The following is a 72,089-nucleotide window of genomic DNA, read 5'->3' on the forward strand; positions in this document are numbered from 1 at the left end:
CCGTGGCCGGCAAGGGCCTTTCTGTGTGGAGTTTGCATGTTCTCCCCGTGTCCGCGTGGGTTTCCTCCGGGTGCTCCGGTTTCCCCCACAGTCCAAAGACATGCAGGTTAGGTTAACTGGTGACTCTAAATTGACCGTAGGTGTGAATGAGAGTGTGAATGGTTGTCTGTGTCTATGTGTCAGCCCTGTGATGACCTGGCGACTTGTCCAGGGTGTACCCCGCCTTTCGCCCGTAGTCAGCTGGGATAGGCTCCAGCTTGCCTGCGACCCTGTAGAAGGATAAAGCGGCTAGAGATAATGAGATGAGATGAGATCTCTTAACGCTAGTTTTGCTCTCAGATTAGATTAGCAAAGCAAGCTAATTGTACTAGCTACATACGCTCACCAGAGGCACCAGGGACATCTGATACTAATTTTCCAAGTTTTATTTTTCTTTGTAAAGCCTCTATAGACATATAATGATAAGGAGAGGTAGAATGGGATAAGATGAAACCGTGTTTATATGTTTTTTATTCGGGTTATATCAGAGACCATTGTACGCTGAGGACACATACAAAGGCCTTTGGTCAGCATGGTTTAATTAAAAACCACCTCTAATCCGGACACTGTGTGTGTGTTATGTTGTATTACACTGCATGAGTATTCTATGGATTTATTTTTATCATCCTGGTCTTTATGTGTCAAACAAATTCTCAGTAAAGTGAATTTTTATGACGTCAGGCGACACACTGTCGCGATCGAGTTTGACGTCATCAGCTTGTCCTGCCCGCCCCCGCCTCGCGCTCCGTCCGGTGCGGTAGTGATGTCCCGGTGCTCGCGCGCCGCAGCAGAGACCCGCGCGACCTTCAGCCGGTACAGTCGCTGTTCTTTTACCACCGCCGTTATTCTCATCTTTCCGGTGCGTTCTTGATTTTTCCATTGTGTCCTTCTCTCTCTCTCTCTCTCTCTCTCTCTCTCTGTGTGCGTGTGAATGTGCGCGCGCATGTGTGTTTAGAGGAGGGGTTTCTTTTCAGTGCACGCGCTGTACGGCAATGCAGGCTTCATCACGGCGCGCGCTCGCGCTTCCGTTCCTAATGTCACAGCAGCGCGCGCTGGGACCGATTTTATTCTTATTTTGTTGCCTTTTTTTAATATAATTCTGTTTTTTTTTATTTTTCTGGCTCTTAGAAGATCCACTTTCAGAAAGAAAATTATTGTCGTCTTGTTAACTTGTGCATCAGTGTTTATCACCAACGTGTGATCTTTAATGGTGTTTTATGATAAAGTTCTGAGATAAACATATTTCCTACATTACCCATAATGCAGTTCAACTACCTGCTGAAGTAGCGCAGGTGGATTTAGTCCTTGTTTCATCTCTGCTTAAAGAGGGTGATGCAGCGGCGCTTTAGTGCTTTAAGCCAGTATCTCACTGGGCTGCGACTAGTTGGAGACACAACATTTGCGATAAAATATGCAAATTAGCGACAATTTTCATTAGGGCTGTGCTCGTTTGCCATCAGTTGCTCACGATATCGTACCATATATATCGCGATATATCGAGTTAAACGATGTCTTTAATGTATTGTAAGCAGAGGGCGCGAATACGTCTGATCTCATCTCATTATCTGTAGCCGCTTTATCCTGTTCTACAGGGTCGCAGGCAAGCTGGAGCCTATCCCAGCTGACTACGGGAGAAAGGCGGGGTACACCCTGGACAAGTCGCCAGGTCATCACAGGGCTGACACATAGACACAGGCAACCATTCACACTCACATTCACACCTACGGTCAATTTAGAGTCACCAGTTAACCTAACCTGCATGTCTTTGGACTGTGGGGGAAACCAGAGCACCCGGAGGAAACCCACGCGGACACGGGGAGAACATGCAAACTCCACACAGAAGGGCCCTCGCCGGCCACGGGGCTCGAACCCAGACCTTCTTGTTGTGAGACGACAGCGCTAACCACTACACCACCGTGCCGCCCCGCACGAATACGTTTGGCGCCAAAATTATTCAATCAATGAGTCTCGAGACGAGGCCATGGAGACATGCGTGACGTAATTAGCGGCTTGCAGCGTCTGTAGCAGAGCACATTGAAGCAGAGCGCCTAATTTCTAGTGCGCATGCCCTGAGTAACTGGAAGCGCCATTTGTAAATAAAAACGTTTTTGTTTGGAACAGGTTGCAAGCATGAATTTCCGTCGATTTCTGGCATGAAACATGCTTTAAATCAAGTGAAAATTGATGAAAAACCTGCTACAGAACCGGGAGATATACATGAAATATGTCATGGAATTTTCGATTTTCAAGTGAGTAAATGATATTGTATCGTACCCCCGAAAATCGTGCATGATCGAGTATCGCGAGCTGTGAGCATAGCCCTAATTTTCACTTGGAATCACACTGAATTGATATTCGCATATTTTATCACAATTGTTGTGCCTCCAACTAGTCGCAGGCTGTCGCAGCCCGGCTTTCCCTCGGCAGGCAAGGAAGTAGAGGAAGCCTCACGGAAACTGACTCGAGAAGGGTTCGCGACAGCTTTGCGACACCAGCGATGCATTTGTGGCTATTTTGAGAGAAATGTTGTCACGCAAATTTTTTGAACATGTTCAAAATTTCAGCGACGAAGGAGCGACACTTTGCGACTCATGCGAGGAAATTGAGAAGCCCCGCAAATGCTTCAAGACACTTTTGAAACTCTCTCGCGAATGACGTTCGCAATTTGTCGCAAGCTGTCGCAGCCCAGTGAGATACTAGCCTTAGTCTGTCACCTCTTCATCTGTACACTGATGAAACAGATCGGCTTCCAGAGCTTCGTCTTTCACCGCCAACACCATCATGCTCATCAGCTCTTAGATCACTAACTAGCCAAGCCGAGTCTGTGTCGGAGCTGCGTTGCATTCTGGGACTTCTAAGTTCATCATTCGCACCAACGTCTTCACTACTTCTACACTGGATTTCTCATTAATATGACACTGGAAAATGGTGAGCGAGGAAGGAAGTTATCACTCATGTTTGAGACCAGTGAAATTTTTCTCCCGTTAACTAACTGAGTCCTCCTGTGAGCAGGACATGACTGCTAACTTCCCTCAGAAAGAACGCAGGAAACACTGCACCAACCAACAAATCAGGAGCAGAATCACTAATCACATACATTTCAATATAAAGGGGTCTACACAGAACCTTTGAGGACAAACGATAGAATGGTTAAGATGCAAGATTTAAGACTGTAGCTTGACTTAGCTAAGAATCCTTAGCATATATTAACCACATTTCCAGAAAAGTTGGAATATTTTGCAAAATGCAATAAAAACTGATTTGTTAATTCACGTGAACCCTTATTTCACTGATAAAAATACAAAGAAAAGCTTTTCAATAGTTTTACTGATCAACTTAATTGTATTTTGTAAATGTAAAGGAAGTTAGAATTTGATGCCTGCAACACACTCAAAACATGCTATGACAGAGGCATAATTACCATTGTATTACATCACCTTCAGTTTCACAGTTTCAGATTGTATTTATCAATGCAACGGTGGACTGTGTTAAGTGACAGCGGTTTTCTGAAGAACTACTGAGCCCACGTGGTTTTATTCATCCCATTAGCATGACGGTTTGTTAGGTAGTGCCGCCTGAGGGCTCAAAGTTCACACCCATTCAACAGTAGTTTCCAACCTCACCCTTTACACACTGAGATGTCTCTGAATTCCCTGAACCTTTTCACAATATTATGTACTATAGATTTTGAAAGACCTAAAATCTTGCACTGAGATGTTCTTTTTGAATTGACTAACAATTCTCTCACGAATTCTGGCACAAAGCAGTGAGCCACACCCCATCCTTGCTTGCTAAGATTGAGCCTTTGGTGCTGCTCTTTTTATACCCAGTCATGTTAACAATTAAGCTGCTTATTGTGGAATCTTCCAAAATGGTGTTACTTGAATATCCGATAAACTTTTCAGTCTTATTTTGCCTCTGTCCCAACTTTTATTGAGTGTGTTCAAAGTCAAAGTCCTTCCTGCACCATTGATGGCGGCGCCGATCTCCGTTTCGTAGCCCTTGGCCTCTCGTCTATATTACATAGCTAGGGTTACAGTGGGGGGCTAGTCCTTTGATAACCGCGAGATAACCCCATTCGCATCTCTATTGGAGCGTGCCTTGCCAGATGGCAGTAGGTACCATTTTTATGATGACCTTTGGTATGACCCGACTGCGAGTAGAACTTGCAATCTCCTGATCGAGAGGCAGACACGCTAACCACTATGCCACTGAGTGTCACAGGCATCAAATTCTAACTTCATTTATATTTACAAAATACAGTTAAGTTGGTCAGTAAAACTATTGAAAATCTTTTGTTTACTTTTGTCAGTTAAATAAAGAGTCACGTGAATTAACAAACCACAGATTTTTGTTTTTATTGCATTTTGGAAAATGTCGCAACTTTTTTGTAAATGTGGTTAGTAAGACGTAGGATTAAAAAACCCACCACATTTGTGTAAAATACCTTCCACTACTCAGTCAAGTGAGAGCACCAACATTAGCCTGATTTTGGTGTGACAGTGTTATAGAATATCAGATTGGTCATAAATTAGCTCAGAATTTCAAAATTGGGTGGGGCTAAACTGTTCAAATGCTAAATTTGTGTGACTTTAGCCAAGAATTCTTTTGTCTTTGCTCTACACTGAAGATATTTGGGTTTGAGCTCAAAAGATGAAGATGAGACAATAGAAATCAGAAATAATGGCTTTCATTTACTTATATTCAAATATTCAGCATTTCTACTTCTGTGCGTGTTTTCCCCCAAGTCATTTATGAAAACAGAATTCCCGAGTTACACGTCTGAACCAGAGAATAGTCTAACTGACTACACACCAGCTCGAGTGTTCATGATGAAGTGTACTGCAGAGGTGGGTTTTTTAGGAACACTAGATTTCTAGATTTTTTTTTTGCTGTAAAATAAGTAAAGACTATTAAAATGATTCAATCTTTTATTTTTTAAATAATTTAAAGAAAAAATGAATTAATTTCCTATTTAAGTGTGTGGCAAGAAAAGCAAATATAGGTGCAAGCGGCGATCATCAGGGTTCAAGCACCTTCAGCAAATCCTTCTCCCCCAATGACCAGTTCTTGCCAAGTTACCTAAAACAATACAAAGTCTGTAGATTAATATACTTCTCAGGTTTTGTGAAGATTGCTCACAAATCAGTACAGAGTAGCAGAACAATGCAGCACACTACATTTTAGCTCAGTTGGCTCCTAAGAAACAGCTACAGTGGAGGAAATAATTATTTGATCCCTTGCTGATTTTGTAAGTTTGCCCACTGGCAAAGATATGAACAGTCTATAATTTTAAGGGTAGGTTTATTTTAACAGTGAGAGATAGAATATCGAACAGAAAATCCAGAAAATCACATTTTATAAAATATTGATTTGCATTTCCTTGAGTGAAGTAAGTATTTGATCCCCTACCAACCATTAAGAGTTCTGGCTCCCACAGACCACTTAGACACTCCTAATCAACTCGTTACCTGCATTAAAGACAGTTGTCTTAAATTGACACCTGTATAAAAGACACCTGTCCACAGAATCAATCGATCAGTCTCCAACCTTTCCAACATGGGCAAGACCAAAGAGCTATCTAAGGATGTCAGGGACAAGATTGTAGAGCTGGACTGGGCTACAAAACCATAAGCAAGAAGCTGGGTGAGAAGGAGACAACTGTTGGTGCAATAGTTCGAAAATGGAAGAAATACAAAATGACCATCAATCGACCTCGGTCTGGGGCCCGCAAGATCTCACCTCGTGGGGTATCAATGATCACGAGAAAGGTGAGAGATCAGCCTAGAACTACACGGGAGGAGCTTCTTAATGATCTTAAGGCAGCTGGGACCACAGTCAACAAGAAAACCATTGGTAACACATTATGCCATAATGGATTAAAATCCTGCAGTGCCTGCAAGGTTCCCCTGCTCAAGAAGGCACATGCGCAGGCCCGTCTGAAGTTTGCCAATGAACACCTGAATTATTGAGAGTGATTGGGAGAAGGTGCTGTGGTCAGATGAGACCAAAACCGAGCTCTTTGGCATTAACTCAATTCGCCGTGTTTGGAGGAAGAAAAATGCTGACTATGACCCGAAGAACACCATCCCCACTGTCAAGCATGGAGGTGGAAACATGCTTTGGGGGTGTTTCTCTGCTAAGGGCACAAGACTACTTCACCGCATCAACGGAAGAATGGACGCGGCCATGTACCTTAAAATCCTGAGTGACAACCTCCTTCCCTCTGCCAGGACACTGAAAATGGGTCGTGGATGGGTCTTCCAGCACGACAATGACCCAAAACCTACAGCCAAGGCAACAAAGGAGTGGCTCAAGAAGAAGCACATTAAGGTCACGGAGTGGCCTAGCCAGTCTCCGGACCTTAATCCTATAGAAAACCTATGGAGGGAGCTGAAGCTCCGAGTTGCGAAGTGACAGCCTCAAAACCTTAATGATCTAGAGATGATCTGCAAAGAGGAGTGGACCAAAATTCCTCCTGACATGTGCGCAAACCTGGTCATCGACTACAAGAAAGGTCTGACTGCTGTGCTTGCCAACAAGGGTTTTGCCACCAAATACTAAGTCTTGTTTGCTAGAGGGTTCAAATACTTATTTCACTCAAAGAAATGCAAATCAGTTTATATCTTTTATATGAAGTTATTTTCTGGATTTTCTTTTTGATGTTTTGTCTCTCACAGTTAAAATAAACCTAGTATTAAAATTATAGAATGTTCATTTCTTTGTCAGTGGACAAACTTACAAAATCAGCAAAGGATCAAATAATTATTTCCTCCACTGTATTTGAACTTAACTCCGCCTCCCATTGACATCCAATAACCCCAAGCCTGAAGATGCCTTTCGGAATTATACAACCAGTTCTACATTACAGCTGTTTCAGGACTTGTAGTTCCTGAGAAACAACTATTTGAACTTAGCCCCACCTCCTATGTATGATCACATCCCAAACTTTCCATATGGCCTCAGAATGGTTTCCTGTATATACCTTAATGAGTTAAAACTGTTAAGCCCCACCTCAGAAGATTTGACTGGCGTATAACAGCCATGTTGGTTACAAATGTCCACAACTTTTTGATAATTATTAACTTTCAGACTCTGCTGAGGATTTTAACATTGTATTTGTGAATATTGGCCAAAAATCTTGGGACGGGTTTGGCAAGATAAATTTTGCCTGTAATGCAAATTATCACAAATTTGAATAAGCTAAATGATCCCAGTTGCAATTTTTTAATATATTGAGAAAAAAAATGCTAAAAAAGCAATTTGATGGTGCACTTTATTTTCCAACAAATATTGTTTATATTTCTGTACGCACAAACATGAATAGCGGTGGCCAATTTGAGTGAGAATGCATCAGATAGTAGCAGGTCCCATCCTGAATCTACAACTCCAAATCAGAAAAAGTTGGGACGGTGTGGAAAATGCAAATGAAAAAGAAATCAGTGATTTCTAAATATACTTTGACTTGTATTTCATTGCAGACAGAATGAACCCAAGATATTTTACGTTTTGTGGGTCAACTTTATTTCATTTGTTAAAGGGGAACAGAGGGCAATATATAGAGTAAATATAACAATAAAACACACATTAACGAACCTTATTCAAGACTTACAAAAGTTTTTTGTTCTAAGGTTGGAAACAGGGGTTAAATTGGGATTGGTTATGTGGGGGGGCTCTGCCTCGTACCCGCCCCTGCCCCCGCCGCCCTGCCCCAATATACTTTTTGGAAAATAACCCTCTAATTTGATAACCATATCATATTGCACAGAGATATACACCTTATCTGTGTGTTGTAGGCCTATGTGTGTCTTGTAGTGCCCCCCTACACATTATGGCAGTTTGAATGTAGATTGGTTGGCCAATGTAACAGATTGTACAGGTTGTTGTACATTGGTTTGAAGGAAATGATTAGTGGGGGGTCTGGGGGTCCTCCCCCAGAAGTTTTTTATTATCATACATGTTATTTGCTGAATTCTGGTGCATTTTAATAAGTTGTTAGCTGACTTTACAGAGGTAGGTTGAGCAATATCATGTTAAATCTTGTCACATGCCTACAGGTGAAAAATGTGAAGGAGAAATGTTCAGTGAGAAAATTTGAAGGCTTGCACAATCTTAAACCAAAACAGTTGATTTATTTTGGAGGATAAATGTTAAATATGCCAAAACACTGTCAGTCAAATTGTCAATCAAATATATTCATGCAGTGAATGCAACCAAATACAAACAACACTATAACATTGGAAGCATTTATTATTATTGTTATTATTATGTATTCAATTATTTATTTGGCATGTGGTGCTTTTTGTATTGTCTAGAACATACATAAGATGAGCATATTATAGCAGCAAAATAGAAGCACAATCATTTGAATGCAGCAAAAGTTTTGCTGCATTCAAATGATTGTGCTTCTATTTTGCTGCTATAATATGCTCATCTTATGTATGTTCTAGACAATACAAAAAGCACCACATGCCAAATAAATAATTGAATACATAATAATAATAATAATTACACTAATAATATTAACAATAAATAATAATAAATTAACATTAAATTAAATATTAACAATAAATAATAAAACACTAATAATATTAACAATACAGTGGACATAATCATTTTGTTTATGTTTGCCAAAGGTAGCTAACTTGAGACAACGTTAGGCTCAACTTTTGGTCAATCTCAGTAGCTAACTTTAACTGACATCTCCCCCTTCCCCCTGGCTAATTTCTGTCGATAACTGGGGACTATGGAAATTGAACTCGCCAAATGCACAGACAGTTCGTTCAAGCACCTCTGATGGATTAGGATCGTATGCAGGTAAAAGGGGAGACGGTGTACGGAGAAAATTATAAACAAGTCACAACGCTGAAACACAAGCCCAAAAACCCGCAAACCACGACTTCTGATTTTTTTTTAAAGCGAGCTCACAAAAAAAGAAACCCCAAAGTCGCTTATAAAAAGCAGAATTGGCAACCCACGCAGTGTTCCAGAAACCAGAATCTCTGATCGCAAGTTCTGTTCTAAATAGCTTTGACAGGTCGTCTTGTTATCAGGAAAACTATGATCTATCTCATAAAAGTCATGGGTTTATTGATTAATAAAATGATATTTAATTATTCAGAACTGAAAATCGTGAAAAGGGTTTGTTGCTTTTGATGTGTGCGTGATCATATGCCATCCGCTCCGAGCTTATGTGCCGGGGCTCAGCCCCGGACAGCCCCGGCCCAATTTAACCCCTGGTTGGAAAGATATAGTGTTTTGAAAGTAGCTCGAGCAAACTATTTCCGCAGTTTGAACAGCCCGCCATGATATTAATTTTATCCAATCAGAATGCACGTTCATTTTCTCTGCGTAACACTCATGACGTATGTATGTGCCCAGTTGTGTTGGCTCATTGAGGTTGGGAATAGCACGTGTGAATCGGAAAGTAGGATGAATTGTAAGTGATCGGCTACACAATGCCACAGTGTGTTGCTTTCGGGTGTAATAACAGGACCGATGGAAAGCATAACGATCCTCCAGACGTGTCTTTTGCGGGATCTCTTCGTATGATTCGACAGAGCTGTCGCTTTCACTTGATGGGTCCGACGCCATGATTACACGCTTCTCTCCTAGTGCAGTGGGTAGGGCTGACGTCACGGTCTTTTAAAAATGGTGACTCTTGTGCCGTTTAGCGTACCGACTATTATATTTACAATTACCAAGATATTTCGTTGTTTTCTAGTGTATATACATTTGATAGAATACTTAAGAATACGTTACTTTGTCACATCAGCAACTGTATATATTATATTTGGTACCCCTTTAATATACATCCATACCTGTGTTTCAGACTTGCAACACATTCCAAAACAAGTTGGGATGGGTCAATTTAAGGCTAGTAATGAGGTAAAACAATTAAATAATGATGTGATTTGAAACAGGTGATGTCACCAGATGACTGTAATCATGATTTGGTACAAAATCAGTATCCAGGAAAGCCCTAGTCTTTGAGGAGTAAAGATGGGCTGATGATCTCCAGTTTGTCAACAAATGCATGAGAAAATTATTGAAATGTTTAAAAACAATGTTTCTCAAAGAAAGATAGGAAGGGATTTGGATATTTCACCCTCTACGGCGCATAATATCATTAAACTACCCAAGGAATCTGGAGGAATTTCAGTGTGTAAAGGGCAAAGGGCTCAAGCCTAATCTGAAAACCCGTGATCTCCGATCCCTCAGATAGCACTGCATCAAGAACCGTCATTCAGCTTTAGCTGATAGAACCACATGGGCTTGGGATTACTTTGGCAAACCTTTGTCAAGCCACAATACAGAGTTACATCCACAAACACCAGTTAAAATTTTACTGTGCAAAAAGGAAGCCTTATGTTAACTGTGTCCAGAAATGCTGTCGACTTCTCTGGGCTCGGAGGCATCTGGGATGGACCATCACACAGTGGAAACATGTATTGTGGTCAGACAAATCAGTATTCCAGGTTTTTTTTGGAAGAAATGGATGTTGTGCGCCAGAGCAAAGATGTAAAGAACCATCTGGACTGTTACCAGGAACAAGCCCAAAAGCCAGGGTGCATCATGGTATGGGGTTGTCAGTGCTCTTGGCAAAGGTAACTTACACCAGTGGTTCTTAACTGGAACAGTCTTGGGACCCACAATTTTCCATGGTCATTAGGTCGCGACCCAATTTTTTTAGCGTTCAAGTCAATTTAATGTAATTCTCAAAATATAACCATAATATGTAATAATAACATTATTATTATTATTATTATTATTATTATACCTGTGTTTGCATCTGCATGGCCATTATATGCTGTATAATTATAGTATCATTCGATAGCGGTATTGTCTTCAACTTATTTGCCGCTGCTTCATTGACCATCTCCGTGACCATATCCATAGCAGCAGGTAAGATGAGGTCTTCTGCTATGGTGTGAGGTTTCTTGGCCTTCGCTATCCGATGAGCTACGTGGTAAGACGCACGGAGTGCCTGCACTTATGTGGAGCATGTTGCTGTTAGCCGCATTTGCAAAGCCCTCAGTTCTTGGCGCCGTCTTTCAAAATACTCAACTGGTTTATCTTTGACCATCGGGTGTTTTGTGTCCAGGTGACGTTTCAGTTTCAACGGCTTCATGCTCTCATGTGCAAGTGTCTCACCACATACCACACAGATGGGTTTCTGTACCATTTTGTCCTCAACACAACTAAATCCATATTTCAAATATTCGGGGTCGTACCATCATTTCGACATGTCGTTCACCGCTCAAATGACTAGCACGCACGTTATGTCGCATAAACATTCTGCGTCTATGCCAACAGATGACACGGAGCTGGAATCGTCTATCAAAATAAGAGTTGTAAATTGTCGCAGAAAAAAGTTGCACTTTTTTTTTAATGAATCAATGAATTAGCATTTTTTTTACACCACAGCTCCGCAACCCACCCGGGACCCCTCCGCGACCCACTTTTGGGTCGCGACCCACCAGTTAAGAAACACTGACTTACACTTCTCTGATGGAGCATTAATGCAGAAAAGTACACCGAGATTTCGGAGCAACATATGCTGCCTTCAGGACGATGTCTTTTCCAGGCAGATTTCAACAAGACAATGCAAAACCACATTCTGCACACATTACAAAGGCGTGGCTGTGGAAGAAGAGGGTGTGTCCCCAATAGAGAATGTGTGGGGAATTTAGAAATGGAAACTATGACAACAACAACCCCATACTGTTCCACACCGTAAGACCTGTTTACAGGAAGAATGGGACAAAATAACACCTGAAACACTTCATCACTTGGTGTCTTCAGTCCCTAAACATCTTTTAAGTATTGTGAGGAATGGCAACATTATAAAGTGGTAAGTGCTTTACCGTACCAACTTTTTTTGAAATGTGTTGCAAGAATCAAAATTGATATATGTTATTGTTTTGAGTGCAATACAGGTCAAACATTATTTATAAATCATTGTTTTCTGTTTTAATTTAAATTTCAACATACCATACCAACTTTTTCTGATTTAGGGTTGTACCCTACAGGTTTTGAGACGATAGTCCATGTTAACCCTGTTAAACACCTGCTTAAAACTGATTAGCTGATGGCAGCCATGTTTTTTTTTATTAATTAGGGCATAGTCAAAAATCCACTTACACATTAGCACATAGATGCAGCATACCAAATATCAGCTTGATGCAACTTATAGTTCCTGAGAAACTGTTATCTCACCTTAGCTCCTCTCCTACATATGATCACACCCCAAACTTTGTACATGACACCCAAATCTTGTCTTCTTTGCCTTTCAGGTTTTATGTGAATCCATACAAGCACTCATGAATTACATCTGTTTATATAAATGTAATCTATAGGTGCTAAAGAAGGCAACTGGACTTGCTTGAAATTCTTGATGTTTCACCTCTCATCCGAAAGCCTTCTTTAGTTCTGTCTGACTAGTGGGGAGTTTCAGGTATTTATCATCTTGTGGACCAAAAGCAACCCTAAGGAGAGTTGTTGAGGTCACATGGGTCGTTGACACTCTCAGGCCCTGTCCACACGGCAACGGATTCAGGTGAATCCGATACAGTTGTTTATCGTTTAGGCCTGGCGTCCACACGGCACCGGCGTTTTGGGTGCCCCAAAATGCAATCTTTTGAGAACGGGTTCCAGAGTGGAAAGATCTGGCAATGTTGCCGTTGCGAAGTCATCTAGATGAGTAGAATGGATTTGTTTATGATGACGTCACAACCACATGACTGTCAGTGCTTCACGCCGGGTAGAAGTGTAACGAACTCGATGCGAGTTGTCAACAAATCCTATAACTTGGTTCATGAAACGCGCTTAAAAATATTTTCACTGTGAATATTTATTGTGTAATGGTGCAAAGTGAGAGAGAGAGAGAGAAAATAGCCCTTAGGGCAGAGTCAATCCCGCCAGCAAAAATAGGGAAAAAAAGGAGCGATCTCACCTCTTCAGATGTTGGTTTAAGTCCTACAATACATTCCTCAAAAAGGGCGTAGAACAACAAATTAATCCATCAACGTGTAGCATTCAATTTATTCCGGACCATTAAAGACGCCGCCTTCCGCGTAGAATCATACGTCATCCTCGCCGCCATATTGGATAGGTCAAAGCGGAGAATAAAGATGCCTCATTCATGTGCTGCGTTTAACTGTACCAACAGGTTTACCGTCCAAACGAGATCACATGGGATTACCTTTCACAGCTGAGACTGGAAAAATACTTTTCATTGTATTTGGTCATTATAACGTAATTTTACGAACAGATTTTCCTGACTTTGTGGCTAATATGAAGTCTCGCACATAATAGTTTATGCGCATGCGTCCTTACTTCTTCTATTGTTCTGGTGTCTCCGAAGGGACTGTCTTACAGTGCCCCTAGAGGTGTGGCATGTGTATTGCATCGTTTTCAGCAAGCGTTGCGTTGCCATATGGACCTGATATTTTACTGATCGTTGCCCATTTGGATGCGATATTTTTTTAAATAACATCTCGTTGCCGTTGTCGTGTGGATGTAGCCTCAGGCTACATCCACACGACAACGGCAACGAGATGTTATTTAAAAATATATCGCGTCCAAATGGGCAACGATCAGTAAAATATCAGGTCCATATGGCAACGCAATGCTTGCTGAAAACGATGCAATACACATGCCACACCTCTAGGGGCGCTGTAAGACGGTCCCTTCGGAGACACCAGAACAATAGAAGAAGTAAGGATGCATATTAGCCACAAAGTCAGGAAAATCTGTTTGTAAAATTACATTATAATGACCAAATACAATGAAAAGTATTTTTCCAGTCTCACCTGTGAAAGGTAATCCCATGTGATCTCGTTTGGATGGCAAACCTGTTGGTACAGTTAAACGCAGCTAATCTTTATTCTCCGCTTTGACCTCTCCAAAATGGCGGCGAGGATGACGTATGATTCTACGCGGAAGGCGGTGTCTTTAATGGTCTGGAATAAATTGAATGCTAATTAAATAATGATTAATTTGCTCCTCTACGCCCTTTTTGAGGAATGTATTGTAGGACTTAAACCCACATCTGAAGAGGTGAGATTGCTCTTTTTTTCTCTATTTTTGCTGGCGGGATTGACTCTCTCTCTCTCACTTTGCACCATTACACAATAAATATTCACAGTGAAAATATTTTGTAAGCGCGTTTCATGAACCAAGTTATAGGATTTGTTGACAACTCGCATCGCAATGAGAAGATCATTGGCACTACTGGTGTTAAGAATCAGACCATTTCATAAATGAATATTTTTCTGTAGAGCTGCAGTGTTTGTACAATTGCATGTTTTTGCTTCACTATTACTGTCACTATTCTGCTTCTTGCATTACTACTGTGAACTAACACTGAACATAATAATAATAATAATAATAATAATAATAATATCTAAGCTCGTGTTTCACTCTCACTAGTGCTCTGTAAGGCTTTTTCCTGGTGATATTCGTTACACTTCTACCCGGCGTGAAGCACTCACAGTCATGTGGTTGTGACGTCATCGTAAACAAATCCGTTTTACTCATCCAGACGACTTCACAACGGCAACGTTGCCAGATCTTTCCACTCTGGAACCCGTTCTCAAAAAGATTGCGTTTTGGGCACCCAAAACGCCGGTGCCGTGTGGACGCCAGGCCTAAACGATAAGCAATTGTATCGGAGTCACCTGAATCCGTTGCCGTGTGGACAGGGCCTCAGTCATCCTGTAGGACCACTGGAGGCCGGGCGTGAACGATGTTAGCAGCCGAAAGGGTCGTTAGGGTGATCTGTGGGTTGTTGGCTCTCTCTGCCATCATGTGAGTTGTGGAAGTCAGCTGAGTCTTGGTGTGACTGTGTATTCAGTTTTCTGGGAAGTGTGCCAAGGACTGCATTGTAAGTGGCTGATAAGTGGTGTCTCAGACCACCTCCTCTGTTCAGTGATGGTCGTTCCAGGTTGACGAAGATGATTTCTTTTACTCCTCTTTCAAACCACTGGTCTTTTCTGGCTAAAATGCGTACATTGCAGTCCTGAAATGAGTGTCCTTTGTTATTGAGATGAAGCTAGACTGCAGAGTCCTGGCCTGAGGAACTGGCTCTCCTGTGTTGAGCCATGCACTTGTGAAGCAGTTGTTTCGTTTCCCCAATGTACAGGGCTGTGCATTCCTCACTGCATTGAATCGTTTACACTACCTTGTACGCTCTCAATCTCCGGAATACCGATTAGTGCTACACCTGTTCCCCATCTCACACAATCACCACTGTGTTTATAAGGATTGTAGTTTGCACTTACCAACTGTGACTTTACCAAGCCTTTTGTTATTGTGCTAATACTCTGGTTTTTGACTTTATTTGTACTTTATCTTTGCCTCTGATATTCTGTTTGCTTCTTGCCTGACCATTGCCTGGTCTTTGACCTTGATATTGTGTCACAATTTGGATTTGTTTGCCAGTTTGTCTTAAGAAACTCTGCCACTTTTTCTTCTGTCTGTCACTTGCGTTTCTGACACTCCCTTAGTCCATTGTCATGCTCCTGATCAGGGAGTGTTAGAGCAGAAATAAAAGCTAAAATTTGCAGTTTGCAATCTCAAATGCATTGGTCTTCACTGTGTCTTTTGCTACCGTAACCGTATTTTTGGCCTAAATGACACGAAACACTACGGTGCATGTTATAAAGTGTGTTGACAGTAACTGGTTAAGAACATTTCCTTTTTTTTTTTTTTTAATCCTGACTGAATGTGCAGTGGGTGATACCAAACTTACCCACACACTAACTGGTGTGCTGTTATTGAGAATTAGGCAAGACCTGATGACTAATCATAGTTCAGAGTTCAGCAGTAGCCTGGGATGAACTCAGTAAACTGAATAAATTGTTGGCAAATTATACGCCTCAGATAAGCTTCACCCATTGGCTCACTGCCACACCCTGCACGGGGGGGGACTGCATTCATTGGAGTTTAACGCATCCATTAATTGGAATACTCTCACTTTGCTCATCCCACATCATTCCTGTCAATTTTGCAATAATTGTATGTCTAAGTTCGTTCTGTATCTTTGTGTGTGTGTGTGTGTGTGTACCGGAAGTTTCAGCAGCTTACCTGTGGAATTTTGATTTTTGATACAGGTACAGTAAGAACAAGAATTGTTTTGGCTTCTTTGGCTGTCCCTTTGTGTGTATGTGCTTTATTTATTTATTTATGAAGGTACTTTTCAGTAATCCTAATGCACTGTTTGTGTTTACAGCATTTCATCTCTTCTATTCTTTTTTTTAATGTAAACTCTGTCTTTTTAATTATTTTTTTTGTGGTTCTTGGATTGTGCCATCATTTTGCTAAGCATTTCAGAGTGCATGTTTATTCCGCATCATTCTCCTGTCATTTGTCTTTTCAACTCCTTCATAGAGAAAGGTTGGTGCAGGAATTTCTTTGCGCATCGTTATTCTCTTGTCTGTTGTTTTTGTCTAATTTTTGGCGGAAATATGAACATATCCAGCTTTACAGTGTATGACTTTTAGTTTGAATTTGCTGGCACAGAAAAAAATCAGTCGTGAAAGAATTATTTGATCATGAATTGTTTGAGGTCTAATGCTTTTTTTTTGTAGAAACTGTGAAACATTTCCGCAAACTCTGACATTTTAACTGTTGATCTGCCGCTTAAACTGGTTGAACGTGTCTGTTCTTTGTGGTACAGGAAAGCAAGCAGTGTTTTTAATCACTGAGTAATTATCATTACCATAAAAATGTTTTTTCATTTGGTATCTTTGACACGTCATTGTAAACATGTTGCGGGTTTTTTTTAATGTCAATATTATCAGCTGCCTTTCTCCTTCGGCCAAATAAAGTGCTGTTTTTACCATTATGCGGCTTCTATAATAAATCTATGTACCTGATGTGAGTTACGTAATTTTGTATTGTTAGTTTAATCAAACGTCAAGTTCTAGACAAGAACACCAACCAAAACATTATTAATGTTAGATAGAGGGAAGGGGGCGGAGCTTCCAGGAAGTGTAAATTCATTTCAGACAGTTCAAATCACCAACACAACTGTCAGTCGTTCCAGATTTATATGTCAGTTGGCTCAGCTGCTGTTTTTACTCGAGTGAAAAGGTGCTTAGGTGATTATCAGATTCCTGAGTGATAAGCTGTAGCCGTGTACGCCACTATCAGAAATCTAAGTTACATGAAACAAATAAAAGTCGGCATAAAGGTCAGGGTACAATGGCGTGAAATATGACCTCAGGCTCACTTTGAAGTGTTTGAGTTTATGTGAGCATGAGCTGATTTCCAGATCATGGAGATTAATGATAATGTGAGGAGAATGTAGTGATTTCATTTCTTCACTGTAGAATGTGACATGGAGTAGAACGACTAATAATCTTAAAAGATTGAAAAACCACAAAACTGGCTTTAGTATATTTTCAAGGTTAATGGTCATTCCATAATATTTTTTGTCCTTTTATTTGTGCAGAGAAGAAAACCAGCAGCATGGCCGCCTGCTTCCTATTTGTCTTCGATTTTGACGAGACGCTGATCGCCGAGAACAGTGACGACTCAGTGATCCGTGCTGCGCCGTTACAGAAGCTCCCCACATCCCTGATCGAGCATCGCTGCCCCGGATCCTTCTTGGAGTACTCGCAGCGCATCATGACATTCCTGAACAAGAGCGGCGCCACTGAGGATGCCATCCGGGCCGCAATTGAGCAAATCCCATCGTCTCCGGGCATAGCAGCAATTCTTGACTTCTTGTTGGCTCGGGACGACTTTGAGTGTGTCATCATCTCTGATGCTAACTCGTACTTTATCGAGACTTGGTTAGGACACATTGGTGCTCACAAACTTTTCACTAAGGTTTTTACCAACCCATCAGAATTTGACACAAACGGATGCCTCATCTTGCGCCCTTTCCACTCCCACTCGTGCCCTAAGTGCCCAAAAAACATGTGCAAGCAGGTTATCCTGAGAGACTACATGAGTAAAAGGGTGAAAGAGCAAGGGGAACCTTTCCAAAATGTTTTTTATATGGGGGATGGAGAAAATGACATTTGTCCCACATTAGCGTTGGGACAAAATGATACAGTTTTCCCAAGGAGAGATTTCCAGATGCACAAGATCATTCAGGATCTGCACAAAACGCAGCCAGGTGTGTATAAACCCGCGATAGTGCCCTGGGAACGAGGCGAAGATGTAGTGGACTTCCTGAAGAAGGCCTTATAGTAGAAGTAAACTTCTAGAGCAGAAGAGGACAAAGAATGAAAGAGTTTTAAAAAAGGAGTAAGAAGAGAGATTAAATTACAGACAGATACGTAATACACGAACCAGCACCTGAGACTTGATTAGCCTTGCATGAGCCTCACTAATAATACACCGCCCTAGAATAAACAATATCCCCATGCAGAAAGATGGCAAGTGTGTCTCGGCTGAATGCCAGTCTCATGACTGAACAAGGCAAAAAGGAAGCATTCTGGGAAGAGTAACGTTAAACCTCTGTCAAAGGTTAAATGAGGTTTCACAGTGCTGTACAGTATTACTCGGAGACATGGCTAACAGCCAAAGACACATACACACATCTCTTGTGTATGCTAATTATCACCATGTGCTGTTATAGACATGTTATAGATGTGATACAGACGTGTTATAGACATTATAATGTTACAGACGTGACACAGACATATTATAGATGTGTTACAGACACATAGAGGTGACAGACATGTTAGACATGTTACAGACGTTATAGATGTGATACAGATGTTAGACATGTTAGAGACGCTACAGACATAGATGTGTTACAGACATGTTATAGATGTGACAGATGTTAGACATGTAATAGACATGTTACAGACATTATAGACGTAACACATTAGACATGCTATAGACATGTTAGACATTCATAGTCATGTTATAAACTTGATACAGACATGTTATAGACATGATACATGTTACAGACGTGATACAGACACATTACAGACATGATACAGGGATGTTATAGATGTGATACATGTTACAGACATGTTATAGATGTGATACAGACATGTTAGACATGTTTTAGACATGATACAGACGTTACAGACATGTTATAGACATAGACGTGATAGACATGTTAGACATGTTATGACGTTACAGACATGTTACAGACATGATATGGACATGTTACATATGTGTTACAGATATGTTATAGACATGATACAGACATGTTATAGATGTGATACAGACATGTTATAGACATGATAGACATGTTACAGACATGTTATAGACATGATACAGACATGATATGGACATGTTACAGACATGTTATAGATGTGATACAGACATGCTAGACATGTAATTGACATGTTACAGATGTTACAGATATGTTTTAAATGTGATAGACATGTTCGCGTGAAGCCAAGCATGTAAGACAAATCAAGCAATTTTCAATTTTCTCACTGATTAGTGCATTATTTAATGTTTTTAATTAGAGGCAATATATAATTATTACTATATGATAGCTCAGAACAAAAACACACTGAGCAGGCCATGCCCAGAAGCACAAACTACAAATAACTTATCACTTGCTAGTGTAAACGCTGGTTTAAATCCTTATATATACTGTTTCATCATGGATTTTAATGTATTTCTGGTGGTCTGTAATTGTAGTTTAATGGAATATCCTGTTCCTAATCTTCTCTTGTGGTTTAACTTATTTTATTCTGATGGCAATTATCTACTCATGAGAGCAGGCCCTACTGGGGTTTAGTGGTGTTTAATAGTAACCAATATAATTCCTTATGGAAACCTGTAGGAGTCTGATGTAAACCTTTAAGCTCCATTATGTGAAACCATTAGAGATTTTTCGGATGGATTGCAGTGGGGTTTTTTTCACTCAGAGTCATGCTGTTATATTCATGTCTTATTTGGAGTTTTGCAGGAGTTTTATCATTTTATCTCATCTTGTGATTCCTGTCATTTATTCATTTATTTATTTATTTGATTTTAAAATCTTAATTTCGTACTCTCATTTTTTTTCTGTCTCCTGTCATTTTTCAGTGGTTCACCACATGTTACTTTGACGTGTTGTTTTGTCTTGCTTTTTTCTCAACCTTTCTTGTTGTTCTCATCTTATTTTGTTTTTCATCACATTTGGAGCTTTCTTCTACTGTCTGTTCTTTTCCTCATGTTTTTTAATGTCATCTTGTGTTCCCTGTCATTTATTTATGATAGTTTTTTTATTTCTTGATCTCATTCTTTTGCTGTTTCCTCCCATTTTCATTGACTCATCTCACGTTTCCTTATTGTGTGTTGTTTTCTTTTGTTTCTTCTTGTTCAGTCTCGTTGTTCTTCATCTTATCTTGCCTTTTACTTATCTTGTTACGTCTAGTGGCTTATCTATTCTCACATAGTTTCAGTTTTCTTTCCCTCATCTCACTTTTCCTCCTCTTTTTTTTATTCGTCTCATCTTTCCACTTGAACTCCTTATACTGACTCTGTAAGCAGAATAAACTACAGATGCTCTGATTATATTTTTAATGAAAACCTTATTTAAGATTCTTTTCAGTAATCTTTCAAGTCTTCATCATCTGTTTTGAAACCAAAGTAACTGTTTCATAAGAATAATAAGAATCTGTATTATTTTAATCATAATTCAGTTCATAACATCTAATCATGGATTGTGAAGCCATTATGTCAAAGCATGAAAGAACAATTATGTGTGTATTAAAGTATTTATTGTACACTTATCATATATTGTTGATTGAATATTGTATTGACCTTCAGGTGAAAATTTAAACATTCAGCATGACCTTTTGGGAGGCAGGCGACTGAGAGGGTGTTTAGTGCCACCTTGTGGTGGTGTATATGTCAAGTCAAGTCAAGTTTATTTGTATAGTGCTGTTAACAATAGACATTGTCGCAAAGCAGCTTTACAGAATTTGAATGACTTAAAACATGAGCTAATTTTATCCCTAATCTATCCCCAATGAGCAAGCCTGTGGTGACAATGGCAAGGAAAAACTCCCTCAGACGACATGAGGAAGAAACCTCGAGAGGAACCAGACTCAAAAGGGAACCCATCCTCATTTGGGCAACAACAAACAGCATGACTATAACATTAACAGTTTTAACATGAAGACAGTTTCGTTGATGTTGTAACTCTTCATTGATGGAAACTTGAGTACAAAACTGTTCATGACAACTGCAGTCCTAAAGTTAGCAAGTCAACTGTAGTCCTCAGCCATAAAAGCATTACTGTAAGAGTCCAGAGCATCCTCCAGGTATAACCCTCAACTGTCCTCATGGGGCCATCCTCCACAGGAGCGATGCGATAAAACTCCAACCAGACACAGGGCACCAGGATGGATCAAGCAGGTCCGAGGAACAGAAGAGGCCAGCATCTCAATCCCAGGACCAACATGTAACTCAGAAGAGGGACAGATGGGGGGGGAGAGAAAACAGGTTGTTAGGTATGCCCTAAAAAAATGTATATGGTGTATGTGGTGGTGTATGCCATTAAAAAAAATTTATATATATATATATATATATAGGTCTGTCTCAGAAACTGGGTACTGTGGGGGTACCCCACTAAATATACTCACAGTCAATAAACTATACGGTTTTGAATGGTGATGTTGGTTTTAATTTGAAATAAAATGATGAAAGAAATAATACAGATAAAACTAAATCTTTGATGTGAATACTCTTCAGGATTTGGCAAAAATTCTGCAAATTGGCAGCTTGATCTGGACATGATAAATGGTTGACTACATTGCATTCCTTTAAAAAGGTTGTAGTCCACTGAAAAGTCTACAGTTATCACTAATTGTATTTTAAGTTGTAACTTTATACACCTAAGGATTGGTGCGCTCACAGAATAATCATAACCGTAATAAAACATCATGCAAAATATTTGATCACCGTCGTAACTCCATTTTCCGCAGACCCAAAACCAATACGATCATGTGTTTTGATCTAAACGGAAAGCCTCAGGGTCGAAGTCACTACCTCACCAAAAGTAGGAACTTCAAATCACTACGCCATATAAAAATGTAGTTATAAATCTACGATTTTGTTTTTTAAAATGAAAGCTGAAATTTAGGTATAGAATATGTTTCTTACAGAATATGCTACGATGGTAGCTGGTCTTGTATGAATTTCTGAGCTATAAAATGAGTTGTGGTCTATTTTTTACCGTAGCATGTTATTTGTGTGCGGGGAAGGACACACAGTAACAATTTGCATGTGTAGAATGGAATTTTCCACTCCAACAGTTAGAAGTTGATTGTGCTTCCATTTACGGTCTTTCTGTTACGCGGGTGATCTGTTCGGACGTTATCACTGAAAAGGTGAGTTTTGACAGTTTTATTTTGTTTTAGTCTTGCGGTATAAGGCAATAGAATGTTTCTTTTTCATCTTACTTTCATAGTTCGTAGTGTTTGCGTATTTTTGGCCAATATTTTGCAACCATGGTCAATTTAGATCGAACTTTTGATAGAACCTAAGGCCAGTCATTTTGCCCCGCCCCCGCCTCGTGCTCTGTCCGGTGCAGTAGTGATGTCCCGTTGCTCACGCGCCACAGCAGAGACCCACGCGACCTTCAGCCGGTACAGTCGCTGTTCTTTTACCACCGCCGTTATTCTCATCTTTCCGGTGTGTTCTTGATCTTTCCATTGTGTCCTATTTCGCCATATCAAATCCCCAAAATGTATCATATTATTCATATTTAAGTGAATAATCAATTCAGTCATCATAACTTGGCATTTTTAACCCAAGCAATAAAAAAGAGGAAATGTATTCAGTATTTTCACTAATCTGTGAAGGAAGGGCTTTAATTCTTCATGATGTAGTTATTAGGATGCAGTGCTGCAGCACAGCAACCTATGGGCTCCCCTAGGGGAGCCCATAGGTTGCAGTGCAAAGCACTGCAACTATTGTTCTTCTACGTATTTCTTCTTCTTCTTCTTCTTCTTCTTCTTCTTCTTATTCCTACGCAAATTTCGATTTCGAATAACTCAATAACCGTACGTTGCACACAGACAAACAATATATCAAAACGTGCGGCTCGATCGGACTCACTATGCTATTACTTTTCTCTACAGAATACGATTTTTTCGCGACATAGTCGCGAACAAATCGCCCCAAAAAAACCCATTCATTTCTATGGAATTAATTTAAAAAAAAGCACTTTTTCAAACATCCGCTGCTCTGGCATGCTTTCACCTAGAGACGTGATTCAAACTCTAAAACGTAGGAAAACTTCTCCTCTGTGGATCTGGCATTCAACTTTTCTGCTAGGTTCTACACTTTCGGATCAGTCCCGGCTCAAACGCCATGTGGGTTCCGGGAGAAAATCCGGCTTTTGAATGGGTGTCTATTGCGTTACACACCAGTGAAGCTCGTTAACTTAGATTGTAGACAGCTTGAAAAAAAAGCTCAAACTTTCTCGCTTAAATTGTGTTTTCAGCCACAAATTTCACTCTACAGACATGATTTTCTCAAAAGTAGTAGGAAAACTTGTCCTGATTCACACAGTGTGTCTACCTAAACGATAGGATTTACAGTTTTTGAATGAGAAGCCTCAAACTGAGAAGAGGGCAGCCGAGAGGCTTCATTGACACCCATTATAAACGGGACAGAAAAGTCACTCATTTCTAAATCGCTCTAGTGTCCTTAATTTTAACACTACAGACAAAAAAATACATCATTTTATTCAGGAGACTCTTCTAGCGCTCACTGTGAAAGAATTTTGTGAATAGCTGCTTCCGTTGTCGAGTTATTTGTCATTGTTCGAGGCCTGGTCCTTCATAAAAAACAGTAGAAAACTCCAGCCCTTGTGTGTCTTAGCTCATTGACACCCATTATAAAAGTGACAGAAAAGTCTCTCATTTTTAACACTACAGACAAAAAATTACATCAGTCTATTCAGGAGACCCTTCTAGCGCTCACTGTGAAAGAATTTTGTGAATTTCTTTTTTTTGTGAAAAAAAAACAGCCTCAGTTGGCATGACACTTCACCTTAGCCGCCCACTTTATTAGGAACACTTCTGTTCGTACATACAAACTACAAACACTCTTCTTAGAGTTTAGAGTTTATTTTATTTTTAAAAGGGACAGTGCACAAATTAAACATTATCCTTGTGGTAAGGACAGATGTCTGTCCCAGGTTATAGCAGTACATGCTAATTTCCGCCTGTAGTCACTTTGTTTATACTCTTGAATAGCTCTTCTTCATGACGGCTGCTGTCTCAAGCACACACATAATCATTGCATTGAAACATCATTGCAGGTCACACATTCACGGCCAGCGAACATGCATGACCGAATTGCTTCGCGCACTGTATCCTCTCACAATTTCCCCCGGGGAATTGTCCGGTCTAGTTTTATATGTAAATCAATTTTACAAAAGCATTTGAATTGTAATCAAAAAAAATTTCCACAGTGGAGGCCAGATAAAGCAAGATACTATCTTTATTCTTATTAAACATGACAAAAGAAACATTGAGTGTTAGGTAAATGCAAAAAAAAAAAAAGTCAAATTAGAAAATGTATTTTTTGACCATCATGTCCCAAATGAGAGACCAGTTTCTGAGACGGACCTATATATACTGTATATATATATATATATATATATATATATATATATATATATATATATATATATATATAAAATGTAGTTACTGGAAGCTTGGTTTAGTTCCTGCTCTCCATCAGGTACAAAAAGAAAATCACTGACAGTGCCAGCACTTTATGGAAATTATAGCTGCATATTTAAATCTACACTCAGTAACTTTCTCTCCTTTTCTTTTCATCACAGAATCTTGGGCCATCAGACCAGCAAAGCACGCACACCGCACACATCCAGAGAATCCACAGCTACTTCCAGGACAGCGGCAACACACGGCACATGTGGCAGGGCATCCAGGCTATCACGAACTACAGGACAACACCACCTGCCTGTGACAATGATGCCTCCCTTCCAGATGCGCTGAACAGCTTTTACGCATGGTTTGAGGCACAGAATGGTGTGGCAACAAGGAAGACCATCCCTCCTCCCAATGACCAGGTGCTGTGTCTGACCACAGCTGATGTGAGGAAAGCTCTACACAGAGTCAACCCACAGGAGGCTGCGGTCCAGTCTCCTTAGTGTACAGAGTGAGTCTGTAGCTGAATGGCGCATTCTGGGATTTTGTCTGAGAGCCAGGTCTTGGTGAAAATTAGAGCGCAGCACTCTCTTATTTCCCGCTGAGCTGTAATTCTGGCTCGTAGTTCATCCAGTTTGTTTTCCAGAGACCGCACATTGGCTAGTAGGAGGCTGGGTAGCGGTGGTCGACTAGCGCAAGCCCCCCCCCCCGCCTCGCTTGCGTCGCTGCCTCCGGAGCGCTTTCCTGGGGTCAGCTTGCCCGGTGCTTCAGGGCTGGTGGTGGCTGCGGGAGTGAACAATGAGTTGTAGCCCTGGTGGTATAAAACCAGGAAATTCCAAATGGCTGTGTGTGTTAGCGATGTCCAGCAGTGCCTGTCTGTTACAGTGCCTTGAAAAAGTATTCATACCCCTTGAACTTTTTCAAATTTTTTCACCTTACAACCACGAACTTAAAAGTTTTTTATTGAGATTTTATGTGATAGACCAACACAGAGTAGCACATAATTGTGAAGTGAAACGAAAATGATAAATGGTCTTCAAAATTTTAAACAAATAAAAATCTGAAAAATGTGGTGTGCATTAGTATTCAGCCCCCGTACTCTGATACCTCTAAATACAATCCAGTGCAATCAATTGCCTTCAGAAGTCATCTAATTAGTTAATAGAGTCCTACTGTGTGTAATTTACTCTCAGCATAAATACACTTGTTCTGTGAAGGCCTCAGTGGTTTGTTAGAGAACACTGAAGAACAAACAGCATCATGAAGACCAAAGAACTCACCAGACAGGTCAGGGATAAAGTTCTGGAGAAGTTTAAAGCAGGGTTAGGTTATAAAAAATATCCCAAGCTCTGAACATCTCAAGAAGCACTGTTCAATCCATCATTCAAAAATGGAAAAAGTATGGCACAACTGCAAACCTACCAAGACATGGCTGTCCACCTAAACTGACAGAGCGAGCGAGGAGAGCACTGGTCAGAGAAGCAGCCAAGAGGCCCATGATCACTCTGGAGAAGCTGCAGAAATCCACAGCTCAAGTGGGAGAATCTGTGCACAGGACAACTATAAGTCGTACACTCCACAAATCTGGCCTTTTTGGAAGAGTGGCAAGAAGAAAGCCATTGTTGAAAGACAGGCATAAGAAGTCCCGTTTGCAGTTTGCCAGAAGCCATGTAGGGGACACAACAAACATGTGGAAGAAGGTGCTTTGGTCAGATGAGACCAAAGTTGAACTCTTTGGCCTAAATGCAAAGCGCTATGTGTGGCGGAAAACTAACACTGCTCATCACCCTGCACACACCATCCCCACTGTGAAACATGGTGGTGGCAGCATCATGCTATGGGGATGCTTTTCTTCAGCAGGGACAGGGAAGCTGGTCAGAGTTGATGGGAAGATGGATGGAGCTAAATACAGGGCAATCCTGGAAGAAAACCTGTTGGAGGCTGCAAAAGACTTGAGACTGGGAAGGAGATTCACCTTTCAGCAAGACAATGACCCTAAACATACAGCCAGAGCTACAATGGAATGGTTTAGATCAAATAATATTCATGTGTTAGAATGGCCCAGTCAAAGTCCAGACCTAAATCCCATTGAGCATCTGTGGCAAGACTTGAAAATTGCTGCTCACAGACGCTCTCCATCCAATCTGGCTGAGCTTGAGCTATTTTGCAAAGAAGAATGGGCAAAAATTTCAGTGTCTAGATGTGCAAAGCTGGTAGAGACATACCACAAAAGACTTGCAGCTGTAATTGCAGCAAAAGGTGGCTCTACAAAGTATTGATGCAGGGGGGCTGAATACTAATGCACATCACATTTTTCAGATTTTTATTTGTTTAAAAATTTGAAGACCATTTATCATTTTCGTTTCACTTCACAATTATGTGCTACTCTGTGTTGGTCTATCACATAAAACCTCAATAAAAAACTTTTAAGTTTGTGGTTGTAAGGTGGAAAAATGTGAAAAAAGTTCAAGGGGTATGAATAATTTTTCAAGGCACTGTATATGTTAGCAGTGGATGACATTTGTACACTGCAGAAAGAACAGAAAATACACAAAAAACAAAAAGCCGGCATTCAAGAGTGGAGCGAGCAAACACGTCTGCCTCGAGGGGCGCCATAATTTAACACTGCATGCTGCATCTGGAAAGCTACCAGCATTGTAGACGACCCCACGCCCCCCTCACACAATCTCTTCACCCTCCTGCCATCTGGAAAAAGGTACCAAAGCATTCAGGCCTTCACAGCCAGACTCTGTAATAGTTCCTTTCCACATGCCATCACTCCTCAACTCTGAGGGACTGGACTGATACTCATGGACCACACCACTCCCATCACAGGCTTTGCACAGTGAATAACAATACACTATCACTTTTTACAATGTTTGCAATGCTTCTCACACACGCAATGTCTACATCTATTTATTTCTTTTTACATATACTACCTCAAACGCACAGTATCAGTGACAGGTACTGGTTGGCACTGTACTGTCTGTTTGTGCTCGTTGTCGTTTTTGCACTGTACTTGTTGTCTGCACTTTATGTTGTTTGTGTAGTTTAGTGTCTGCAACATTTACACTCGCTGCACTCTTGCACTTTATGTTGTATTTGTAGATTTGTAATCCTGTGATGTTTAATGTAGCACCATGGCCCTGGAGAAACGTTGTTTCATCTTAACTATGGACTGCACCAACTGTATATGGTTGAAATGACGAGAAAAAAAGCCTTGACCTTGTGTTATTCTAAGGGAACACAGTCACTGTGTCATAAACACCATCATCAGTCCACTGCTAATAACTATTATATATTCAGTGGCACAGTAGTGTAGTGGTTAGCACTGTCACCTCACAGCAAGAAGATTCTGGGTTTGAGCCCAGTGGCCAGGCCAACAGGGGCCTTTCTGTGTGGAATTTGCATGTTCTCGTGTCTGTGTGGGTTTCCTCCAGGTGCTCTCATTTCCCCCATAGTCCAAAGACATGCAGGTTAAGTTAATTGGTGACTCTAAGTTGACCGTAGGTATGAATGTGAGTGTGAATGGTTGTTTGTTTCTATGTGTCAGCCCTGATATAATCTGGTGACTTGTCCAGGGTGTACACCGCCTCTTACCCATAGTCAGCTGGGAGCTTGTCCACAACCCTGCACAGTATAAGCGGTTACGGATAATGGATGGAATGGATAATATTATATTTTCTAATATATGTTTTTTACTAATGACAGTGCCAGTCAAAAGTTTGGAGACTTTCTAATTTAATGTTATTTCTTTATTTTTAAGAATTAAAAGTCACTTCTTGTCTTAAAGTAATGATGGATGTCATTCGTCTTTACTTAGTTGAGCGATTCTTGACATAATATGGATTACTACAGTTGTGGAATAGGGCTGTTTACTGTATTTTTCTTATTTACTGTTTGAGCTCAAACACATGAAAAAGGCAAGAAACTCATCCACTAATTAACTTTTGACGAGGCACACCTGGCAATTGAAAAGCATTTCAGGTGACTACCTCATGAAGCTGGTGAAGATAACGGCAGTAGTGTGCAAAGCATCATCAAGGTAAGTGCTGGATATGCTGAAGAATCTAAAATATCAAACTTTTTTGCTTAACACATAATTCCATATATTTTCCAGAAGTTATTTCATAGTTTTGATGTCTTCAGTTTTGTTACAATGTAGAGAATACTCACAATACAGAAACACCTATGAATGAATAGAGTAGGGGTGTGCAAACTTTTGACTGGTACTGTATATGCATGAGATCTTAGCAATGAAAGGGTTAAAAGCCATTAGACAAAAAGATGATGATGATGATGATGATGATGATTATTATTATTAAATGGAGACTTTTGCTGTATTTGCTGATATGTATTTAAAAGAAGAAATAATCTATATGACTTTATCTTTATTTTACTGATTTATGCAAATAAGAATTAAAAATCAAAAGGCAAAAAGTGTCTCTCATTTTTGACTGCTGGAGACTTCCACAAGGTGGAAACAAAGGACAATAAAAACCCAGTTAAACCTGGACAAGTTGCCAGGTTATCGCAGGGCTGACACAAAGACAAACAACCATTCACACCTACGGTCAATTTCGAGCCACCAATTAACCTAACCTACATGTCTTTGGACTGTGGGGGAAACCGGAGCACCCGGAGGAAACCCATGCAGACATGGGGAAAACATGCAAACTCCACACAGAAAGGCCCTCACGGGCCACTTTGCTTGAACCCAGGACCTTCTTGCTGTGAGGCGGCAGTGCTAACCACTACACCACCATGCCGCCCAAGACAGAAGCCATTTATCACAAAAAAGACATTCAATCCCCTCTAAATTTCTAAAACATACAGTATGTCTGGTGCCAAAACAATGCAGCTCATCATACAAAGATCACCACACATACTGTGAAGCATGGTGGTGGCAGCATCATACTTTGTGGCTCTTCAGCTGGCTCTGGAGCTCTAGTTGAGATTGGTAGGAGAATTACTACCTCAAAATATCAAGTTTTTTCAAGTTTTGGCACAAAACTTTGAAGAGGATAACAACCCAAAGTATACATCTGAAAAGTCAGAAAAGGGCAATTCCATGTAAATGTCAACCTCACCATGCAAAAATAAAGCAACATGTAATACATCAAAACCACTCCCAGAGATATCACCTAGGCCTGTATTTTACAGATGTGAATAAGTTGAACCAATTTGTAACCAACCTAATATGTCACTGTCAGTCTTTCTTTCTTATAATGTAAAACCCAAGCTAAAATCAACTTTGATCATGTACAATTCTATATTATTGCCACAAGCCACAGAAATGTATCCTAAAATCCACAAAACAGCAAAACAATAGCCATCCTAAATATTATTTAAGAACTTTGATAGTTTTAGCTGATATTTAGAGAGTTTTTCAAAGGGTTGTGGTGGTTAAATTGCTGATTTTCTAAACATATGCCATGTCTATTTCAGACGCGTCACATCCATAACGGAATTTCGTCACATCCATAACGCTGACTTTTCCTTCCGAAACTCTGCATGAAATACAAAATATTTTAAACAAAGATTTTTTAATATTCACCTTGGACCCCTCTATCAAATGGATATCTCCATTTCGACATTAGGTTTACAATTTCACGGAGTTTGATAAAAATGTACAGTCACCCAAGAAAAGTGATACTTTTTCTGTCACATCCATAACGCATCTTTTATTGGCATTTTCTGGCATGCCCTAGATGTACTATGGGAATTGTTCTTGTTCTATCACTTCTCCAGTATGGTACAGCCTTAAAATATGCAACACCTGTTTAAATACTGGGAGACAATAAAACATGCACTGGGTCATTTGTTGCCATTTTGAGTTCAAGTGTCATGTCCATAATGCTGGAATTGCTCACAAGGAAGATCAAAGTCTTGGAATGGCCCAGCCAAAGGCCAGGCCTAAATGCCAGAGAAAACCTGTGAGATGACCTAAAGTGGGCTGCATGCAGGAGATCTGCTGGAAATCTGAAGGAGTCTGAACTTTTTTTTTCATAGGTAAAGGGGAAGAGAGATGAACAGATGGACAAATGGGTGAAGGATGGATGGATGGACGGATGGATGGATGGATGGATGCAAAAAGTGAATAATGGACAGATGGAGGAGAAATGCTAGGTCACTTTGACCTGCAGATAGCAGTGCCAGAACACTATTAATATGTGTGTGTGTATGTGTGTGTGTGTGTGTGTGCACGCACGTTTAAGTGACTAGTGACTAAGGGAATGTGGCCTCTGTGTCACCTCATATTTGTTCCCCAGTTAATCAGGAAGTCATGGATTACAGTTTGAAAGTTCCTACACACTTCAAGGAACTCACACATGTGCAATTTAAATGGGAAACATGCTTCGGTTAAATTGTGTTCACTATCATTTCGGGGGGCAATAAATAGTGGCACATCTGTTTTTGTTAAAAATAATGATTTCATGATGAGGGATTTGTTCTTCTCTGAAAAAAATATATTTCAATTAAAGGTTGGATTTTTCTCATTTTTTCAGTGTGAGATGACTTCACCAAAAGGTGGATTTTTTTTCTACAAGGGGTGCAGATAATTATATATATATATATATATATATATATATATATATATATATATATATATATATATATATATATATATATATAATTCTATCCACATTCATTCTGGATATGAGCAATCGTGCGCTGTAATTGGCTACTCTACTACGAGGCTATTAGCTCATATACTGTGAGTAGAGAAAAACAAAATGGCAGACCATGTTACTAAACCAACCGAGGACAAATTAAAAACTTTGCTTGAAAACAAAACCCCTAAAAATACAAAAAGGCAACAAAATATGGAATGAAAGTATTGGATGGTAAGAATATATGTTTTTTTATTTTTCAAGAATTATTGTAGCATTTTTCACAAATTGCTACTGTAATTTTGCCACTTTGTTTACATTCTTAGTGGAAATGAGTTTGTTGGATTTTTTGGATAAAGTTTTTATTTATCAACTTTGCAAACAATAAAAATAAAAATGCTCTGTTTCTCAAATTCCAATGAATGTGGATAGAATAAAACAGTTATTCCACTCAATCTCATTATACATGGCTTATAGCCAACTCGGTGCTATGCTCCTCATCTGCTATCTGTCAGGGTGCACGCACTTACAGATGCAGGTGCAGAGGAGAGCGGGTACGTCACAAACTGGCAGCCAAATCCGAATCATGAGACGAAGGATGAGGTCAGGGTCAGGCAGCAATCAGTCGATGTACAGTGGTGCTTGAAAGTTTGTGAACCCTTTAGAATTTTCTATATTTCTGAATAAATATGACCTAAAACATTATCAGATTTTCACACAAGTTCTAAAAGTAGATAAAGAGAACCCAGTTAAACAAATCAGACAAAAATATTATACTTAGTCATTTATTTATTGAGGAAAATGATCCAATATTACATATCTGTGAGTGGTCAAAGTATGTGAACCTTTGCTTTCAGTATCTGGTGTGACCCCCTTGTGCACCAATAACTGCAACTAAATGTTTCCGGTAACTGTTGATCAGTCCTGCACACCGACTTGGAGGAATTTTAGCCCATTCCTCCGTACAGAACAACTTCAACTCTGGGATGTTGGTGGGTTTCCTCACATGAACTGCTCAGTTCAGGTCCTTCCACAACATTTCAATTGGATTAAGGTCAGGACTTTGACTTGGCCATTCCAAAACATTAACTTTATTCTTCTTTAACCATTCTTTGGTAGAACGACTTGTGTGCTTAGGGCTGTTGTCTTGCTGCATGACCCACCTTCTCTTGAAATTCAGTTCATGAACAGATGTCCTTTAGAATTCACTGGTATAATTCAGAATTCATTGTTCCATCAATGATGGCAAGCTGTCCTGGCCCAGATGCAGCAAAATAGGCCCAAACCATGATACTACCACCACCATGTTTCACAGATGGGATAAGGTTCTTATGCTGGAATGCAGGGTTTTCCTTTCTCCAAACATAACGCTTCTCATTTAAACCAAAAAGTTTATTTTGGTTTCATCTGTCCACAAAACATTTTTCCAATAGCCTTCTGGCTTGTCCACGTGATCTTTAGCAAACTGCAGATGAGCAGCAATGTTCTTTTTGGAGAGCAGTGGTTTTCTCCTTGCAACCCTGCCATGCACACCATTGTTGTTCAGTGTTCTCCTGATGGTGGACTCATGAACATTAATGTTAGCCAATGTGAGAGAGGCCTTCAGTTGCTTAGAAGTTACCCTGGGGTCCTTTGTGACCTCGCCGACTATTACATGCCTTGCTCTTGGAGTGATCTTTGTTGGTCGACCACACCTGGGGAAGGTAACAATGGTCTTGAATTTCCTCCATTTGTACACAATCTGTCCGACTGTGGATTGGTGGAGTCCAAACTCTTCAGAGATGGTTTTGTAACCTTTTCCAGCCTGATGAGCATCAACAATGCTTTTTCTGAAGTCCTCAGAAATCTCCTTTGTTTGTGCCATGATACACTTCCACAAACATGTGTTGTGAAGATCAGATGTTGATAGATCCCTGTTCTTTAAATAAAACAGGGTGCCCACTCACACCTGATTGTCATCCCATTGATTGAAAACACCTGACTAATTTCACCTTCAAATTAACTGCTAATCCTAGAGGTTCACATACTTTTACCACTCACAGATATGTAATATTGTATCATTTTCCTCAATAAATAAATGACCAAGTATAATATTTTTGTTTCATTTGTTTAACTGGGTTCTCTTTATCTACTTTTAGGACTTGTGTGAAAATCTGATGATGTTTTAGGTCATATTTATGCAGAAATACAGAAAATTCTAAAGGTTGCACAAACTTTCTAGCATCACTGTATATAATACAGCATTTATGCAAGATATTTAATCCATCCCCTTTATTTACTGTTAAAATTATTTCTGCATGCAATTAGAACCTATTGGTTTGGATTAGTTATTAATTTTTTTTAAATTCTCATTTCTAAACCATATTCCAACACTTTTAATTGGATGGGCCATTTGACAATCTGGGTGGCACTGACACACCCTTGCCCTTATATGGCCTTGCTACTGGTGCACACAAGATAATTTACTATAAATTCACATGCATCTCTAATGAGACTTGTCCAGGGTGTACCCCGCCTTTCGCCCGTAGTCAGCTGGGATAGGCTCCAGCTTGCCTGCGACCCTGTAGAACAGGATAAAGCGGCTACAGATAATGAGATGAGATGAGATCTCTAATGACTTCAGATGTACACAGCCACCATACAAACATATTTAATAAATCAGCAACAGCAACAACAACAACAAGTTTAATTTATATTGCTCTTTCACCAACCCAAGGATGCTTTACAAAGTAATGGCACTGCGGAAAGAGAAACAAATCAACCAAAAGAAAACATGACAGACAGAAAACACAGAAACAAAATGACAATTTACATGGGCATAAACATAACAGATGAGATCAAAGCACTGAAAAAGACAGAACAGTCTGTGATCAGAAGAGGAAATATCAGGAGGAGGGAGAGCAGAGAGAGAAGAGATACAATTTCACCAGCAACCACTAAACTCTGAAAAGCTATCAACACAACAGTTCATGTGGTCTTCAAAGCGTATGACTATCATACAGATATTAATTTGTTCTCAGAAGAAACTCAAGATTATATCTATATATTATATGGACACGAGTGTTTTACTGGGAAATACGTCCCTTGTATTTTTCCTACGAGCTACATCCGGGACATGGAGAACCAAAACCATGACATAAATATGTTATTTACCAGCTGGGAGGTCCATATCGTGAAATACCGTGACCGAGGTCTTGAAAGTATGGACCGAGACCCTCTGGGCCGAGGTCAGTATTCAAGGCCGAGGTCACGGTATTTCACCATACGGACCGACCTTAAGCTGGTAAATAATATATATTTTTTTTTCTTTACCAAATTCTAACAGAAAACAAGAGCGCCTGAAAGGGAAAACCGAGCCGAGCCGAGGTGAGCCTCCATTTTGAATCCTCATTCACAGCTGTAATGCAAATTGTTTCCTCCTTAGTATACAAGCACACTTCCACGGCAGGAAAAAAACTACATTTTGCCACCTATGTCGTCCCCTATTTATACAAAATGATGTCATTCAGGATTCAGCCATGTTTTTGCTCGGCGTTAGCAACAGTTTACAGGTTTTTAGCTTTCTCCTGAAATGTTTTATTTTATTTCTTCTTCCTCAGGGTAGTAAAACTCACTTTCGCTGTGAACACTGTCGTTATTGCTGTCCATGATGTAAAAATTAATACTATTATGCTGAGAAATGCTGGCAAAAATGTATAAGATTTTTGATAAAAATCTTATTAATAAATCTTATAAAAAAGATAAATATTGACAAAAATTGCGACTATGTTTGTTGTTGTTGTGAACGAGCGAGTCTCCAGAGGTCCGTAACCGGGGTCTGTAACTGGGGTCCATACCGTAGGATACGGACCTGCTCGCCAGCCAATCAGAGCGCAGGATTTGATGGAAACTAGACCACGAAAAAAATAAATCGCTTTTTTTTTTTTGCGGTCCGGTTTCCATCAAATCCTGCGCTCTGATTGGCTGGCAAGCAGAGTTACGGACCCCGGTTACGGACCTCTGGCGACTCGCTCGTTCACAACAACAGCAAACATAGTAGCATTTTTTGTCAACATTTATCTTTTTTTATAAGATTTATTTATAAGATTATCAAAAATCTTATAAATTTTTGCCAGCATTTCTCAGGAGAATAGCATTAATTTTACAGCATGGATACCGATAACGACAGTCTTCACAGCGAAAGTGAGTTTTACTACCCTGAGGAAGAAGAAATAAAAGAACACATTTCAGGAGAAAGCTAAAAACCTGTAAGTGTTGCTAACACCGAGCAAAAACATGGCTGAATCCTGAATGACTCAATTTTGTATAAATAGGGGACTACATAGGCGGCAAAATGTAGGATTTTTCCTGCCATGGAAGTGCACTTGTATACCAAGGAGGAAGCCATTTGCATAGCGATAACTACAGTCTTCACAACGAAAGCGAGTTTTACTACCCTGAGGAAGACAAAATAAAAGAAAACATTTCAGGAGAAAGCTAAAAACCTGTAACTTGCTAACGCCGAGCAAAAACATGGCTGAATCCTGAATGACTCAATTTTGTATAAATAGGGGACTACATAGGCGGCAAAATGTAGGTTTTTTCCTGCCATTGAAGTGCACTTGCATACTGAGGAGGAAGCAATTTGCATTACAGCCGTGAATGAGGATTCAAAATGGCGGCTCGCCTTGGCTCGGCTCGGTTTTCCCTTTCGGGCACTTTCGTTTTCTGTTAGAATTTGGTAAAGAAAAAATAAATATATTATTTACCAGCTTAAGGTCAGTCCGGGCGGCACGGTGGTATAGTGGTTAGCACTGTCACCTCACAGCAAGAAGGTCCTGGGTTCGAGCCCTGGGGCCGGCAAGGGCCTTTCTGTGTGGAGTTTGCATGTTCTCCCCGTGTCTGCGTGGGTTTCCTCCGGGTGCTCCGGTTTCCCCCACAGTCCAAAGACATGCAGGTTAGGTTAACTGGTGACTCTAAATTGACCGTAGGTGTGAATGTGAGTGTGAATGGTTGTCTGTGTCTATGTGTCAGCCCTGTGATGACCTGGCGACTTGTCCAGGGTGTACCCCGCCTTTCGCCCGTAGTCAGCTGGGATAAGCTCCAGCTTGCCTGCGACCCTGTAGAAGGATAAAGCGGCTAGAGATAATGAGATGAGATCTCATCTCATTATCTCTAGCCGCTTTATCCTGTTCTACAGGGTCGCAGGCAAGCTGGAGCCTATCCCAGCTGACTACAGGCGAAAGGCGGGGTACACCCTGGACAAGTCACCAGGTCATCACAGGGCTGACACATAGACATAGACAACCATTCACACTCATACCTATGATCAATTTAGAGTCATCAGTTAACCTAACCTGCATGTCTTTGGACTGTGGGGGAAACCAGAGCACCCGGAGGAAACCCACGCGGACACGGGGAGAACATGCAAACTCCGCACAGAAAAGCCCTCGAAGGCCACGGGGCTCAAACCCGGACCTTCTTGCTGTGAGGCGACAGCACTAACCACTACACCACAGTGCCACGCTATTATTATTATTTTTATTATTATTATTATGCATGTGCATTTGATGGAATGATTATAGATTTTACAAAAAGTTAAAGGGGGGGTTACTTACCAATATCCAAAGCTGATTCTGATCCAATGTAATTCAATGTTGTCAATCCAATTTAAAAAGTCAAAGTTCTAACAGTAAAAATGGTCCAACTCCAAAAATGTATACTAGAGACAGGCTGATAGTACAAGTTCAAAGTTACTTTTGGTAGTAGTTAATTGTTACACTGCAGTTGTTCAAAACAAAAGGGCTTTGCTGAAACTGCATGGTATGAGTATGAGTTACTGATGTGCTAGGTCTGTGGTTCACAGAGCCACGAGCAAGTGCATTATTGTCAAGCTGGGCAAGAATAATTCTCTGCTCTGTTTCCTCATGAAATATAGCTTCTTGTGAATTTGTCAATGTGAAGCCTAGATCAAAGTTCACACCTGGAATATCCTCTAGTAGGCCTAGATCTGTGTCAAAATGTGTGTCAGGGTCTAGATTCTCAAAATCAAGATCTGGTACTCTGCTGAGCATTGATGGAGCAGTTGATACAGTTGCTGTTTTTTTCCGTCCTAGAGCTTTTGTTGACGGGGCCAGCTTTTCCAAATGCATGTGAGAGAGCATCTGACATGTTCTGCTTCCTGTTGTCGCTCACAGTTCCTGTGTACAATCTAATGCTTCCTTTGTTGGCATGGCCAGAGACTTGGTACATATCTCTGGAGGAAAAGCCTCTGGTGTCTACAATCGAAATACAGGTAACACGCAAACAATGATTTGTGTATGACTTTGATAAGCCTGCCTTTTTAGACAAGGTACACATCATACTTTCAAGAGTATTGATTCCACAAGGCATATTTTCGTACCATGGTCCTGACTCTGGTGCATGCAATTTAGGTGTTTGGAAGAGAGCTTCGCAGCCTGGGTTCAGTTTGTCGAGGTATTTCTTGAATGATCTTACAGGGCAGTCCTCATCACCAGTTGCGTACATTCTACCTGCATCTCATCTGGAAGCAGGGTTGTCTTCGTGAGTTTTCTTGGTTAGTTCATCTACTGCCTGTGTCACAAACTCACAGCCATCAGAATCTTTCCCCACAGTAAAGTGGTCTTTTTTTGGTTCCCATAGATTTTCTCTACCCCTATGGCAAATGTACAACATTAATTTGAACCATGTGTTGCAGGGTTCTTTCGAACCCCCCCCCCCAAAAAAAAAAAACAGGCTCAGTCGGAAAAAATGGTTGTGTTTTTTTTTCTTTCCTTTATTGTCCTCACCTCACCAGATGCAAGCAGCGCCAGTATTTACAACCCAAAATCCAAATAATGTGAAAGAAACAAAATAAAACAAAAATTAAGCAGAAATGCACTATATACACAAATGGGGGGAGAAAAAAAATGAGCTCTTCAACAACTCAGCACAATTAAGACCATTCAACACAAGACTCCCTGTTATCTTCTCTGTAACTCACCACACTCTCTTAGTAGGACCCAGGCAGCCCCTTTTTATACCTGTAGCCCCTCCCACTAGGCCTAAAAAAAAACATAAACAGCTTCCCTTCATTGTAGTGTCCGTTTTTCCCATAAATAATCATCCCAATCATCCCACAAAAATATACACATTTGGTCATCTTTCCCTCTACTATAGAAATGGCTTGACCTTGGCCAGATTGACGTTATTATTAAAACATATTATTTTTGCATCACCTGACCCATCTTCCCCCACGTCATCCCTCTATATAATGACGCCTATTCTCCCGCCTGGTTTTGCCGCTGGAAGCGGATGGGTAGGTTATGGCAGTGTGTTTCTATAGACTGGGTAAGTTTTCATCTGTTTGCATGTATGAGTCTTTACATTTGTGCTACCAAGTGTGCACCCTTGGTCGCGCTATTGTTCGGGGAGGGGAAGAGAGATGCGTAGTACGTGTGTGTACATTGCGCTGGCCGCAGTCAGTGATGGAGCTGCTCCGTCACATTATCCCCCTCCTCCCGGAGGTTGGTGATGTGCGGCAACCTCGAAAGGTAGTCTGCCACCACGTTGGCCTTGCCTGCTCGGTGGCGGATGGTGAACCGGTATGGTTGGAGTGAGAGGTACCAATGAGTTAGGCAGCTGTTGTGGTCTTTCATGGAGTTGATCCAGGTTAGAGCTCTGTGGTCGGTCTCCAGGTCAAACTCTCATCCAAGCAGGTAGTACCTCAGGCTCTCCAGTGCCCACTTTATGGCCAGGCCCTCTTTTTCCACTGTGGAATACCTGGTCTCACGTGGCTGCAGCTTGCGGCTTAGGTACAGAATTGGTTGTTCCTCTCCCTGCCTCCTTGGGCCAGGACTGCCCCAAGGCCCACTGCAGAGGTGTCCACTTGAACCAGAAACCGTTTACTGAAATCGGGGCTCTGGAGAACAGGTGAGGAACACAGGTAGCTCTTCAGGGTTTGGAAGGTGGTTTCACAGTCTGTGGACCAGGTTATGGGGTTCTGCTGGTCCTTGCTGGTCAGTGCTGTGAGGGGGGCGGTGATGGTGGCAAACTGAGGCACGAACCGTCTGTACCAACCGGCCAATCCCAGGAAGGACCGGACCTCTTTCTTGATGCAGGGCTGTGGTGAGTTTTGGATAGCTTCAACCTTATCCACTTGCGGCGCACCTGTCCTCGCCCCAGTTGGTAGCCTAGGTATTGGGTCTCCTGCCGGGCCCACTCACACTTAGAGAGGTTGAGGATCAGTCCCCCCTCCTGGATTCTCCTCAGGACCAGGGAGAGATGTTCACAATGTTCCTACCAGGTGTTGCTGAAGATCACCACATCATCCAAATAGGCTGCACTGCAGTGGTCACAACCCTCGAGGACTTGGTCCATCAGTCGCTCAAAGGTGGCAGGTGCTCCATGCAGGCCAAATGGCATCAGCATAAACTGGAAAAGTCCCTGTAGTAAGTTCCCTATGGGTGGGTGGAGCACAGAGGACGGCAGGACAGAGATCAGGATTCAATGGAGGCTTTATTGCCGCACTTTTCAGTAGACAATTCAAATAGCAATCAGAGACAGAGACAGACACACACACTGTAGTCTCGTCTGGGGAAGCTCTCCCTCTGCTCTCCCTCTGCCTCCTTAAATAGGGCGCGGTTACTGGGAAGACACAGGTTAATTGCCGTCAGGTGTAGTGATTCTGCCACTCACCTTCCCTGACTCCGCCCTTCTGTCACAGACTGGCGCTTGACCATGCCCCCGCTGCCACATACCCCCACCGCCCGACTCAGGCCGGGCGGCCGTCCGGCCTGCAGCCGACTCCCCCCCCCCGACGGGAGAGGAAGTCCGCCACGACCATCTGCGCCCCCGGCCTGTGGACCACCTTGAAATTGAAGGGTTGGAGTGCCAGATACCAACAGGTGATCCACGCGTTGGCATCTTTCATGCAGTGGAGCCACTGGAGGGGCGCGTGGTCCGAACAGAGGGTGAAAGGGCGCCCCAGCAGGTAGTAACGGAGGGCGAGAACCGCCCACTTGATCGCTAGACATTCTTTTTCTATGGTGCTGTAGCGCCCCTCACGCACCGACAGCTTCCTGCTGATGTACAGGATGGCGCGGTCCTCCCCCTCCACCTCCTGGGACAACACCGCCCCCAGCCCTCTGTCCGACGCGTCGGTCTGCAACACAAAAGGGAGAGAAAAGTCAGGGGAGTGTAATAGTGGCCCCCCACACAGTGCAGCCTTTACCTCAGAGAAAGCCCGCTGGCACTGCTCTGTCCACTGGACCGGATCTGGTGCCCCCTTTTTAGTGAGATCAGTCAGCGGGCTGGTGACGTCCGAATAATTAGGTATAAACCTACGATAGTAGCCAGCCAGCCCCAGGAACTGTCTCACCCCCTTTTTGGTCTTGGGCCTCGGGCAGGCCACAATTGCTGCTGTCTTGTTAATTTGGGGACGCACCTGCCCGTTGCCCAAGTGGAAGCCCAGATACCGTACTTCCACCCGCCCAATCGCACACTTCTTCGGGTTGGCAGTGAGACCCGCTCGCCTCAGTGACCTAAGGACGGCCCTCAGGTGTTGTAAGTGCCGCTGCCAGTCGTTACTATAAATGATTATATCATCCAGGTATACGGCCGCATAGGTGGCGTGGGGGCGGGGGACCTTGTCCATCAGCCGCTGAAACGTAGCAGGCGCCCCAAACAGCCCAAAAGGAAGTGTGACGAATTGGTGCAAGCCGAATGGTGTGGAAAAGGCTGTTTTTTCCCGGGATAATGGAGTCAAGAGGATCTGCCAATATCCCTTCGTCAAATCCAGTATAAATCAAATAAAAGCGAGCCGTGCCTAGTCGATCGAGCAGCTCGTCAATATGAGGCATTGGGTACGCGTCGAATTTAGACACCGCCTTGACTTTTCTATAGTCCACACAGAACCGGACCGACCCGTCGGCCTTGGGTACCAAGACCACCAGGCTGCTCCAGTCACTGTGGGACTCCTCGACGATGCCCATTTCGAGCATGGTCTCAAGTTCTTCCCGAACCACCTTTTTTTGTGTTCGGGCAGCCTGTAAGGGCGGCTACGCACTACCACCCCCGGGGGCGTCTCTATGTGGTGCTCTATGAGGTTAGTGCTACCGGGCAGGGGCGAGAACACATCCGAAAACTCGGTCTGCAACTGGGCAACCTCTGTGAGTTGGGTCGGGGAGAGGTGGTCTCCACAGGGGACCGGAGAGGTACGTGATGCCAATGTCCCTTTTTGAACCTCCGGCCCCAGCTCCGCCTTCTCCGGAACTACCGACACCAACGCCACGGGGACCTCCTCGTTCCAGAGTTTAAGCAGATTGAGGTGGTAAATCTATAGCGCCCCACCCCTGTCCGTTCGCCTCACCTCATAGTCGACGTCCCCGACTCGCCGTGTGACCTCAAAGGGTCCTTGCCACTTGGCGATCAATTTGGAGCTCGACGTGGGCAACAGTACGAGTACCTTATCTCCCGGAGTGAACTCTCTAAGGCGCGTACCCTTGTTGTACAGGTGGGCTTGCCGTTCCTGGGCCTGCCGCAAATTCTCCTGAGTTAGGTGGGTGAGCGTGTGGAGTTTTGCGCGCAGGTCCATAACATACTGAATTTCGTTTTTGCTTTGTGAAGGTCCCTCCTCCCAATTTTCCCGCAGCACATCTAGGATGCCGCGCGGCTTACGCCCATATAATAATTCGAATGTGGAGAACCCCGTGGAGGCTTGGGGGACCTCTCGCACTGAGAACAGCAAGGGTTCGAGCCACTTATCCCAATTAAGTGGGTCCTCACTCACAAATTTTTTAATAATATTTTTGAGGGTGCAGTTGAACCGTTCTACTAAACCATCTGTTTGTGGGTGATACACACTGGTGCGGATCGGCTTAATCCCCAACAACCCATACAGTTCGTTCAGTGTACATGACATAAACGAGGTGCCTTGATCAGTCAGAATCTCTTTCGGGATTCCAACTCGGGAGATGATGCGGAAGAGTGCCTCCGCAATACTGCGTGCTGAGATATTGCGCAGAGGCACTGCTTCCGGGTATCGCGTTGCATAGTCCACCAGAACTAATATAAAGCAGTACCCTCGTGCTAACCGATCTAATGGCCCGACGAGATCCATCCCAATTCTCTCAAACGGGGTCTCGATTAACGGAAGAGGGCGCAAAGGCGCTTTTGCAATGGCCGCTGGATTTACTAACTGGCATTCGCGGCATGCCGTACACCACCTACGGACATCGCCGCGAATCCCCGGCCAATAGAATCGGGCCATTATTCGGGCTAGTGTTTTATCCTGCCCTAAGTGTCCAGCCATGGGATTAAAGTGAGCCGCCTGGAATACCAATTCCCGGCGGCTCTTCGGAATTAACAGCTGTGTGACTCGCTCTTTAGTTTGAGTGTCCTGCATCACTCGGTATAATCTATCCTTCATAACTGCGAAGTAGGGGAAGGATGGGGTGGCGTTCGGCTGGAGCGTTTGACCATCGATTACTCTCACTTGGTCAAACGCATGCCGCAGAGTCTCATCTCGCGATTGTTCTAATGGGAAATCCGCGAGGGATTCCCCAATAGAGAGAGGAGGAGCCGGCGGCTCCTCACTCTGACGCGAAGATGACGTAGCCGGCTCTGCGACAGCTGCTCCCGCCAAAGCAACACTGGGACCTCCCCCTGTCAAATGGCAGGACCCACTCTTTACTAGGCATGTCATTAAACCCCAAAATCCCGGCCAATCAGTCCCCAAAATTAAAGAGTGGGTAAGGCGAGGATTAACTGGCGCCTTCACTATAGATTTTTCCCCTCTGAAAAATATGTGGACCAACACCAAAGGGTAGCTGTGAACATCCCCGTGCACACACAACACCTTCACCCCCTGTGCTCCCCCCAATGCCTCGTCTTGAACCAGGCTTTGGCGGATTGAGGTCTGATTGCAACCAGAATCCACCAACGCCTGATATGTAGCCCCTTGGACACTCACCGGTATGCGATACGCTCCGGCCCGATCGAGGGCGGCCTCTGGCACGTCGGGGATCCGTACCACCGCGCCCACTTCCATTGCCGTGCATTGTTATTGCAGGTGGCCCGGCTCCCCGCAGCGCCAGCAAACCGGCCTGGGCTTTCCCTCTGCACCAGTGTTCTGGGGCTCACTCACCTGAGGGGGGGGAGAGACAGACACAGAAGGGAGAAACGGGAGGGCACCACGGGTGCGGTGGGCCGGCTGGGGTGGAGCCGGCCCCCGTCTCCGCGGTGGGGGAATGGGGCGAGGACGGGACACAGAAGGAAAGGGAGAGAGAGAGAGAGAGAAGAGGAGAGAAGGGTTGACGTCTTCGGCTGTCCTGCCGCCGGAACAGCCGCCAAATGATCCTCCGCCAGCCCGACTGCCTGATCCAGCGAAGGCGCGCCGCGCACTGCTCCATCGGCCACCCCGAGGCTTCGGCCACCTGTTCAAACAAGGTGAGGAACGCCTCGGGGTCGTCCTGCGGGCCCATCTTGGTGACAGTGAGGGGGGACGGGCCCGTGGCCGGAGCGCTGGTGGACCCCGCCGATGCGAGGAGATACCAGAATGCCTTGCGATCTTCCTGCTGGGCCAGCACCAGGGCTTCAAAGCACCGCTCTTGTTTCTTTTGGAGTGTGACGAGCGCCTGGTGCTGCCTTTGCTGAGCCGTGGCGAGGGCGTGGACCAGGTCGGCGAACGGGGAGGATTCCATGGGGCTGCTGGATTGGTGCTCCACTGTTCCGGGTTTCAGCACCACTGTAGTAAGTTCCCTATGGGTGGGTGGAGCACAGAGGATGGCAGGACAGAGATCAGGATTCAATGGAGGCTTTATTGCCGCACTTTTCAGTAGACAATTCAAATAGCAATCAGAGACAGAGACAGACACACACACTGCAGTCTCGTCTGGGGAAGCTCTCCCTCTGCCTCCTTAAATAGGGCGCGGTTACTGGGAAGACACACAAACACAGGTTAATTGCCGTCAGGTGTAGTGATTCTGCCACTCACCTTCCCTGACTCCACCCTCCTGTCACAGACCGGCGCTTGACCACGCCCCTGCTGCCACAGTCCCGCTGGTGTTTGGAATGCTGTGTATGGCCGGGATGACTTCTCCAGGGGCACCTGCCAGTATCCCTTACACAGATCCAGGGTGGTGATGTATCTGGCTGCTCCAATCTTTTCCAGCAACTCGTCAATTCTGGGCATGGGGTATGCATCGAACTCAGAGATGGAATTGAGTTTTCTGAAGTCAATACAGATGCGCAGTGAGCCATCCTTCTTGAAAATGATGACTACCAGACTGCACCACTCCGAGTTGGAAGGCTCAATTACCCCAAGCTTCAGCATCTCCTCTATCTCCTGCTTTAATTTCCCCACCAGCTGTTGTGGGACATGGTAGAGATGTTGGCGGACTGGTCGGCTGTCCTTAAGGTGTACCACATGTTCGACCAGAGTGGTCTTGCCTGGCCTTGCCGCAAAGAGGGAAGGGACCTCCTGGAAGAGCCTGATCAGCTGTGCAGCTTGCTGCAGTTCAAGGTGCTCCAGCACTGGCGCAGCAGGCACCACTAGCTCTTTGGGTTCCACCTCGTCCTCATCTTCCAGGTTCACCTCCCTCACCAGCAGCACCTTTTCTGGAGCCTGGACACCACATTATTTCCACTATTTAGGCAGGTTGATATGATATGTTTGTTTGTTTTTTTTCCTGTCTGGGTGATGTACTTTGTAGGTCACCGGCCCCATCTTGCGGGTGATGTGGTATGGCCCTTGTCATTTTGCTAGGAGCTTGCTGTTGGAGGAGGGGAGCAGCAACTGGACTTTTTGGCCAGGCTGGAACTCCCAGTGTCGGGTGTGTTGGTCATACCAGGCCTTCTGGCTCTTCTGGGCCTCTTGCAGGTTGACCTTGACCTCCTCCTGGTATCTCTCCAGCCAGTCCCTCATCTCCAGCACAAACTGCACCACCCCTCTGCCGCTTGAAGTGGTGGAGGGCCCTTCCCAGCTCTTTCGTAGGAGGTCCAAGGGTCCCTGCACCTCCCAGCCATACAACAGTTTGAATGGTGAAAAACCGGTTGAAGCCTGGGGAACTTCCCGGTAGGCAAAAAGCAGGAAGGGCAGCCATCTGTCCCAGTCTTTGCCAGTATCATCCACAAATTTCTGCAGCATCCTCTTCAGCGTCTGGTTGAATCTTTCCACCAGGCCATTGGTCTGTGGATGGTAGGGCGTGGTTTTAATGGCTGTGATGCCCAGTTGCTTCTGGAAAAGCTGCATCAACCATGACGTGAAGTTTGTCCCTTGGTCCATGAGGATCTCATCTGGTATTCCCACTCTGGAAAATAATTGCACCAACGCCCGCAGTACCGTGGGAGCAATGATGGTCTGCAGGGGAAAGGCCTCAGGGAAATGCTTGGCATAGTCACATACAACTAAGATGTACTGGTGACCTCCGCTACTTTTCACAAAGGGCCCAACAATGTCCACTGCGATCCTGCGAAATGGAGTGGAAATGACTGGAAGTGATTGCAGGAATGCTCTGTCAGACTTGCGGCCAGGGCAAGTTTTCTGGCATGTGGGACATGTGGTGCAATATTTCTGTATGTCTGTGTACATGGAGGGCCAATAAAAATGTCAACTGATGCGCATGTATGTTTTGCTACGGCCAAGGTGTCCAGCCCATGGGAGTGTGTGTGCTAGATGCATGATTCGTTGTCTATAGCTAGCAGGGATAACCAGGCGCCTATGTTCACTATCAGCAGCATACAGCACATCATTATCCAGAATGAACATTTCCCTCCCCACATAACTTCCATTTGCCTCATTCCCCACCTTAGCAAACAATGTTACCAAAGTTTTATCCTCCCTCTGCAGCTCAGAAATATTTTGAGGCACTTCCCACATTTCTTTAACTGCACTCTCCCCCTCCGGCTCAGTTTGCCTCAGCTGCTTCTCAAAGCGGTGTTGGTGATGGGATTTTCTTGGACCCTTAGTGCCACCCTCGCACAGACTACTGTCCAAGTCTGGGAGTGGTTGGACACCTTTAGCTTGGGCTCGGGTGATCACAGGATATGACACCTTTGCATCTCCCTCCTCCCCACTGTCTGTTTTTGCTGGCACTTCTCTCTCATGCAGTACAGTAAGTTCATCAACAGAGGTAAATCACGTCCAAAAATTATGTCAACAGGCAAGTTCTCAACTACACCAAAAGTCAACAGGTAAGATTGTTCATCAATAGTCACTGTTATGTCCGCTTTGGGATAGGGATGCTTTTCCCCATGCACACACAAAATGTCTGTCTGTCTGTCTGTCTGTCTGTCTGTCTGTCTGCTGTAGTCCACACAGCCCACCTGCACCAAGCAGCATTTAATCAGGGATGTGAAACTCCCAGTGTCCAAGAGAGCAGTAACCTGCTGCCTATTTATACTGACAATTTTATGGTGTTGCATTTGACTGGTGTTATTTTCATTGGACCCCCCCAGACTTGGTGCATAGCAGGTGCCAGTGACCTTTGCCTTCCATATAGGACAAATGGATGCTTTGTGGCCTGGCTGCTGGCAATAAAAACACCCAAACTCCTTACCATAGGTTTGTTGGTTTGGGGCAGTGCTGGTGGTGGTACCTGGAACCTTTGGTCGATGTTCTCTCCTCCCGGGCCATGACTGCGGTGGCTGGAATGCTGGTCAGGGTGTTGCACCGGTGGAGCATGAAGCTGGGCCCCCTCTCTGGGCGTTGAGGTACTGCACTGCCAGCTTGGCAGCCGTGAGCTCCTCCGCTGGCTCATGCTCCTTTACCCAGGTTCGTACTTCCGGTGACAGGACCTGCAGTAGCTGCTCCAGGATGATGATCTCCCCGATCTGCTCCTTGATGTACTGCTCTGGCCATATCCAGCGCCGGTAGAGTCCCTTCAGGCGGTGGTAGGTCTCAGTCGGGTTCTCGCCAGGTGGCACTGTCATAGACCAGAACTGCTGCTGGTAGGTTTCTGGAGAGATGTCAAATTTGGCCAGAAGTGCCGTCTTCAGGTCTGGATACCAGTGGGCCCTCTCCTCGTCCATCGCTGTGTAGGCCTCCAGCGCCTTCCCCGTCAGTAGTGGCACAAGGCGGCATGCCCACTCACTCTCTGGCCAATGCCATGTTTTTGCCATACGCTCAAAGCGTAGTAGATAGTTTTCAATGTCCTCTCCAAGTTGGTATTGGGGAATTCTGGGCTCGCCATAGGGCCTCCAGTCCGGTCTTGGCTGGTCCGCCTCTGGAAACGGGATGGATGCTGCTGGTGACACCTCTGGTGATGTGTCCCTCTGCACACGTCGGGGTGCTGGTGTGGGCAGTTCCATTCTGGGACTCCTGGCCGTCGCTGTACTGGGTGTGGTAGTGGCATCTGGCAAATTCCTTTGGTGTGGCGGGACAGCAGGTTGAGCCAATGGAAGAGAGGCCCTCAGGCCCCTGATCGCTGCCAGCAGGCCCTCCTCTCTCTTTTGTTGTGCTGCCAAAATGTCCTGTATTATAACCACCAACTCTCCTCCTGATTCGGCCCACCAGGTGTCCTCCTCATCCTCTCTGTCTGTTTCCCACTCTGGGTCGGCACCGATGGCCGCCATTTCCACTAGCTGCTCTCCCCGCTGGGAACACAGGCCAGTGCGCCTGGGAAGGAGTGTTTTTTCCGACTAGCCATCCCACTTCTGACACCATATGTTGCGGGGTTCTTTCGAACCCCCCCCCAAAAAAAAACAGGCTCAGTCGGAAAATATGGTTGTGGGGTTTTTTTCTCTCCTTTATTGTCCTCACCTCACCAGATGCAAGCAGCGCCAGTATTTACAACCCAAAATCCAAATAATGTGAAAGAAACAAAATAAAACAAAAATTAAGCAGAAATGCGCTATATACACAAATGGGGGGAGAAAAAAATGAGCTCTTCAACAACTCGGCACAAGACCATTCAACACAAGAATCCCTGTTACCTTCTCTGTAACTCACCACACTCTCCTAGTAGGGCCCAGGCAGCCCCTTTTTATACCTGTAGCCCCTCCCACTAGGCCTCAAAAAAAACATAAACAGCTTCCTTTCATTGTAGTGTCCGTTTTTCCCATAAATAATCATCCCAAACATCCCACAAAAATATACACGTTTGGTCATCTTTCCCTCTACTATAGAAATGGCTTGACCTTGGCCAGATTGACGTTATTATTAAAACATATTATTTTTGCATCACCTGACCTGTCTTCCCCCGCGTCATCCCTCTATATAATGATGCCTATTCTCCCGCCCCGTTTTGCCGCTGGAAGCGGATGGGTAGGTTATGGCGGTGCGTTTCTATAGACTGGGTAAGTTTTCATCTGTTTGCATGTATGCATCTTTACATTTATGCTACCAAGTGTGCACCCTTTGTCGCGCTATTGTTCGGGGAGGGGAAGAGAGATGCGTAGTACGTGTGTGTGCGTTGCGCTGGCCGCAGTCAGTGATGGAGCTGCTCCATCACACCATGCTTTGTGTTGAAGTCCCAGTGGATCATTTTGGTTGAAAACCCTAGAACTGTACAGCTTTTTAATGTACTTTTCATCAGTGGGGGTTTGGTGCACATTATCACCCTTTCCTGCTTTTTTTTAACTGGACTGATGCTGCCCTAAAAGATTGGTTGGCTTCAGAAAATTCAGTGTCTTTAATGATGTCTATTTGGCCATTGTATGTATATTTCAAATGATGATTAATGCCTACATGAATGTTCACTAGTAAAGTCCTCTTGTAAAGTCTCTATCACGTTTCCTCACCTCCAAGTAGAACTTTGAAATATTTCAGCTATTGCTCTCTTTTCCAGTTTTTTGATGTCTGTTGGTATGTTTTTCTCTTGTAAATATGTGTGAAGAATATCTAATGAAGTTTTGGTAGCCTTTTGGGTGTTCAAAGCGTCTTTTTCTTTCAAAATTCTCTCAAAATCTTCCATTTTTAACAAAGCAAACCTGGCTGCCATGTTTGTTTACAAATTGTCACAGTCGCTTGCTAGCGCAGAAGTTTTACATCTCTGATGTGTCTCTTTTCCAGTTTTTCGATCTCCGTTGATATGTTTTTCTCTTGTGCATATGCGTGAAGAATATTTAATGAAGTGTTGGTAGCCTTAGGGGTGTTCTACGCATCTTTCTTTTTCCCGGCGAACAAAGAAATGCTTCTGTGCACACGCAGCAGAAAAGTTTCTCATTGGATATTTGTGCTCCGACGTGTGACGTTGTGATGTCTTGACAATGTGCAATATTGAAACAATATTGCATGCTCATTATCCATTGGGTAGAGTGGTGTAATACACATAGGATAAGTGATATGATAACAATATTGCATGCTATCAAACCAAATTATTGAAACCCACTAGAAGGGAATAGAATACATACATGTTATTTACCAGCTGGGAGGTCCGTATCGTGAAATACCGTGACTGAGGTCTTGAAAGTACTGACCGAGGCCCTCTGGGCCGAGGTCAGTATTCAAGGCCAAGGTCACGGTATTTCACCATATGGACCGACCTTAAGCTGGTAAATAATATATTAAATTTTTTCTTTACCAAATTCTAACAGAAAACAAGAGTACCCGAAAGGGAAAACCAAGCCGAGCCACCATTTTGAATCCTCATTCACGGCTGTAATGCAAATGGCTTCCTCCTCGGTATACAAGTGCACTTCCATGGCAGGAAAAAAAAAACCTACATTTTGCCGCCTATGTAGTCCCCTATTTATACAAAATTGAGTCATTCAGGATTCAGCCATGTTTTTGCTCGGCTGTTGGCAGCAGTTACAGGTTTTTAGCTTTCTCCTGAAATGTTTTCTTTTATTTCTTCTTCCTCAGGGTAGTAAAACTTGCTTTCGCTGTGAATACTGTTGACAACAGATGGATAGCGATAACGACAGTCTGTCGTTATCGGTATCCATGATGTAAAATTAATGCTATTCTCCTGAGAAATGCTGGCAAAAATTTATAAGATTTTTGATAAAAAATCTTATAAATAAATCTTATAAAAAAGATAAATGTTGACAAAAATTGCTACTATGTTTGTTGTTGTTGTGAACGAGCGAGTTGCCAGAGGTCCATAACTGGGGTCCGTACCATAGGATACGGACCCGCTCGCCAGCCAATCAGAGCGCAGGATTTGATGGAAACTGGACCGCGAAAAAAATAAATGTTTTTATTCCATCGAAAAAGTGTCCTGTATGTATAATAATTCCCCATATTTCACTCCGATGATGTCACTCCCAGTATTTTCCGACTGACTAGACGTGCGTTATCAAAATGGTGTACCGGTTCAAAATTAAAAGTCTTTTGATTAACTTGTGTTTTTTTTTTGATGTGTCCATATAATATAAATAACATTACACAGTGGAGCAAAGATATGAAGTTTATCTTCTCATGTTGAAAATATTTTCACTCATTTGCCTCGCTCACTTGTGATATATACATTCATCATTCAAAGATAAACTTCATATCTTCACATAACTATGTAATATCCTATATTTATAACTTTTTGAGATTTTGGTACCTCTGTCCCCCCAAAAAAAAGCTACAGCTTTACCTCTGACTCTGACACTGGAGACCCCTTCCTCACAAAATATCAGCAGTTGTTTTGTCTCATCTCATCTCATCTCATTATCTCTAGCCGCTTTATCCTTCTACAGGGTCGCAGGCAAGCTGGAGCCTATCCCAGCTGACTACAGGCGAAAGGCGGGGTACACCCTGGACAAGTCGCCAGGTCATCACAGGGCTGACACACAGACAACCATTCACACCTACGGTCAATTTAGAGTCACCAGTTAATCTAACCTGCATGTCTTTGGACTGTGGGGGAAACCGGAGCACCCGGAGGAAACCCATGCGGACAACATGCAAACTCCATACAGAAAGGCCCTCGCCGGCCACGGGGCTCGAACCTGGACCTTCTTGCTGTGAGGCAACAGCGCTAACCACTACACCACCGTGCCGCCCCAGTTGTTTTGTGTAACCTGTTTATGTACATATCCCTGTGCACAGCTGTTACTATAGAAACCATAACATATGAGCATGATGAGCACATTAATATCAACCTGCACTACTGTCAGAGCTGCTGTTCTGGGAATTAATCAACAGTGCAGTGGTAATGAATGGACCTGATTTTAATGTGTGTGTGTGTGTGTGTGTGTGTGTGTGTGAAGGAAATTTGGGAGGCATTTAGGGGCAAAAAGGCGTTTAAACGCCCAGAACTTCATCAGGCCCCCTTAGAGTCTCTCTCTCTCTCTCTCTCTCTCTCTCTCTGTCTCTCTTTCTTTCTTTCTCTCCTCCCTCTGTCTCTCTCACACACTTCCTTCTCACTATGAATGACAGAACAACGCTCCACACTCTGTAAGTACTTTATTCTCACACACACACACACACACACACACACACCACTAAATTGTGATCTTCCGACGTTTCTATCACCGCGACGGAGTGAAATTTATTTAAGCTCCATCTTCTTCCAACGAGCACCATCGGCACGTTGTTACGGGTTCCGTCTCAAATCGCACACTCCGGCACTCACTAGGATACCTAAATATCACAGTCGTGTGTTGTTTGTACACCCTATTGAGTGCCCTAGCGCGCGGTTTGAAACAACACCAGCTTCCCTACTTCATTTCAGCGGTTTCTAAGCGGTGTTACTGCTCTCACGCGAAGCTGAAGTTTAAGAGGATTCACACATAAATCAGATTTAGTTTTATATTAATCGAATTAAGATGTAGAGTTCTGTTGAATGAAGCACACACAAATAAAATGAACCAAAAAAGTTAAAAAAAAAAAAAAAACACAGTTATAAGGATTGTAAGAAATCTAGCTATAAACACTAATAATAAATTGTTTATTTGTCATTTGTAAAAGAAGTCCTTTTTTAAAATATTTAATCTCAGAGCCATTTGCTCAAACATTAACATCCACATTGTAAAATATATTTTATTCATGTTTACATGTTGCTAATATATTCCTGTCACTCTGGGGATTAGCTAATTAGGTTAGCCACCTGGTTAATTAGCCAGATAACACAACACCCTTTTTGAGGTAAATGTCTACAGTTAGTAATGTTTGCTTTTAAATATACTGTGTATTTAAATATTTTGTTCACTAGATCGTTATCGTGTTATGATTTTTACACACGGTCGAGTGGATAAAAATTCTGAAATGTTCTGTAATAACCAGCCTACAGGAAAAATTAGCATAAATTAGCAAAAGTCAAACCCAGTTATTGTGGCAGTTTAACTGATTTATCTAAAATGAACACTTGTGTTTCTTCAGGTTAACATTTAACTAACATTTTTCACATTTGGTTTGGTGAAAGTTGGTTAAAAGAACGTTTAGTCATTTTTTATTTAAAAAAAAAAATTGTGAGAGGCTTTTAAAAATGTTATAACCTTTTTTTACATTCAAATAAACATAAACCAATTTACAAAAAATGATAATAATCGATAAAGATTATAAACAAAATGAAAAAATGATGTGAGATTCATAAATGTGTCATAAGTGTTTTGCATTTTAAGGATTTTCCTGTTATTTATCAATCTAAAGGTACTTATTAGTGAGGCGGGGAAAAACCTGTTTAAAAAAGATTTGGGAATCATTGTGAAAAAATTGCATGGATGTCTATAATATTTACTGACTATATTCATAAGTTAAAGTGTGTGCAGTGATCCGTACACTATTCCATCATTTACACGTTTCAGTGGATATTACAGAAATACTGATTTGTTCTGATGTGATGTGAGGTGATGTGTGTATCATCAGAGTTACAAACAGAGTTTCTTTGTGTGACTGGGACAATATTACATGAAATTCTATTTGAAATTTTTTTGGTATCTAATATAATTTTACTCTATTGATGTCTCAATGTAAAGCCATGCTGCTGAATAAATTTCTACCACTGTTTTTACAGAACGATGACGTGTACTAAATACTGCATACTAAACTATATTCAAGTCAAGTTAAGTTTATTTGTATAGCGCTTTTAACAATAAGCATTGTCGTAAAGCAGCTTTACAGAATTTGAACGACTTAAAACACAAGCTAATTTTATCCCTAATCTATCCCCAATGAGCACACCTGTGGCGACGGTGGCAAGGAAAAACTCCCTCAGATGACATGAGGAAGAAACCTCGAGAGGAACCAGACTCAAAAGGGAACCCATCCTCATTTGGGCAACAACAGACAACATGACTATAACATTAACAGTTTTAACATGAAGTCAGTTTCGTTGATGTTATAAACTCTTCATTGATGGAAACTTGAGTGCAAAACTGTTCATGACAACTGCAGTCCTAAAGTTAGCAAGTCAACTGTAGTCCTCAGCCATAAAAGCATTACTGTAAGCGTCCAGAGCGTCCTCCAGGTGTGACTTTCAACTGTCCACATGGGGCCGTTCTCCACAGGAGCGATGCGATGAGACGCCGACCAGACACAGGGCACCAGGATGGATCAGGCAGGTCCGAGGAGCAGAAGAGGTCAGCACCTCGATCCCAGGACCGACATGTAACTCAGAGGGACAGATTTTTTTTTTTTTTTGGGGGGGGGGCACAGGTTGTTAGGTATGCCCAATGTCACCTCAATAAGTAGGAACAGTATACATATTGCACTGAGCACAAGCAGGGACTCCAGCTTCGTATACATACTAAATACTGCAGGGTACAGAATACTGAAGTATATATAATACTGAAATGTACTGAATATATAATATGGAATGTACTGAACATTGAAGTGTACATAATACTAAAATGTACTGAACATTTAAGTGTACTGAATACTGAGATGTATAGAATACTAAATACTGAAGTATTTTGAATACTGCAGTATACAGAATACAGTACTGAAATGTACTGAATATAAAAGTGTACTGAATTCTGAAGTATATACACTGCTGAAATGTACAGAATACTGAACTGTATATAATACTGAAATGTACGGAACACTGAAATGTACTGAACACTGAAGTGTATCCAATACTGAAATGTACTGAACACTGAAAAGGATATAATACTGAAATGTACTGAATATTGAAGTGCACTGAATACTGAGATGTATAGAATACTAAAAACTGAAGTTTTTTGAATACCATAGTGCACAGAATACAGTGCTGAAATGTATTGAATACAAAAGTGTACTGAATTCTAAAGTGTATACACTGCTGAAATGTATATTGGATACTGAAGTATGCAGAGTACTGAAGTGAACTGGATACTTCAAAATACTTTGTAAGATTATAATACGTTGGTAAAACAGGCTTTATAACAGATTTAATTTCACTTGTTATTGTTCACTGGTCACGTCTTACTTAATTAACTGATTTAACTGCAGTGTCCCGAATCTGTGTTCAAGGCTCCCTGTGGCCAAGTGATCCACTGAGCTAGTGAGAGACGAGTAAGACGAGACAAGACGAACCGAGACGAGACGGGACCTCCTCAAAAGGTAAAGCTGCCAAACGTAACTTTACTACATTTTTTTCTTCAACTCCCTTTGAGAAAATGTCCAAGTTGGGATGGAGCCGGCATTCCTCCGCACTCTTTTCCAGTGTCCTTAATCCCTCTGTTCCACATGCACTAAAAACACCAGTGCTGTTTTTACAAGACTGAGTAAACCACAATGTATGCAAACACACACAGACACACACACACACACTGAAATTATAATAATCTCTCATAGTGCAATCATCCTGAGAAAATCTGTAGATTTTATTATTAGTGTTTGTTAAGTGGATGAGGAGGGTTTTTTTAATTACCATTTGAATGTAGAGAAATGCAGAAAGACTTGGTTTTGTCATTTTTTTGACATCAAACAAAAATATGAATATTTAAAGTAAACTTGTCAATACATTACATCCATAATGGTGTTTTATCAGAGAACAGGGCTGTGTCCCAAACCACAGCTCTCATCATTTAGATAGCAATCACCGTGTGTCACTAAAAGTAAAAGTGTAATTTTTCCTGCAGTAATTTGGTGCTGTCCAAAAAAGAAACTTAATCAGATTCATTTCTAAGATAGCAAATATGATATGCATTTGAGAGTAAAGAAAATTTCATGAGTGTTTAACTAGTGGAAAGTGAATGCAAAGCAAAAGATAGAGCTTCAGTTTTAAGATTTTAAAGTGGCTCTGAAATCAACTTGGATGTTTCAGAGTTTTTTTGTACTGCTTCCTTAATGTTACAGACACTAACGTGACAATATATATAGAAAAAAATATGACAGATGTTTTGATTAATTAATTGCCCTATAGAGTGTATATGCCCCACCCCTGGGGGCGTGTTTTCCTCTTCAGTTGCGGCTTGTTAGCAGAAAACATCTCATCTCATCTCATTATCTCTAGCCGCTTTATCCTTCTACAGGGTCGCAGGCAAGCTGGAGCCTATCCCAGCTGACTATGGGCGAAAGGCGGGGTACACCCTGGACAAGTCGCCAGGTCATCACAGGGCTGACACATAGACACAGACAACCATTCACACTCACATTCACACCTACGGTCAATTTAGAGTCAGCAGAAAACATGTTTCCTGTTTTCAGCTTGTTTTTGTTTGTGCATCTTCACATACACACTATTCCCTTTTCCAGCTGAGAATAAATGTGTGGAGTTTACTCATGTGAAAGAGGCGGAGTTTGTGTGACTTTTTCAAAGGAGTGTTTTCCCAAATCTCCGGGACACTGCTCTGTCAGACTGATGGAGAATTCCATCTTTGTTCCCCGTCTCCATCAGGAAGCGTCAGTAATATTTTGTCCCCTGATGACGATATCTCTCTGTCACCATGGGCAACACGTCCACCATAACTTTAGACATGCACAGTGTGTAGGATTAAAGTTGTCCTGGTTCAAATGGACAGGAGAGAGTGAAGGCGGTGCTGAGAAATCCTCCACAGCTAAAAAACTCTACACTAGCATCATCTCTTCGCTGTTCTCCATGTTTAGCGAGTGTCAGGTGTGTTTAGATTGGGCAGGGGCATGGCATGGTGTATCGTGAACGCTGTTGGGTGTTGTGTAAATCAATCAATTGCTTTCATGCTCCCTGTTGTAAAAGGAAATACGGAATCAGATCACAACTCTGAAGAGGTTTCATGAAGAATTTCATGTCCAGACCGTGTGAGACAGTGGAGCTGGTGGACAGTGTTTTAAAGGTACAGACAATACTGACAGTAAAAAAAAGTGTATTGTGACATAATGAATCACAATGTCATAATGTCTCACACACACACAAGTGTTGCACTGTATAAATACTTCAATAACTAACACAGTGTGCTTCTTATTCCTGAGGAAGTGTAGATACTTGTGGGTTCTGGGATGTAGCGTATGTGTGTGTGTGTGTGTGTGTGTGTGTGTGTGTGTGTGTGTGTGTGTGTGTGTGTGATCACGTTTTTCTATTTACACGCTATGTGGAGTCAAAACAAAATCCCGTTAACCTCCACCAGTGTCTGGATCCCATTACTCCACCCTCCCCCACTTCATTCCATCTCTCTCTCTCTCTCTCTCTCTCTCTCTCTCTCTCTCTCTCTTTCTTTCCATTCAGCCTAAATAACAAGGGATCTTTATGGCGCCCCTTTTTTACCCCTCAGCTGGGCATTGATGCCTCAATTCCACCCTTGTTCAGGGTGTTGAGTGTGCCGGGTGTTAAACAGCTCTATGATATACTGTACAGTGATGCTCAGGAAACAAAATGATGTCATCAGGGGCGTGTCTGTTGAGGTCTATTTCAATTATGAGTGTCATCTCACGTCACGTTCACGTAGACAAAGAACTGTTAATGTTGCCAAAAGGAAAAAAAATGAAAGTGATTAAAATAGCTTAAAAAAAAGCGTTTTCTGTCTTGCAGTAAATTTCTGGCACTTCACTGTTTGTCACCTCGATATCGAAATAGCTTATGTAGCAACTGCTACTATTGTGGATGTGGGCGTGGCCTGTCCCCTATATGATTTATACAAACCATTTTTGTTTAAAATCAGTTAAATTTAATTTATGTTTTGCATGTTCTCAGATAAGACTAGCAAAGCAAGATAACTACACTCACTATGGTTCGAGGCAATCGTTTGGATTTGTTGCTTATTTGCAGCATCATACCTGAGTTGAACAAAATTGAGAAAATCTTGAATTCAGATCATGGTTCTGTGTTTCACACATACCTAGAACATCAACACTGCTCTCTAAGATGGATATAAAATTAAATTGTAGCTAGCTGGCTACTAGCTTTCAACCATAAAAGGGAAAAAATGTATAATCCTGGTTAGGCAGGTAGCCAATAAGATGTGATTAAACAAACTTTTTCATCTAGGATGCTGTTAGATTAAGTGATTCAGGAAACCTGACTCACATCGTCCTCGCTGTCTTATCAGTAATATCATGTGAAGGTTGTTGACCCCACAGACAGATAGAAATGCTGATATCAGTTTAAATTACAAACTGTAATGGACTATCAGAAATACCTGCTGGACTTCATATTCTCAAAACTGTGGTTTTGTCCTTCATTTATATCTTCAGCACAGACTGACAATACACCACTCAGGCCCTGGTTATGACTCCGATGTGAAGCTTTTACTAATCACTCCTCTTCACAATGAGTTTATCTTTTACCCTTACTTCTGTTTATTTAGTGATGAAGCATTGAACTTTGTTTTTCAAAATTCTCTTAGAGTGGGATTCTGGAATTTAATTTGTAACCTAATTAAAAGAGTCGGCATTACTGAGCAGCTCGTTGGAGTTTTCTGGCAGACGAGAAGGAACTTTGGATCTGGATCAGCTAAGAGGTGCCAGGTTTGGCTCACTAGCGTATAGAGCAAAACCTTGCGGAAAAGTTCAAGATCTTTCACAGGAACTACGGTGCGCGTCACAGAGGCTATTCAAGGATGGAAACAGGAAGGTGGTCAGAGATGTATACTCACTGGCCACAATATTAGGAACACCCATCCACCTGTTGTTTTATGCAGTTCTCTAATCAGCCAGTTCCCTTGACAGCAGCACAATGCATAAAATCATGCAGATACAAATCAAGAGATTCAGTTAATGTTCACTTCAAACATCAGAATGGGAAAGATTGTGATCTCTGTGACTTTCTCTGTGACATGGGTGTTGGTTTGAGCCAGGTGGACTGGTCTGAGTATTTCAGAAACTGCTGATCTCCTGGGGTTTTCACACACAACAGTCTCTAGAGTTTACACAGAATGGTGCGAAAAACAAAAAACAATGAGTGAGTGAGTGACAGTTCTGTGGGTGGAAACAAATGCCTTGTTGATAAGAGAGGTCAGAGGAAAATGGCTAGATTGGTTCGAGCTGCCAGGAAGGATATAGTAACTCCTATAATCACGCTTTACAACCGTGGTGAGCAGAAAAGCATCTCAGCATGCAACAGCAGAAGAACACACTGGATTCCACTCCTGCAGCCAAGAACAGGAATCTTAAAATCAACAAGTTCCTATTAAAGTGGCTGGTGAGTGTATATACGGTAAATCTACACATCATATTTGTAGAGTTGTAAAGGCGTATATGTCTCAGTTCTCTGATAATGACAATAAAGTCACCAAAACTCATATCGGAAATAAAAGTACTGTCATAGAAAAAAAGACTCAGTTAAGTCATCCAAATAACTACTCGAGTATGAGTAGGTAGTGTTGTAGTCAAGACCGCCTAAACCGAGACCACAGTGCATCGAGACTGAGACAAGACCAAGACTTTGAGGGGTTGAGATCAAGTCAAGACCAAGGCAGGGCAAGACCGAGTCAAAACCAGCACCAGACCAGTGTGCATGAAGGGGGGTGACAGCTGTTAACAGGAAGAAAAAGGTTAAAATTAGCAGTGAGTCACGTTATTGGTTCCATTTGAAACAGGAGGTTTTCCATCCAATCACAGTAATGATGTTAACAAATAAATCAGACAATACACAGGCAATTTAGTGAAATCCCCACAGTCGTGGTCTTGACTGGTCTTGAAATAAAATCCTGAGTCTCTATGTCTGAGACCGAGACAAGACCAAGTAAAAATTCCGAGACGAGACCGAGACCTTCAGAAAGTGATCTTGAGACCAGTCTCGAGTTCTACAACACTACAAGTAGGAAAGTATCTCATGCAAAAAAGTTAAATAAAGTGTCTCAGCTGTAGTGCTACACTGTAGGGGACTGTGTGTAATTTATGGAGAACGGTGAGCGTGAGTGTTTCGCATCAATCCCTGATGCACTACACATGTTCATTACATAGAGTATCGCATAATGATGTTATAGAACCTACAGGAGTGCACTTTATTCAAAACACCATTTGGTATTTGTCTCTAAAAATAACAGGAAGAAAAAAACTATATAATGGAGTAAAAGCTCATTTTTGCTATTAATTTATTTAAATCAAAGAAAAACGATCACCCCGTTAACACTCCTCTTACAACTGGCCTTCTATTAACAACACTGCACCACAGCTAGTAAACTGCTTTTCACATAAAATCACAAGCACCCATTTGAAAGATAAACATCCCTCCATCATGTCTGTGCACATGTGACATTCCCTGAGAGAGATGCTACAGGAACTGAATACATGAGATGTTGGTGCTGTACGCACCAGTTTCTATTGGCACAACAAACAAGGGAACTGCAGTTAAGAGAGATACACGACACCAAGTGAACTAATTAACATACATTCTGGATTCAGAAATCAGTCTGAATGTGTATCTGAGGGTGTCAGATATTTTCATGTAGGCATGTTAGACGTGTGTGAATTCAGAGACATTTTGAGAGTAAAGTTTTAAAAGGATAATTTGTCTCTGTGAACAAATAATGAAATGAGGAAATGAACCAACTATGGAACTGAAGGAATAAGAAGACCAAAGACAAAACACTAGGAAATCAGAAAGTAGAAAATAGGAAGGAAGATACAGAGGCTAGAAAATTATGGTGCAGAAACTTTTAAAGAATGGGCTAGTGATTAACAACAGTGAAACCCGGAAACTAGGAACTAGAAAACATTTAACTAGGCACTACAAACAAACCCCGGAATTAACTAGGTAGAAGAAAAGGGAACCAGGTACAAGGAAAGTGAACCAGAAACTTGAAAGAAGTAAAGGAGGGACTGTAAGCGAGTGATCTCGGGAATAGGAAAGTGAACTAGGAACTAAATTGGAATGAGAAAGTGAACTACATGCTAGAAACATGTGAACTAGGTTATTAGAAAAGTGAATAGGAACTTGAAACAAGTGAAGTAGGTAGTAGAAAAGTGAACCCTAGACTAACTTGGGATTAGAAAAGTGAACTAAGGACAAGAAACAAGTAAAGTAGGGACTAACTATGAACAAGTAAAACATGAACTAAACCAGAAACAAGGAAACTTGGGACTAAAAACTGGGAAACTCTGAACTGAGAAACTGGAAAATAGAAACCAGAAGGAAGAAACTAGAAACCTGTGAACCAGGAAATCAAACCTAGAGAGAATGACACTATGGAAGAGATACGATGTTCCAGTCAGGCTTCGTTTATTTTCTATCTGTCAGTGTCACACTGAATGATCTTGAGTGTGGGTGTTATTGAGTGGACTCTGCTGACTCAGCACTTTTATAAATGAAAGGATGTTTGCAGTGAGGTTCAGTTACGAAACACGCCACTCTGTTCTCAGTTCAGGGAAAATGATGAGTCTGGAATCAGTGAAATTAAAATTAACAGAGCTTTTCACCTGAGAGGGTGTGTCCTGTAACTTCATTATATTTATAAAAACAATAAAATAATATTACATCAGAAACATTTGATAGTAAGGTCAATGCGAGAAATAACACTTAAAGAGGAGAAAAAAATCTGTAAATGTTATATTTTACAATTATAAAAAGATTCAGTCATTAACTATAACAACAAATCAGCTGCTTCTGATCAGCATGTATAAACAAAAAGTGACAAAACTGTCATATACACTGCAACGCTGCTATAACAAACTCCTTGGGGGACGTCCAAATAGTTCATTATACCGAAAAATTCGTAATACTGAAATGGAGCCACTTGTCACGCCAAACACTCACTCTAAAGTAAAACAAGACCAACTGTGTTTAATTTATATTTATGCTTAATTCATTTAAGTATTTACGAAGTAAAAGAAATAAGTCACTCCTGACATCATTTGCTTGTCGAATCTTCTTTCTTTTGATCCCGTCATGTTGATTGCAGTTACGGACAAAGCCTCAGAGCACTTTCTCTTTTGCTTTAAAATTTGAAATTTAATTTTTTGGGATGGGCGGCATGGTGGTGTAGTGGTTAGCACTGTCGCCTCACAGCAAGAAGGTCCGGGTTCGAGCCCCATGGCCGGCGAGGGCCTTTCTGTGTGGAGTTTGCATGTTCTCCCCGTGTCCACGTGGGTTTCCTCCGGGTGCTCCAGTTTCCCCCACAGTCCAAAGACATGCAGGTTAGACTCTAGGTGACTCTAGGTGACTCTAAATTGACTGTAGGTGTGAATGGTTGTCTGTGTCTATGTGTCAGCCCTGTGATGACCTGGCGACTTGTCCAGGGTGTACCCCGCCTTTCGCCCGTAGTCAGCTGGGATAGGCTCCAGCTTGCCTGCGACCCTGTAGAACAGGATAAAGCGGCTAGAGATAATGAAATGAGATGAGTTTTTTGGGATACCATATTGTTTAGACAAATGCGTTGCTCTCTCACCAAGCTTTAGACGCTCCAGGATATGAAGTTTATCTTTGACGGTGTCACATCTGCATGCAGTGGCATGCCTCGAACTGCTACTCACATACACGTGCACAGTGCCATTAGGACTAATTACCATGCACCTGTTCTGGATTAGAGTGCAATCACAGCATGCACTTACAAGGACTCTCAGTACACATAGACTTTCAGAAGTATACATGCTGTACCTTGTGTCTCATGTTACTGAGCTTTTTGTAGTACTGTGTTGATATTCTGGTTTCTGACTCTGTTTTGGATTTTGCCCTTTGTCTCCGCCTTTGATATCCTGTCTGTGCGTTGACTGTGATTTTTATCACTAATTTGGATCTGTTTGCTAGCATGTTTTAAAATACAACCACAATTCCAAAAAAGTTGGGACAAAGTACAAATTGTAAATAAAAATGGAATGCAATGATGTGGAAGTTTCAAAATTCCATATTTTATTCAGAATAGAACATAGAGGACATATCAAATGTTTAAATTTAGAAAATGTATCATTTAAAGAGAAAAATTAGGTGGTTTTAAATTTCATGACAACAACACATCTCAAAAAAGTTGGGACAAGGCCATGTTTACCACTGTGAGACATCCCCTTTTCTCTTTACAACAGTCTGTAAACGTTTGGGGACTGAGGAGACAAGTTGCTCAAGTTTAGGGATAGGAATGTTAACCCATTCTTGTCTAATGTAGGATTCTAGTTGCTCAACTGTCTTGGGTCTTTTTTGTCATATCTTCCGTTTTATGATGCGCCAAATGTTTTCTATGGGTGAAAGATCTGGACTGCAGGCTAGCCAGTTCAGTACCTGGACCCTTCTTCTACGCAGCCATGATGCTGTAATTGATGCAGTATGTGGTTTGGCATTGTCATGTTGGAAAATCCAAGGTCTTCCCTGAAAGAGACGTCGTCTGGATGGGAGCATATGTTGCTGTAGAACCTGGATATACCTTTCAGCATTGATAGTGTCTTTCCAGATGTGTAAGCTGCCCATGCCACATGCACTAATGCAACCCCATACCATCAGAGATGCAGGCTTCTGAACTGACCGCTGATAACAACTTGGGTCGTCTTTCTCCTCTTTAGTCCGAATGACACGGCGTCCCTGATTTCCATAAAGAACTTCAAATTTTGATTCATCTGACCACAGAACAGTTTTCCACTTTGCCACAGTCCATTTTAAATGAGCCTTGGCCCAGAGAAGACGTCTGCGCTTCTGGATCATGTTTAGATACGACTTCTTCTTTGAACTATAGAGTTTTAGCTGGCAACGGCGGATGGCACGGTGAATTGTGTTCACAGATAATGTTCTCTGGAAATATTCCTGAGCCCATTTTGTGATTTCTAATACAGAAGCATGCCTGTATGTGATGCAGTGCCGTCTAAGGGCCCGAAGATCACGGGCACCCAGTATGGTTTTCCGGCCTTGACCCTTACGCACAGAGATTCTTCCAGATTCTCTGAATCTTTTGATGATATTATGCACTGTAGATGATGATATGTTCAAACTCTTTGCAATTTTACACAGTCAAACTCCTTTCTGATATTGCTCCACTATTTGTCAGCGCAGAATTAGGGGGATTGGTGATCCTCTTCCCATCTTTACTTCTGAGAGCCGCTGCCACTCCAAGATGCTCTTTTTATACCCAGTCATGTTAATGACCTATTGCCAATTGACCTAATGAGTTGCCATTTGGTCCTCCGGCTGTTCCTTTTTTGTACCTTTAACTTTTCCAGCCTCTTATTGCCCCTGTCCCAACTTTTTTGAGATGTGTTGCTGTCATGAAATTTCAAATGAGCCAATATTTGGCATGAAATTTCAAAATGTCTCACTTTCGACATTTGATATGTTGTCTATGTTCTATTGTGAATACAATATCAGTTTTTGAGATTTGTAAATTATTGCATTCCGTTTTTATTTACAATTTGTACTTTGTCCCAACTTTTTTGGAATCGGGGTTGTAAAACACTTCCAGCAATTACATCCTTCTATCGCCTGCATTTTCTGACAGATGGAGAGTATCTTATGTTTACGAATAACCGTGACAACAGTGCTTATGGAATAAAGACTCAAGCAAGACTGCTTTTTGCTCATAAAATAAAGGCCTTTTAAGGGATTTTTTGAAGTCAGTGGTCACCGTTCTTGATAATTGTTAGTGAACGACATCTCAGTGAGGCATGTCGTTTTGTTAACTTGACTGTGAACTTGATTACTGTTGTACGTCCCTGAGGATGGGTGGAACACTGAAGCACAGACAGGTGGGTAATGATGTTCAACACAATCTTTATTCTTACTTTTGGCTTTTCAGCTTTATTGTATAACTTTCATCACACACATACACACATTTGCACATGCTGGTTGGGAGACAGCCACCTCTTTGCTCTCCCCCTCCTTTTCACCATTCTGTCATCACTGAAACATGCACACACACACACACACACACACATCACATCACTTAACAACAGGTGTGATTACTTTGCCACTCACCTTCCCTGGCCCTCCCCTCCATTCACAAACCGAGGCTTGACCATGCCCCAGCTGCCACATACCCCCACCACCCAACTCAGGCCAGGGAGCCGTCCGGCCTGCAGCTGACTCACTCCACGATAGGAAAGAAAGTCTGCCACTACCATCTGCACCCCGGGCCTGTGGACCACCTTGATTTTGAAGGGCTGGAGGGCTAGATACCAACAGGTGATCTGCGTATTGGCATCTTTCATGAAGTGGAGCCATTGGAGCGGAACATGATCCGAACAGAGGGTGAAAGGGCGCCCCAGCAGGTAGAGGGTGAGGACTGCCCATTTGATGGCCAGGCACTCCTTCTCAATGCTGCTGTACTTACTTTCTTGCATCGGGAGCTTGTGGCTGATGTACAGCACTGGATGTTCCTCCCCCTCCACCTCCTGGGACAGGATGGCCCCCAGCCCTCTGTCCAATGTGTCTGTCTGGAAAATAAAAGGTAGAGAGAAGACAGGGGAATGTAAAAGTGGCCCTGCACACAGTGCAGCTTTTACCTTAGTGAATGCCTGTTCACACTACTCCATCCACTGGACTGGATCTGGTGCTCCTTTTTTAGTGAGATCAGTCAGCAGGCTGGTGCCTTCTGAATAGTTGGGCATAAACCTGCAATAGTACCAGCCTCAGAAACCAGCCAGCCTCAGAAACTGTCTCACCCACTTTTTGGTCTTGGGCCTCGGGCAGGCCACAATTGCTGCAGTCTTGTCAATTTGGGGATGCACCTGCCCATGACCCAAGTGGAAACTCAAGTACTGTACTTTCACCCACCCAATCGCACACTTTTTTGGGTTAGCCGTGAGGCCTGCACACCTCAGCGACTCCAGGACAGCCCTGAGGTGTTTTATGTACCATGGTCAATCATAGCTATATATAATGATATCGTCCAGGTAGGCGGCGGCATGTAGATGGAGGATTTTTCCATGAGCCACTGGAACGTTGTGGGAGTACTGAATAACCCGAAAGGAAAGGTGGCGAATTGGTGTAAGCCAAGCGGTGTAGAAAAGGAAGTTTTTTTCTCAGGATAGAGGAGTCAAGAGGATCTGCCAATATCCTTTTGTCAAATCCAGTGTTGAATAAAAGCAAGCAGCACCTAACCAATCAAGCAACTCATCAATGCGAGGCATTGGGTACACGCAAGATTTAGACACCGTATTGACTTTTCTATAGTCCACACAGACCCAGACCGACCCATTGGTCTTGAGGACCAAGACCACTGGGCTGCTCCAGTCATTGTGTGACTCTTCGATTATTCCCATTTCGAGCATGGCCTTGAGTTCGTCCTGAACCACCACTTTCTTGTGTTCGGGCAAGCGGTATGGGCAGCTATGCACCACTACCTCTGGGGGTGTCTCAGTGTGGTGTTCTATGAGGTGATTGTGGCTGGGAAAGGGCAGGAACACATTGGAAAACTCTGCTTGGAACCTGACAACCTCCATGAGTTGAGTTGGTGAGAGGCGGCCTTCACAGGGGACCGGAGTGGCTTGAGTGGTTACTTTTGTTTTTACCTACAGCCCCAGCTCTGCCTTCTTGGGAACTACTGACACCAACGCCACAGGGAGCTCCTCATTCCAGTGTTTTAATAGGTTGAGGTGGTATATCTGTAGCACCCCACCCCATCCATTCACCTCACCTCATAATCGACATCCCCAATTCGCTGTGTGACCTCAAAGGGTCCTTGCCACTTAGCAAGTAATTTTGAGCTCAAAGTGGGTAATAATATGAGCACTTTATCTCCCGGTGTGAATTCTTTAAGGCGCACACCCCTGTTGTACAGCTGGGCCTGACATTTTTGCACCTGCCGCAAATTCTCCTCGGTTAAGTGACTGAGTGTGTGGAGCTTTGCGCACAGGTCGAGAATGTATTGAATTTCATTTTTACTGTTTGAAAGTCCCTCCTCCCAATTTTCCCGCAGTATGTCCAAAATGCCGTGAGGCTTATGCCCATATAATAATAATTTGAATGGGGAGAACCTTGTGGAGGCTTGTGGGACCTCTCGTACTGCGAATAATAGGGACTCGAATCATTTATCCCAGTTATGTGTGTCTTCGCTTACAAATTTACAAATCAAGTTTTTAAGAGTTTGGTTAAACCATTCGACCAAACTGTCTGTTTGTGAGTGATATGCTGGTACAGATGGATTTAACCCCCAATAACTCATAAAGTTCACGATGTGTGCATGACATGAACGTAGTGCCTTGGTCAGTCAGGATTTCTTTGGGAATCCCGACTCGGGAGATAATTTTAAACAGTGATTGTGTGCGGAAATGTTTCGTAGTGGGACTGCTTTTGAGTATCGCATTGCATAGTCCACTAGGAATAAAATAAAGCAATGTCCTCGTGCCAACCGATCTAATGGTCTGACGAGATCCATACCAATTCTTTTGAAGGGTGTCTCGATCAGGGGAAGGGGATGCAAAGGCGCTTTTGGAGTGACCGCCGGATTCACCAGCTGGCATTTGCAGCATGCCACACACCACCTACGGACATCCCCATGAATCCCTGGCCAATAGAACCGGCCCATTATTCGGGCTTGTGCCTTATCCTGACCCAAGTGTCTGGCCATAGGATTAAAGTGAGCCGCATGGAATATGAGTTCCCTACAGTTTTTTGGGATTAACAACTGAATTATTTTCTCATGGGTCTGAGTGTCCTGTGTCACTTGGTATAACCTATCTTTAATAATCACAAAGTACGGGAAAGAGAGCGTTGCATTTGGCTGGAGAGTCTGACCATCAATAATTCTCACTTGGTCAAAAGCATGACACAGAGTCTCGTCTCATGTTTGTTCTAAAGGGAAATACTTGAGAGAATCCCTGAGGGAGAGAGGAGGGGCAGGCTGCTCCCCTCTCACCGTATTGCTCTGACACGGGGCTGATGTGGACGGCTCTGAAACAGCTTCCCCAGACAATGCCACATTGGGATCCCCCATGATGCACTACTGCAAGACCTGTCTACTACTACAAACTCCATTAAACATTTGAAACCCAGCCCATCTGTCCCCAAAATCAGTGGGTGGGTGAGGCGTGGGCTAACTGCCACCTCTACACTATGTTTTGTTCCCTGAAATTGAATGTGAATGGACACTAGTAGATATTTGTGAACATCCCCGTGCACACATAAAACCTTCACCATTCATGCTACCCCCAAAGCCTCACCTTGAACCAGGCTTTGGTGGATTGAGGCCTGATTTCAGCCAGAATCCACCAACGCATGATATGTATCCCCTTGAATACTCATCGGCATGCATACGATATGCTCTGAAAATGTCCAGGCTCCCCGCAGTCCCAGCATACCAGCCCAGGCTTCACCTCTGCACCGGGGATCACTCAACTAAGGGGGAGAAGACACAGTTGCATAAGGGGAGGGGGGAAACACTGTGGGCTAACACTGTGGGCTCGGCTAGTTGACTGGGAGGGGGGTCAGCCCCCATTTCTGTAGTGCAGGGATGGGGCGGGGATGAAAAGAGGGGGTAGTGAGGGAGAGAAAGAGAGAGAAGAGACAGGATGTCCACCTGCCGCTGGAACTGCCACCAGATAGTCCTCCGCCATCTCGATCGCCTGATCCACCGACACCAGGCGGTGGCACTGGACCCCACTCTCCTGTTCCGTCTGGCAGCCGCACGATAACCTGCTCCAGCACCACCGCATTGATGATCCCCTCGGTGTCGTGGTCTTCTGCCCTCAGCTACTGCCGGCAGGCGTCCCGGAGCTGTTGGCCGAAAGCAAACGACCAACCTCCTCATGGGTCAGTGCGCGTAAGCGCTGGTGTTGTTGTTTCGGGGTGTGGCCGACATGCTGCAGGATGGCTTGCTTCAGGTTGGTGTAGTTGAGCCGGCTGTTGACGGGGAGCTGTTGGGCAGTGAGCTGTTGGGCGGCGAGCTGGGATTCTCAGGACAGGAGCGGCAGAAGACGAGCCACTTGTTGCTCGATCAGCCTATGCAACTTGCCCAGAGAGCGCAAGGAAGGCCTCCGGGTTGTTGTGAGGCCCCATCTTCGTGAGGGTGACGTGGGGGAGGGCTGTGAATGTAGTGGCCAAGGATCCTGCTGACGCGAGCAGGTGCCGGAATGCCTGCCGATCTTCCTGCTGAGCCTGCAGCAAGGTCTCGAAGCGCTATTCCTGTTCCTTGCACAGGGCAATGAGCGCTTGGTGTTGACTTTGCTGGGTGGAGGCGAGGGCATGGATAAGGTCTTTGAAGGGGGCAGACTCCATGAGCGGTTCCATTCACTGTCCCTTGATTTGGCACCAGTGTTGTATGTGGTGAGAGTGGGAGGAACACTGAAGCACAGACAGGTGGGTAATGATTTTTGACACAGTCTTTATTCTTACTTTTGGCTTTTCGGCTTTAATATACGACTTTCAGGTGGCATGGTGGTGTAGTGGTTAGCACTGTCGCCTCACAGCAAGAAGGTCCTGGGTTTGAGCCCAGTAGCCGACGAGGGCCTTTCTGTGTGGAGTTTGCATGTTCTCCCCATGTCTGCGTGGGTTTCCTCCGGGTGCTCCAGTTTCCCAAAGACATGCAGGTTAGGCTAATTGGTGGCTCTAAATTGACCGTAGGTGTGAATGTGAGTGTGAATGGTTGGTTGTGTCTATGTGTCAGCCCTGCGATGGCCTGGCGACTTGTCCAGGTTGTACCCTGCCTCTTGCCCATAGTCAGCTGGGATAGGCTCCAGCTTGCCTGCGATCCTATACAGGATAAGTGGCTACAAATAATGGATGTATGGCTTTCGTCACATATGCTGGTTGGAAGACAGCCACCTCTTTGCTCTCCCCCTCCTTTTCACCAGTCTGTCATCATTGAAACAGATACACACACACACACACACACACACACACACACCACATCAGTTGACAACAGGTGTGATCACTTTGTCACTCACCTTCCCTGGCCCTGCCCTCCATTCACAAACTGTGTCTTGCTCACACCCCCGCTGCCATAATTACTTATTGTTTGTCTCTGGAGGGGAAGAGGAGCGCATGGCTCAGTGATGATTTTTTTGAAGACTCCAACTCATTGTCATTTAAAGTCAAAGGACAGTAACTTAATTTGTTATATGTGAAAGTTCATAGTAAAAGACTTCATTATAGCACGGTTTCAGTGTACATAAAAACTGTTCTAAAATGGTTATGTCAGGAACGTGTATTGTGTTGTGTCCTTATCATTGTATCACACACTTAACCCCTATTTAACTTCAGATAGGGCAAAATAAAGTTCTCAGCACTTTCATTATAGTGATGTTTCTTGTGTTTACAGGTCCTTTAACATGTTTCCATAACTTTATTAGCATATTTATTAGGAATGCCCAGCCAGGGGCCTTAACTATGCCCATACCGCAAATACACGCCACACACACTTCTCTAAAAATTTTTGTTTTCTTCTATGTAAAAAAAAAATAGGTCATTTTGTAGGTGTATCTAGCCTGGGCCCGCCCATCCTAAGCGTGACGCAACACGAGGGCCTGTTCCGAGCTTAGTCTGGCCAGGCAGGCTATCTACAGCATTTCCAAGCTCCCGAAAAATCGGGAACCAATCAACTTTGAGCATCTCCAACGGCCCTGGGTAGAGGCGTGTTCGAGGCAGTAACGTAGTAGAACTGCGACCGGAAGCCATAGATTGTTTACAGAATCTATGCCGGAAGCGCTTCATTCACATCACGAACATGGAGCAGCGGCAAGCCTTTAACACAGCGGTAGATGCTGTATTGAAAGCATTCAACGGGAAGTTCTCATTGAAAATGGAGCAAAGAGCAGCCCTGGAGGTATTTATTGAAAGGAAGGACGTTTTCGCCTTGCTCCCGACCGGCTTCGGTAAGAGTTTAATCTACCAGTTAGCCCCGTCGCGTCACATACGTCAGAGGAAAGAGTGATGTGATTGGTTTAAGCTTCGTCACAGCCTTTTCTGGCTTCGACCAGTAGCAAACTGAGGCATTTCAGGGAGGCGGGTCAACCACGGGCTCTGGGAAACGGTTTGGCTTAATAGCTTGGCCAGACCAAATGCTCGGAGAGCTTTGAAGTCGCGTTAGCCAGGCTAAGGTGTATCATTACTGACTATATTTCATCTGTTGTGCTTAACAAAAAGTATTGGCACCCCATCAGTGAAGGAGGGTACCATTATGCATACAAAGTGTCCTGTGTGATAAGTAGAGGAACTACAGTTTGAAATCCTGACATTACGCAAACCCAGAGCCCTAAAAACATCACGGTATTAATTGAACACACAAGCCAGTGTTGAAAATGAAAAGATTTTTTTGAAATTGTGTGTTTTGGATCATTGGAAACGAAGCTTTAGGAAAACACCTTGGTGGTTCCATATGAATCCTCATGCTTGTCAGCTTTCCTTTAAGAACATTTGGCCTGTGTTGGTGTTTTTCCACATTTCTCCTGCTTTATCGCTCAATACAAAGCTCAACATCATTCATGAAACGCAGTGGTTCACGATGTCCTCTCACTGCACTAGTGTGATCACATGGGTGTTTTTACTGTTTGTGTGGATGGGAATATTTATTTTTTTACACTGACAGGTAAAAATTACTTTTTTTCAAAAGTATCCGTGTAAGTGTGAGTGTCGCCTCAGTGTATGTATGTTACTGTACATGTTTGTGCCCTGCTTGTTTCTCCTGAATAGAATGTGACTGTTTTAAGAATGCTGCAAGCCTCAAAGCTAAACTTTTATATGATCTTAATAACATGTTAATCTCATTTCCTCATAGATTTGGGCACTTTGTGTGTGTGTCTGTGTGTGTGTTGGTGGGGGGAGAGGTTTTATCTGCATGTTTCAGACAGATGCCTTTGTAATCTGGTTGGAGGGTTTTTTTCGTCTTGGTGTGTGTTTTATTACGGCGGCTCACAGAAACACATGTCGCGCTTTTCTAGCTGCCAGACATCTTCATTTAGTTGCTGTGTGTGTGTGTGTGTGTGTGTGTGTGTGTGTGTGTGTGTGTGTGTGTTTCTTCTGTTCTGCATTGTACAATATAATCATAAATGTACTTGTTAATCACTCAATATTAATGGTACTTTTTTTGTTTCAGGGACATGGTAAAAAGGAGCTGGGGTGATGCGAATAATAATAATAATAATCTTCTTTCTCTCCACCTTTTCCCACTTCTACGTGGGGTTGGTGTATAATAATAATAATAATAGCCTATGACTCAGCATGTGTGTTTGGGACCAGAATCAATAGGAGCTGCTTGCATCACAATCACACTAATTAATCATGGTAAAAATGATAACAGGAAAGTGAAACAGAAAACCATGGGAAAGTGTGTGTGTGTGTGTGTGTGTGTGTGTGTGTGGACTTCTAGCTGCTTCACTTGCTCCAAGTTCCCACCCAACCAGGTGAATCAGCTTGGAATGTAACACTATATAACATATTAACTTATATTAAGTAAGGAATTAAGTAAGGAATAAAACACTGCATGTTGTTTTGTTAAAGGATAAAAATCAACGACTGCATAGTGTGATGAAGTGAACTTCTGTTACCACACTAACATTGATTGTTTTCCTGTAAGAGCACATCCCTGAGTGTTTTATTCCTCTTTATAGCCACAGCAATTTGCCACTGATTGATTTTTTTAATTAATTAAAGAATGCCATGTAATACTATTTATCTATTTACAGTTACATTACATAGTTTTGTTTGTTCCTGTTCTTACTTATTACTTTATAGCAGCTGTAAACAGCTGTCCCCTCACCAGCCTTTCTTTATACTCTCTCTTGAAGTTAATAAGACAAAAATAA

General features: G+C 42.8%; 1 protein-coding gene across 5 annotated transcripts; it reads left to right on the forward strand.

The window, feature by feature from the left end:
* Positions 1–786: 786 nt before the first annotated feature.
* Positions 787–20,504, forward strand: LOC132897969 (probable phosphatase phospho1). Of its 5 annotated transcripts, none has more exons than XM_060939285.1 (2): positions 787–852; positions 17,498–20,503. In XM_060939285.1, the coding sequence occupies exon 2, from the start codon at positions 17,515–17,517 to the stop codon at positions 18,241–18,243; it is 729 nt and encodes a 242-aa protein (XP_060795268.1). In that variant the 5' UTR covers positions 787–852; positions 17,498–17,514; the 3' UTR covers positions 18,244–20,503. The 5 variants fall into 5 exon arrangements, with proteins under 5 accessions (XP_060795268.1, XP_060795266.1, XP_060795267.1 ...); XM_060939283.1 differs by lacking the exon at positions 787–852 and adding an exon at positions 11,633–11,893; XM_060939284.1 differs by lacking the exon at positions 787–852 and adding an exon at positions 16,049–16,154.
* Positions 20,505–72,089: the final 51,585 nt, after the last annotated feature.

This window comes from Neoarius graeffei, chromosome 14 (genome assembly GCF_027579695.1).
Source record: "Neoarius graeffei isolate fNeoGra1 chromosome 14, fNeoGra1.pri, whole genome shotgun sequence".
NCBI classification, from domain to species: domain Eukaryota; kingdom Metazoa; phylum Chordata; class Actinopteri; order Siluriformes; family Ariidae; genus Neoarius; species Neoarius graeffei.

Excerpts from the sequence above, each read along its gene's own strand:
- LOC132897969 (XM_060939282.1), top strand. The coding sequence starts at position 16,380 with ATGTTTATTCCGCATCATTCTCCTGTCATTTGTCTTTTCAACTCCTTC. Across the intron at positions 16,438-17,497 it reads CAACTCCTTCATAGAGAAAG|AGAAGAAAACCAGCAGCATG; the intron begins GTTGGTGCAGGA and ends TTATTTGTGCAG.